The sequence below is a fragment of the Castanea sativa genome, chromosome 5, assembly GCF_040712315.1.
Source record: "Castanea sativa cultivar Marrone di Chiusa Pesio chromosome 5, ASM4071231v1".
Taxonomy (NCBI): domain Eukaryota; kingdom Viridiplantae; phylum Streptophyta; class Magnoliopsida; order Fagales; family Fagaceae; genus Castanea; species Castanea sativa.
Genome location: NC_134017.1, coordinates 58,034,743 through 58,095,690, shown reverse-complemented (window position 1 = coordinate 58,095,690; position 60,948 = coordinate 58,034,743). Strand labels below are relative to the sequence as shown.

The 60,948-nt window shown below is 36.2% G+C and overlaps 4 protein-coding genes, 1 long non-coding RNA gene and 2 pseudogenes across 5 annotated transcripts; 5 read left to right on the top strand and 2 right to left on the bottom strand.

Moving 5' to 3' along the window:
- Positions 1-18,880: 18,880 nt before the first annotated feature.
- Positions 18,881-19,665, top strand: LOC142636835 (uncharacterized). Its single transcript, XR_012844407.1, has 2 exons — positions 18,881-19,056; positions 19,137-19,665. It is a non-coding gene; the product is annotated as an uncharacterized LOC142636835 (long non-coding RNA).
- Positions 19,666-20,810: 1,145 nt separating this feature from the next.
- Positions 20,811-21,569, top strand: LOC142635498 (receptor-like protein kinase FERONIA). The gene is made up of 2 exons (XM_075809640.1): positions 20,811-21,118; positions 21,215-21,569. Exons 1-2 carry the CDS (start codon positions 20,811-20,813, stop codon positions 21,567-21,569), a joined length of 663 nt encoding a protein of 220 aa, XP_075665755.1.
- Positions 21,570-23,314: 1,745 nt separating this feature from the next.
- On the top strand, positions 23,315-24,541 carry LOC142635497 (receptor-like protein kinase FERONIA). Its single transcript, XM_075809639.1, has one exon. It carries the CDS (start codon positions 23,315-23,317, stop codon positions 24,242-24,244), a length of 930 nt encoding a protein of 309 aa, XP_075665754.1. The 3' UTR covers positions 24,245-24,541.
- An 11,724-nt stretch (positions 24,542-36,265) lies between these two features.
- LOC142636892 (putative disease resistance protein At1g50180) lies at positions 36,266-40,796 on the top strand (annotated as a pseudogene).
- Positions 40,797-41,927: 1,131 nt separating this feature from the next.
- Positions 41,928-43,097, top strand: LOC142635496 (receptor-like protein kinase FERONIA). The gene is made up of 2 exons (XM_075809638.1): positions 41,928-42,432; positions 42,664-43,097. The coding sequence occupies exons 1-2, from the start codon at positions 41,928-41,930 to the stop codon at positions 43,095-43,097; spliced, it is 939 nt and encodes a 312-aa protein (XP_075665753.1).
- A 2,396-nt stretch (positions 43,098-45,493) lies between these two features.
- LOC142636865 (zinc finger CCCH domain-containing protein 1-like) lies at positions 45,494-47,510 on the bottom strand. Its single transcript, XM_075811153.1, has 2 exons — positions 46,791-47,510; positions 45,494-45,692 (listed from the first exon to the last, which is right to left on the bottom strand). Exons 1-2 carry the CDS (start codon positions 47,451-47,453, stop codon positions 45,588-45,590), a joined length of 768 nt encoding a protein of 255 aa, XP_075667268.1. The 5' UTR covers positions 47,454-47,510; the 3' UTR covers positions 45,494-45,587.
- An 8,539-nt stretch (positions 47,511-56,049) lies between these two features.
- Positions 56,050-57,597, bottom strand: LOC142635495 (ubiquitin-like modifier-activating enzyme atg7; annotated as a pseudogene).
- Between the last annotated feature and the right edge of the window lie 3,351 nt (positions 57,598-60,948).

The following is a 60,948-nucleotide window of genomic DNA, read 5'->3' as shown; positions in this document are numbered from 1 at the left end:
GCTTGTTCAGCTCCTCAGGCCATAAGTCTAAGAGAAATTAACCAATTGTGTGTTAAATTGATCTTAGTTCTTATTCGGTTCTTCGGACCATAAGTCAAGTAAAACCTAACAACTAAAAGAACGAGTCAGATACAACATAGAGTCATAAGCCTATCGTAGTAACCTTTCAAAAGACAAGGTAAGTGCTAACATGGTATAATCCAGATCTCAAACAATTAAGTGTTGGTGTAAGCAATCTTTAGATGCGCTAAGATAATTTTGCTTCTCTCAAACGTTGTAAAAAATCAAGTGGTTAAGTTATCGTTCCCAAGTTAATCCTTCTATGTTTCTTAAATCACAAGTATAACAATGAACAACCTTTAACTTATGTCATGATTTTTGGTGGATATAAGCCTTTGTATAGATGCGTGAAAGGTAATAGTTGAACGGCAACACATGAAGGTAACAAATGCATAACAGAAAGGCCGATATTAGTTTCTTGTAAATTCATTACAAAAATGTGGCAGTCATGCCGCCCTTTACACCCGTCCATATAAAAAAACAAAACAACAAAACAAACAAACAAAATAGCAATAAAATGACTAAGCAATAGGCTGCTTGTCTTTTCTCTTTTCTGATTCTTTATCTTTTTTTCTTCTTTTTTACTGGCTCTCCTTCAGCCAAGTCGCCTTCAATTACTTCTTCCACGGGCTGGGCTGTAGGAGAAGGGTTTTTCGTTGTTGGCGCATCAGATGAGTCAGGAGCGGGGAGGGGCACAGCTGATTCACTTGTTGGCTTGGGGGGAGCAGGAGCTAAATGTAAGGCCGAAGGATAGTAAACGCTGTCCGGTGCTCAGAGTTCAGAGTCGGTGGCTACCCCGGCAGCATCTAAAGCCCGACCCCACACCTCCAAACAAAATGCTCTCACAACCCCTTTGAGTTGGGCGGTCAAGCTATCAGCTGCCTTCTTCATCCCAGCGTCATACGCTGCTTGCTCAGCAGCGGCCTGCTCCTGCTCCTTGGTGGCTAGCACTCCTTGCACTTGTTTAAGCTCAACAACAGTAAGGGCGAGCCTGTTTTGAGCTTGCTTCTGGGCCTCAAGAGCAAGATTCGCCTGCGATTCGTAACTCTGCAGGGCAGCCTCAACATTTTTGTGAGCTTTTTTTACTTCGGATAAGCGAGTGAGGGTCTCTTTTAAGTTTAGCTCAGCTTCTTTTTGGGCCCTCACAGCCACCTCAGCATTGTGCTCAGCTTTCCGGGCAAGGTCCAGTGAGTGGTCTACCCATTCCTCAGCCATAAAGGAAGCCTGGACCGCCTATAATACATTTGAATTAACAAAGTTAGTAATAATAAAGAATTAGGCTCATAGATGGAATGTGCAAAGACTTGGGAAATACTTTAGCTAAATCCTGTTTCAAGGATAGGAAGACTTCCCTCTTGCGGAATGACCGCAATTCAGCCATATCTTCGGGAAGGCACAGAGCCTTCTCTAAACACTCGGCCACCAGGCTTGAGCTTCCCTTCTTCGGGTCCCTCAGATTGGCGTCATCCAAAACGGGACTACCCGAACTGAGGGTGAAGTTGGGTCGCCAGGCTGATGCCTTCCTTGTAGGCTCACTACTAGGGTCCTTGGACGAACCAGTAGGAGCAGTCTTTTTGGAAAGGGCTTTTCCAGCCCTGGTATGTTTAGAAGTAGGGTCAAGACTCTCCCCTTCTTCGATTTCTATTACATTTTTACTACTTTGGCCCCTTTTTCGTTTTTTATCCACAACTTCCGAGGAAGGTGCATGTGTCATAGCCGGGGTAATTGGACGAGGAGGGACCGGCATTGCCGGTGAAGAATCGCCTGCATGCGCTTGAAGCAAGGCCAACAGGTCGGACTCTTTCTCTTGAAAACCCATTGTGCTGGTTGAGGGATTGGAACTGCACGGAGCGTCTTTGCGGTAGAACACTTCAAAGTCCTTCTCCGTCACCTCGGGTTGAGTTGGCTCGGGAGTGGCAGCTCTTTCTTCGGTTACGGGATTGGTAGCCTGTTCTGAGGGATAAAGTAATCGGGCGGCAAGAGGGGCAGGAAGTTGTGCATCTTGAGTTCCTGTGGGCAGAGGTGTAGGTAGTATGAATCCAGGAACCGCAACGTCAATCAGAGCTAGTCGAAGATCCCTTGCTCTGATTACGTTCTTCGAGCTTTGGAAACGTTTGGTGGATGGGGTGTAGCCGAGGATGATGTGGGCTGCTCGGAGCTGTCCGTCTCTATGTAAAAATATTTCTGACCGAAGAATCCTGTTTAGATCTTCACGGTTCACAGCAGACAAGTTTGGAGCGGTATGGTAATCGTCTGCAATAAGGAATAAAATTGTTAGAATGAATAAGTTAAGCAATACAAATCACATAAAGGGAAGATGGTTAGTCCTAAATACTAGGTCGGTCCTTGGGAACCCTACCTAGCACCCCTTCTCGGGTAGGGCAGTGTAAGCCGTCATGCCAATTTCTCGAAATGACAAGGTAATCTTCATCCATCCCTTTACTTGAATCAGGTAAGTAAGAGATCAGCCTAACAGAGGGGATTCTACACTTCATATAATATTTAGTCCTGTTCCCTTTTTGGCAGTTGTACACCCAGTTTACATCTTGCCAGGTCAAATTGGTCCCCATCCTTCGGTTAAGGGCGTCTACGCATCCTAAAATTCTAAGGACATTTAGGGAACATTGTGATGGGGTAAGCCTATAGTTTATCAGAAAATCCCTAGTCGCTCTACCCATAGGAATTTCCATTCCCCCCTCGATAAACGCAATCATAGGAATCAAAACGGACTCAAGTGGCCGTTATATGAGTGGAATCTCTTCTTCCTCACAATACTGAATGTCTACATCATCGGGGATCCTATATCGGTTTTTAAAGGCGGCCTTCACCTCATCTGTGTTAACTAGCTTAGCGTACCTACCCATTAATCCCCACGACAAGAGGAGAAAAGCAAACAAGTAGAAAGAAGCAAAAGGAAAATGAACACACCTCTGAAGAATGCTTAAAACTTGTCCTCGGGAGCTCTCTCTTCTTTTAATCCTTCAAAACGCCAAAATGAGCTTCATCCAGCCTGAAGGTTTGCTTTTATAGGGGTGGGAAAGTAGAAATAATAAGGTAAGGGCGGTAACTTTCCCGCTCATAATTAAGATCGAAATTTGAGCCGTACAATATTCATCCAGCCGTAGAACGTGCGCGGGAAAAGAGACGCCAGACTCCATAAATGCTCCATCGTGGGATACGAGGCGCCAGACGCGGGTCATGGGCAGTGAAAAGACGTTTGTACGTGTGAAAACAAAGAAACATGTAAGAAGCGTGGATGCGAAGTTAAAACTTGGTTATTAATTTATGGTTAATAACTCAAGTGTTAAAGGGGCTGTTGTGAGGTGCCGAAGACCCAAAAACCCGAGGACCCGAGGAAGGGAAGCTCGAGACATAGTAAGCAAGGGAGAAGAAAGGAATAAGGAAACTTACCCGAGGATACCCGAAGATGAAGTGGCATGGGCGTTGATGACATAGGGGACGTATTACGAATAGCTGAATGTGGCAGGATAACTTAGAAGATTGCATTAAATGTCCGGCACCAACCTTTCTGGCCGCATTAATTAGAAAGTACCGACTTTGTTCGTTGCATTAATGTAGACGTGACTTGAACAGTACGGAACGCAAAGTTAGGGCTTTGCTCCATTACCGACAGACAGGTGTCGGGAGAAGAAGCTGAATAGATTGCAAGGTGTAGGGCTGAGATGATAGGAGCCAAGGATATAAATAGGAACCGGAAGATACAGAGAGGGGACTTTTGTTGTTGGACCCTCTCTACCAAATATATTGTATTCGGATCTTTTGTGAGGGAACTAGCTGTGATACTCTAGGCTGGTTTACGAACTTTGGTCCTTACAATTACTTACATTTTATTCATTTACATTAATTTATATCCCCTTATTTTAAAACATCTAAACAAAGCTACTTAATTTCATTCTACTCATTTCTTTTCCATTCATTTCCTTACTTAAATACATTCTGTTACATATCTTTATGATTATTTCTTTCATTTACATTACATTCCATTCCTTTATGAACTCTTAAATGATATTACGTTTTGTTGAGTACACAATGTGGTTTATTGGAAAACTAATTAGGCTTAAAATTCAAATATTATATATATATATATATAACAAAACTTTTTCTATGAATGTCATCTAAGATTTTGGAAGCCCATAATTTTCCACCTCATTAATATACTAGCCTCTGAGCACTCACTCACGCGCGCGTTTAGGGGCTCTTCTATTTTTTGGGTAAAAGTTAATTTAAAGCAATTATTATAATTTGGGATTACTACATTTTCCAATTACCAAAAAAAAAAAAGAATAGGGATGTGATGAAAAATTATTTCACCACATATGATACTCATCACACCCCTAGTTTTTTTTTTTTTTTGTAATTGAAAAATGTAGTAATTTCAAATTATAATAAATGCTTTAAATTTACTTTTATTCAAAAAATAGCAGAGCCTCTGAGCACGCGCGTGAGGCTAGTTTAATCTTAAAAGTTAGCCACTTACTACACATCTATACTAATAGTTAAAAAGAGCTTAAATTTAAAATTTATCAACTATCTTTAAAACCAAGAAAGAAAAGGCTAATAGCCTTCTCAAAAAAAGAAATAAAAAGAAAAGGCTAATAGTGTTCATTCATCATAATTTGAAGACATTTTCAAATCATAAAATATCAAGGGAGTGTGATGATATTTGTACCAAAAGATTATTTCACTTGTTGCAAAACTTCCAAATATTTAAACCCAAATTCAATATATTATACAATTCAATAGATTATAGTAAGTAAACAAAAGTCATGAAAAAAAATTGGAATAATGAAAATGAATAACAAAATATTAACCAAACTACAATATGTCTTCAATCAGTGCTAGCAAAAAAAAAAAAAAAAAAAACCATGTTGACGAAACACTTTGTTCCACGAATTCCCACCCATTCAAACAAAAAATGTAAAATACCAAATCCAATGAATATAAAGGATATAGAAATCTAAACAACATATTAGGGATATTTTGTTGAACAACTTCCGGGCCTCCTTAATTACAAATAGCAAGTAGTAATCTAAGGAGCCAATAATAACATGAAATTAAAAACAAATAAGAAATGTGCATATATCTTACCCAAAAAAAAGAAGAAGAAGAAGAAATGTACATATCTGTTCACAAAATGTACCCATGAAAACCCATTACTATAACCAAAAAAAAAAAAAAATCATACTCAGAGTGAGAGAGATACATTTATTGCAAACCACTTTCTTAATCTCCACTGATGGTGACTCAATGCCCAAAACAGAATCTCCATTGTTGAAGACTAAGGATGACCGTGAAGTATTCAATTTTTAAGGAAAAGAGAAGAAAATGAAAAAAGAAGGTGCACTATTGTTCTTGTGCTGTAAATTAATATCACAAAATTGCAAAAAGAATTTCGGAAACAACCCAATTGAATTTTATTAAAAAACTAAGAAAAGCACAGATTTTTACGACCCCATATGATATTAAAACACAAACATTTTTTTTAATGTATGACACAGTTTCTTACAACTGAATAAAAAAGAAAAGGCAAACCTTCAAATGGGCAGCAACCTTTTCCTTTTGAAAAAAACAGTAGTGGACTCAACCACAAAGTCGGCTCTAGCCGGACCCATGAGATCTCTTTCTAGGTTCCTAAAAATTTTTTGTCTTTTAAGCAACAACACTCAAATGGTAAAACCCATTTTCAATCTTCAAACTACAAAATGAAAACAGAAAAGAAATGCAGTGATGGGTTTCTCACCAAAGAGAAGGGTTTGTGTGTGTGTGTGTGTGTTTTTAATCCAATTGATAAGTTGATAAAAGCAATTTGAAAACTAACAGAAGAGTGATCCTATTTTATAGGCAACGTTTTAGTAGGAGTTAGATAAATATTTTTACAGGATTATCCTTTAATTTTGTCTCTACTTAAACATAGAATATATGGGTATTCTAGACCAAAATAAAATCTAGTTCAAACAGAGACAGCCACTTAAATAGTAACTAGCCTCTGAGCACGCATTCACGCGCGTGCTCAGATGCTCTTCTATTTTTTGGGTAAGGGTTAATTTAGAGCATTTATTATAATTTGGAATTACTACATTTTTCAATTAAAAAAAATACCTAGGGGTGTGATTATTTCACCGTACATAATACTCATCACACCCTAGGTTTTTTTTTTTTTTTTAATTGAAAAATGTAGTAATCCCAAATTATAATAGATGCTCTAAATTAACCCTTACCCAAAAAATATGATAAGTAGTTTTTATTATTCCCGTTCTATTATAATTAATCTCTATCATTATACTAAGACACACAATTTTGACATTAAAAAAAAACAAAGGACAATATTAAATTTCATATGGTAGGATATTTACAAAAAAAATGGTCTTTAACAACTACTTGATAGATTGACTACCACTTCGCTTATCCGAATTCATCCAATGTGCTTGCTGTGCGATCTAACAAAATTGTTGATATATCACCCTAAAAAAAATACAAAAAATTAGAGAGTAAGGCTTAAATGTAAGAAAAACAACATACAAAAATAATAGGAGAAAGAGAGAACACCACTTAGAACACATACACTAAAATGATTTTTTTTTTTTAAGACAAAAATATATGTCATTCCCATTCTTAAAAAAAAAAAATCATTAATTAGAGAAAATATTAAACACTCTTCAAACTAACCAAATAAAAAAAAAAATTAAAAAAGAAAAGAAAAGATAAACTGAGATAATAATATGAAAATGATAATGATAACAAAGTAAGGAAACCAAATATAGGAAAGCAAATACTGAATAAAAACTCATAAAAGAAAATCTAATTTGCTATATTACAGAGAATTGTGGAATTTAAGGGCTTCTTTGACAACGTACTTGCTTGTGAAACTTGAGGCACCCAGGATTATCAGGTCGTAGATGATGGTTTTTGCCACTACTTTTTCATTGTCTTGCATTATTCAATAAATTCTTAGGAGAGATTCAAGACTTGAGCTTTGAGGGTTTCGACTTTCAAGACTGCTTTTTGTTTTTAGTATTGAAAAGTAGAGAGGTGTGGTGTGTGCGTGCAAAACTGCCAACTGCAGCTATGCCCATCACTGTGTGTTCCTAACTGCCAAATGCCAACATTTTTTGTAGCTTTGGGAGTGTGGAGATTTTGTGGAAAAAATCAGCATAGTGGAGTCTGTAGTGGACAGGTGGAAAAAATCAGTTTAATGTAAAAATATGGGCCATTTCATTTTGGGAGGGAAAAAAAAAAAGCACGTTTGTGGAAGAAAAAAAAAACAGTTTTATTATTTCTTTTTTCAAAAAAAAAAGAAGAAGAAATTATATTAGTACTTGACAACTAACATGAGAGAGAAATGCGGAGGTGAGAGAAAAAACTTTTTTTTTTAAAAAAAATTAGGAGTTTTTAAATTAATAATTTTACATGTCTAACCCTACTATTTAAGCTTTACAAATTGGTCAATTTGAGAGTATTTTGGGTATTGAAATTTATAAGTGGATAAAGAAATTTAAAACTTAACAGGAGAGTGGTCCTATTTGTTAGGTAATGTTTTAGTGGGAGTTAGAGTTGTATTTTTACCGGATTGTCCTTTAATTTTGTCTTTACTTAAACATAAGACTATAGGAGCATTTTTTAACTAAAAAATGTAGAATCCAAACAGGGAGAAGCTCCTTAAATAACAGTATAGATATAAATAAAAGAAACTAGTCTCATCACACGCGCTTCGCGCGTGTGATGAGACTTTTCTTTTTTAGTGGTCCTATTTTGTAGAAAAAAATTGTATTTAATTATTTTATATATATATATATATATATGATTTTTATTTTAAAAATCTAATTTATAAGTGAATAAATCAATTTAAAAATTAATAGGAGAGTGGTCCGATTTTTTAGGCAATATTTTAGCGGGAGTTGGAGTTGTATTTTTACCGGATTGTCCTTTAGTTTTGTCTCTACTTAAACATAAGACTATAATGGCATCTTTGAACTAAAAAAATGAGTTTTTACCGGATTGTCCTTTAGCTTTGTCTCTATTTAAACATAAAACTGTAGGGGCATTTTTGAACTAAAAAAATAAGAACCCAAATGGGGGAAGCCCCTTAAATAGTAGTATAGATATATATATATATATATATATATATATATATATATATATATATATAATATTAGTGAGGTGGACAATTATGGGCTTCCAAAATCTTAGATGACATTCATAGAAAAAGTCAACAAAAAGTCAAATTGTTTTGGTTTTATATAATGTATATATGTATAGATGTCTAGATGAGTCGTAGTTATGACCTTGTGGTTTTTTATTATTAATATGTCTAAATTAGTTTATTTTTTCATTTGTGTGTATGTGTGATGTTTTGTTTCATTCAATTGGGGTTATCTTTATTAGTCAAAGAATGAATTTTAGTTATATAAGGAGAACTTAAGATAAAAAGGTCCACACACACACACATATAATCATGTGTTTTAATTAAGTATTGAGGCATGTTGACCTTATTTTCATTTTCCCTCATTTTCTCTTCTCATTTTCTTCTTTTCTTTCTTGAAGTAATATTCATGAAACTATTCATATGTATTATTCTTGTGTACTGTTCACACGTATTGTTCTCAAATTGTGAAGAAATTCGATTTCCATTTCTTTTAAAACTCAAAAAAAAATAAATTCCCTAAAAAAAAATTCTTTTAAAAAGTTCTGAAACCATAGATCCACCAATCCTCTTAGCCCAATGCACATAAAAAAAAAAATAAATAAATAAAATCTCAAGTCAATTTTAGAAGTAAGGACAATAAATTATAAGTCTTTATTATGTTAAAATAAAATTTTAAATGTATTTTATGAGTGCATATTTATTTTTATATGTTTTTATTCCGTAAACACGAATTTTTGATTCATAGGTTTTATAAAAATCTAATCTCAATTTTAATTCATGATTTTTATTAGCGTGAGAATTTATTTTACATGCAATGCATATTGGGAATGCAAACATACACATATGTTCTTTCAAAAAACAAACATACATATATGTTTATATGTGTGTGAAAACATATATATATATATATATATATATATATATATATATATATATATATATATATATATATAGGCACACATATGACCTTAAAAGAGGAATAACAATATCATTACAAAAGAAAAAAAAATTAAATATCATACTTTGCTCTTCTTTTTTGAACAGGAAGATATTAAATACATATCTACTTTTTTATATAATGAAAAATAAAAAGTAATAAGAATTGACATGTGCGTGCTAAGAGCTCTGACTCAAATTGCATGTATAATTTGCTCATAAAAATTAATGATAACTATAAACGAAAGCAAAGCTTATAATATATATATATATATACACACACACATATAATAAAAAGCAACCACAACCTCCTTTTTACTATTTATATTTTCAAGAATTATTTCTATTATCTCCATCTTAAATTTAAGCCAAAAGACACCTAATCTTTGTAGTCATTTCTAAAGTGTTTATATCATTTTTAAAGTGTTGAATTATTTGAATCTCTAAAAATCATTAAACAAAATTACAAAAAACAAAAACACTCATATCTAATAGCTCTCAAATAACTAATACATTACTGAACACTATAATTGTAAATTTCGCCTCAATCAAATAGTTCTAAATTCGTTTGACGTGAGTGGATACCTCAGAAATTTCTACACAAAGTTTCCTAATAACAACGTCAATGTGTTTGATCAACATATGACACTGAGGTAGCATTTATTGATAATTTTCACCATATTTATCACTTAACATAATATGCCTAAAGTTGAATTAATATACATCAATTAACCATGGACCTATAGAATGGTTTAACACAACTGAAGTGATAATAAATCCCAATGTTTTTGTTAGGATATATGTGAAACACGTTATGAACATATGTCATTTAAAATTAACTAATCTTTTGACAAAATACACTTTACTTATAATTGGGTAGATCTAAGATGCGTTCAATACTTCAAGGAATAAGAGTTCAAGTCCAAGTATTAAAGCCATGCAAATCTGTCTAAAAATCAAGTAAAAAAGTGCTATTCTTTAAAACTCGATAGATAGCTCGATAGATGTATCTATTGAGATTTAGAAGGTGAAGCTCGATAGCTGTATCTATTGAGAATTACAAAAATCAGTTTTTCAGATATGTTTTTCACACATATCCATGCTATGTGTGTATGTTTTCTTTTCTCACAACCCTAGACATATATAAAGATTATTTTAAGGGCCATCTCAATTGATGAAACTTGATGCAAAGGTTTTATTCATGCACATTGTGACCAAAGACAATTTGCCCTAATTCATCTTAAAGAAGTTGTTGCGTTTGTATGCCGTAGGGTTTTGTAACCGAGGAGCTTCTTGATCTTCATCGTGAGGATGAACTGAAGAACTTTGCAGCCAACAACCTTCTCAAGTTGGTGTGTTAGTCACGTACTGGGATTCGTACATCGATTGATTAGTCACATACTTGGAGCTATGCATTGAAAGGAGAGATTATCACTATATTACAAGTCCAATTGAATATTGGGGTAAGGGTTCAACTGTAGTTTGGTATAAGGTACTGGGATTCCTTTACTTGTAACCGTTTGTTTTGATAATAGTAGATTCTCGAGAGTGGTGACATTAAATTCACTTAGTGAGGTTTTGCCTTAGTAGTTTTCCCCATTCATAAACAAATCGCTTGTGTCAAATTTATTTTCCGCCGCATTTAGTTTAATTGGTGATTTGTTTGTACTACCACTCTTATTGCATGTAATTGAATCTAATTAATTAACTTGGCTAATTAATTGATTAATTTACCAAATAGATCTATACATTCTTGGCTTATCAAGTGGTATCAGAGTGGACACACTCTGATTATGATTAATCTTTACTGTGTGATCCATTAACCCTTGTTTGTCATGGATAGAGGACAGTCTCTTATTATATCTCCTTTATTTGATGACACTAACTATGCATACTGAAAAGTGCGCATAGAGCTTTCTTGCAGTCTTTAGATGAAAAAGTGTGGCAAGCTGTGAAGATTGGTTAGACTAAACCAAAAGAAGCGTCAGCTGATTGGGATGATGCAATGAATGCCTTATTTAGTGCAGTCACAAATGAGGAGTTAAAGAAGATATTTTCTACTGAAACTACAAAGGAAGCATGGATCATCCTCTAGATAGCCCATGAAGGAACTAAGGCTGTCAAGGATTCAAAACTTCAGAGGCTTACCATAAGCTTTGAAGAGATTAAGATGGAAGATGATGAGTCGTTCGATGAGTTCTATACCAAGCTCAAGGACATAGTGAACTTTGCATTTAATCTTGGGAAAACCATTCTCGAGCCCAAGATTGTTAGAAAGGTGCTCAGATCTCTACCTGAGAGATTTCATGCCAAGATCACTGTCATTGAGGAATCAAAGGACATTGATCAAATCCCTTTGACAGAGCTGGTTGGCAACTTGCAGACCTATGAATTGGATTTGACTAGAATTGGGAAATCAAGCAAGAGTAAGAGCATGGCATTGAAGGCTAAAAGTAGTGACATAGATGAGTCTTCAGACGATGAAGATTCTACAATGAAATCCTACATTACAAGGAAGTTCAAAATGTTCATGAAGAATGCCAATGCTAAAGGATTTGACAAGGATCGAAAGCAATCTAGTTCTTCACAGTTCAAGAGCCAAGATAAAGGGAAGAATGAAGCTAGGGATGGCGGTCAGTACTCTGATCCCTCCACACCAAAATGCTTCAGATATCAAGGTTTTAGACACAAGAAACAAGAATGTCCAACTTATCTCAAGACTCTTGGGAAAAGTAAGGTCATTGTTGCTACCTTGAGTGACACTGAATTTGAGGATGATTTAGATAATGATGACGAGGAATTGAATGCCTTCACTGCCACGGTAAATCCTACTAAGAGGATTGTTGAAGAGGTAGATAAAGAATAGGACTTGGTGGAGTCTAAGTTCGAGAAAATGGATGAATAGAATGACATCCATACAACCTATGCAAAATTGTATAAAGTCTCTAAAAAGCATGAGAAATTGTATAGGCTGGCCACCAAGAAGCTCAGTGATGTGGAGCTTGAATGATAAGAAATCTCCACAAAGTTTGATGAAGCTAATCAGTCCATTGGAGCTCTGTGGTTTGAGAACAATTTCTTGACTGAGAGAACCAAGACGCTTGAAGCGAAGCTATTCCAAGTCAGAGCTCAGTTGGAGAAGACTTCCAGTGCAAAGCTTGATGAGATGCTTAGCTTTAAGAAATCCGCTTCTAGTCGAACCGATTTGGGATATGATTTCTCTTCCTCTAATTTTGCTTCTTCTAGTACTACTATGTTTGTTTCACCTGCTAATAATGTTGAATCTGAGAATAATGATGTGAAAAATGTTTTCGCTAGTGAGAACATAAATAAGGGTAAATCTATCTTAGGAGCACCCCTTAAGCTTGATAAGAAAGAGACTAAAAACCCTAGGGCTAAAAAGAGCAATAACCAAAACTCTAAACAGAAGAAGTAGCATCTCTATCATCATTGTGGAGCTTTAGGACATACTCGACCTAATTGCTATAAGTGGTTAGCCACTCAACAGAGCAACAGTATGATCTCATCTAGAAACCAAAATTAGTTTTCATTGTTTTTTGCTCCTCTTGAAGATCTTCTTAAAACCCTTATGTTTCTTTCGAACTTGAACGGTTTCAATTCTCCCCCGTCATTGCCGGATCAAGGGTTCACTAAACAGAAAGGTTCTTCCAAGGTGTGGAAGGAAAAAGACTCTAAGTGATCTATTCACTTTTTCTCTCTCTCCCTCTCTCTTTTTTTGTTTGCATTACTTCTGTGTTTTGCTTTCTTGTTTTTGAGTCAGTCTAGTTTTATGTTATGCTTTGTTTAACATATTTTTGTTTGTTTGTTTCCAATTTTACTTTATTTTGTTTTTCATAAAAGTAAAAAAATTTTGAAAAATAAGAAAAATAAGGAAAATACAAAAACGGTGTGTGTTTTGTGTACATTGGTACTTATGTACCTTGGATGGCCATTGAAACAAAGTTTTCTAAACTTTGTATCTTTTGTAACTTAGATGTTCATCTCTATTCACAACTAAGCAAGTGAACTTTGTGGCTTGTGTTTGTGATGAGTAAGATTAGGTAATCTCTTGTACTTAACACTTGTATCACTCATTTTGACAGATAGGACTAGAAAATCCTAACAAAAAGGCATAAATAACTATCTCACCACTGTTGGCCGCCAATCATGAAATGACATCTGTATGCTTTGACATAGCAAAAGTGCAATGTTAAAACCTTAACATAATTGAGTATTTTCTTCTCTTTCTATGCCCATGCATGATATGCTCAAAAGAAAAATATGCCAAGAAAAAAATAAAAAATGCTTTATATATAATTGCAAGTGTGTTTTTAGAAAATGTGGGAGTTATAGAATGTACTTCAAAGGTGATAGTCCCCATCAAGCAGTTATAATTGTGTGTGAGTTAAATTGATTTTCTCATATCTCAAATCGTCATAACATGTAGACACTTGTGCAATCTTACGATATTTTTCACACACAACACGCAAAATTCTTTGCTACTTTTGATACATGTGCAGGTACAACGTGATTTGGCCATCACAAGGAATAAATGTGTTTATGTATACTCACTAAACTATCTTGACTTGTTTTTGAAATATAAAATTGGTTAGACTTGTTTAGTGTGTGTGTGTGTGTGTGTGTTTTTGTGTTTTTTGGATTTAAATGCTTGACATTTTTCTTGTTGAGAAATGTTTTTGAGAGCTTAAAATGTTGTTTAGATCTTTGGTTGGGTACATGCTTGATTGCATTCATTCTGTGTTTTTCTCTTCTTTGAAAAACTTTTTTTTGCCCTTCTCGACAGCTCTCGACAAATAGCTATCTATCGAGACCCTTAAACTGCTTTTCTCGATAGATCTTATCGCATTTTCGATCCATCGAAGCTTTCTGGAATTTTCTCGATAGCTTCTCAACAGAATCTCAATCCATCGAGAAAGTTTATGTCTGCTCGATAGCAATTCAATCCATCAAGGCTCTTTTGCCGTTGACAGATTCTCAACAGCACTTCAACAGATTTATCTGTCGAGAATTAGTGCTCGACAGATCTCGATCCATCGAGCTGCAATTTCTTTATATAGCTTTAGCGCGAAATCAGATCTCAGTTTTTTCATATCGCTTTAGACAGAAAAGCAATCCAACTTCTCTTAAACACTTTTTTCTCTCTCTAAACCTTAAACCCAGTTGATTTTCGGCCTAGTGTGATTTTCGGACTAGTATGATCTTGTTTTCTCTCTTTCCTCATGCATTTCATACATTTAGACCTAGGTTTTGGGTTTTGAAATTTTTTTGGGGTTTTTCAAAATTGTTGAGTTAATTGTGAAATTTATGGGTTGGGTTTTGCTTAAATGATTTTATATGCTCATGCATTGCATCACATTTTCATTTTTACAATGTTTAATGCATTTTAGATGTGTGTTTTATTTGTTGAAACGTTGTGTGCTAGTAGGTTTGGATTGGGCTGAGCCCATGATGTTTATTCTATTGCATGTCACATGTTCATGTATTTTTCATGCATACGTACCATTCTTTTCTTTCCTTTAATATTATTGTTAATTGGTACTTTTTTGCTTCTCTCTCTATCTCTCTCTCTTGGATTGTCTGTGAATGGCACCCAAGCGCAAAATTACTCCATCCTGGAACTCTCTTCGTTCTGGGGCATCCTCTTCTTCTGATCCTACTCCATCTCATGTCAGGTTTCGTGATGATAAAGCCTGTTAGGACTTTTTGGAGAACTTCTCCAAATGTGGCATTCATTCGGAACGCCACGTTATCTTATCGAACTTCTCCGATATTGATCTACAGGCTGTCAATCACAAGTGGGGATAGGAATATCTATATGAGATACCCGTGAGTTGTCCCACCGTGATCATACAGGAGTTCTACTCCAATATGCACGGTTTCGATTCGTCTGTACCTTGTTTTATTACTTTTGTTCGAGGTACTTGTATTGTAGTCACACAAGAGCTTATTTCTGATGTACTACATGTCCCGAGGGTATCACATCTTGATTACCCCGATTTTCCTCGTCTATGGACTGTGTCCAAAGATGAACTCTTGTCTCTCTTTTGTGAGACACCTTTATCATTGGGTGATCGTCAAAACACCTTATGATCGGGCTTTGCAAAAGGTTTGAGATTCCTTAATATGGTGATGACATTTGTTCTTTATCCCTTGTCTCACTATAACTCTATTACCGAGCCTCGTGCTCGATTTTTGTTATCCCTCATTGAGGACCTTTTTATAGACTTTCCCTCTTATTTCATACTCTCCCTTATAGATGTCTATAAGGATACGGTGACTTGTGATAAGCTTATTTTCCCTTCTGCTATCACGAGGATCATTCACCATGCGTCTGTCTCCTATCCAGATGCTGCTCACTTCACCATCATGGGTGCCATTAGTGGTATGTTTGTTAGATAGAGTGAGGCCCAGCTTCAACCGAAGCAGCCACAAACAGAGATAGTGACTTTTCCAACCTCTTCCGCTCTATCTACCTCCGCTCTTCTGCTTCCGTGGGTGGTGTGACCCTTGAGGCAATCATGGTGCAGCTTCAACACGTGGATGCTCGCCTTGATACACTCACTACTGAGTTGTATCAGGTGAACACCCGTGTCGGTCGTATTGCACGATGATAAGCTCACCTTGGTGGCTTCGTAGAGTCTCCCTCTCCTTCTTCAAAGGCATTTGAGGACGAGGACGATGATGGTGACTCCGGTGATGATGATGATGATGAGGAGGATGAGGATGCTAGCTCTTTCGGTGACGAGGAGATGATTGCTTCTCAGTGACTTGCCCTTTGTCATTCGTAACAAAAATGGGGAGTAGTTTTGGGTGTGAAAGTAGTCATATACTTAGGGGGTGTGTTTATTTTGAGGGATGTAGTGAGGACTTTTTGCATATTTCCTTTTCTTTATCCTTTTGATACATTGTTCTTGTATATTGATCTTGTGACCACTTAGTGATAGCAAACATTGTAGTCATTATTGATATATATTTGATGAGGTTGTTATTACATTTTTTCACCTATCTCTCCATGTGTTGTTTCTTTTCTCTCTTTATACACATGTTTTTTATTTATTGTATGCAATCTTTTATTTCTATTTCACACTAAGATGCCATAATGAGTTTTGTTTAAAGTGTTTCAGAAATATAGGTCGTCAAAATCTTTCATGCCATGAACTCTTTTCTTTTAAAGTTTTTCAAGAGTTTGTGTTAGGGCGGATTCTATTGTATTCAACAAGTGAGTATGAGTTGAGTGATTTATGGCTTCTCTCATATTTCATTTGTTTGTTGTGGTTTTGTCACAAATTGCCAAAGGGGAAGATTGTTAGGACATATGTGGAACATGTTATGAACATATGTCATTTAAAATTGGCTAATCATTTGACAAAACGCACTTTACTTGTAATTAGGTAGATCTAGAATGTGTTTAATACTTCAAAGAACAAGAGTTCAAGTCCAAGTATTGAAGCCATGCAAATTTGTCCAAGAATCAAGTGAAGAAGTGCTGTTCTTTAAAACTCGACAAATAGCTTGATAGATGTATCTATCGAGATTTAAAAGGTGAAACTCAACAGATAAGCTCGACAGCTGTATCTATTGAGAATTACGAAAATCAGTTTTTAGATATATTTTTCATGCATATTAATGCTATGTGTTTAGGTTTTCTTTTCTTACAACCCTAGATTTATATAAAGATTATTTTAAAGGTCATCTCAATTGATGAAACTTGATGCAAAGGTTTTATTCATGCATATTGTAACCGGAGACAATTTGCCCTAGTTCATCTTTCTCTTAAAGAAGCTGCTGTGTTTGTACGCCATAGGATTTTGTAACCAAGGAGCTTCTTGATCTTCATTGTGTGGATGAACTGAAGAACTTTGTAGCCAATATCCTTCTCAAGTTGATGTGTTAGTCATGTATTGGGATCCGTGCATCGATTGGTTAATCACGTACTTGGAGCTGTGCATTGAAAGGAGAGATTGTTACTATATTACAAGTCCAATTGGGTATTAGGGTAAAGGTTCAACTGTAGGTTGGTATAAGATACTGAGATTCTTTTACTTGTAACTGCTTATTTTGATAATAGTGGGTACTTAGGAATGGTGACCTTAAGTTCACCTGCCTAGGTTTTGCCTCGGTGGTTTTTCCCATTCGTAAACAAATCAGCTGTATCAAATTTAATTTCCGCTGCATTTAGTTTAATTGGTAATTTGTTTGTACTACCACACTTATTACTTGTAATTGAATCTAAAGGAAAGTGATCTGCAATGTCTGGTGTCTAAGTGTGAGTGGTTACAATGAAGAGGGGCAAAAATTGTGCGGAAGTAGTAGAAATAAAAAAGAGCATGTAGAAAGGAGATAGTAGAGAAAATTAGTTACAAAGACAGAGGGAAGAAGAACAAAAGAGGAGGATGGAGAAGACAAGGGAGAAGAAAAAAAAGATGAACGTCAAAGAAAAGGGAATTAATAAAAGGAAAATTTAACAGACATCTTAAGGGCATTAGTTTAGGAGATATTTTTAGAAACTTTTAATGAAAATGAAAAAAGCAACTGACTTTTTTGATAGTTTTTTATATTTCCTATAACAGTGGTATTAAAAGTGTCCTGAAGTGGTCTATTAATAAATGCCCTAAAGCATCCGTTAACAGGACCCTTAATAAAAGTAGAGAACGAAAAGGAAAGAGAAGAATAAAAAATGAATAGAAAACTAGAACAGAAAATAATGAAATGATAGATGTGTGGCAGGGAGGCAAGAGATTAGGAGGCTTGAGTGTTGGGGATGTAAAAATAGAAGAATTTATTTGTAAGATTTTTTTCATCTCCTTTATAATATCTCCATGCATACTAATATAATTCGAAATTAAATTATAATTTGATTGGTTGGTTTGGTTTTAAGTGGTGTATTAGACCTTTACTGAATCAATATCATAGGTGCTATTTTTTTTTCCTGAATAAGCATCAAAGTGAACCATGATAACTAAGGAAACAGGCTGAAATCAATCGATTTGTTCAGTTTGTTTGGTCTCTTGAACACCCATATCTATTGCATGTGTGCATTCATGCTAGAAATTGAAATTGAATGGCTTTCAGGCACACATGGAGTCAATAATCAAAAAACCAAATTCAATACCATGAAAACAAGGTGTGGCTTTTTGATAATTTAAGTGAACTTTAAGATTTCCAGTCATATATTCATTCTTCTCTTGGAAAGGACCTGTATTTGTTCAAATCCTATGAAGATTTGTGTGTGTTGGTATGAAACTATTTTTATATTTCAGGCGGCAGGTTGCAAGTTTTTATTGGGCATTTAATTTTTTTTTTTATCCAAATTTGTGTGGATGAAGATGTTATGAGTTCAGTTAGTATATTTTCTGTTGAATCATTAAGTCTTGTGCAGCCTTTTATGCTGCAATTCATTTCGAACTATTTTGTCAGAGTGAATCTTGTGCAGCCTTTTATATAATTATTTCCTACTGCCGGAATGTCTTAATTTTCTATTGAATTGTAAAGTTGATGTGTTTTGCAACTATACTGTTGATTATGAAGCTCTAAGTATGCTGAGTTTCTTATTCTTGCATCGTCCCAGATCTATTTGATCATCTTGATTCAAGTTGTTTACTTGAAAGTTCAAATTCATGGTTGTTGTCTCTTGGCTATCCGGATTTTGGTTCCATTTGGCGATTTAATTCTCTCTCTCTCTCTCTCTCTCTCTCTCTCTCTCGTTAACAGGAGCATGAAATCAAGGATTTTGGCTACCTATCCAGATGCATTTCCAGATGATTCAACAGGAGAAGTAGTTGACAGGAGACCAGACCTTGAAATTCCTCAGTGACATTAGTCAATCTGTTCCCAAATTGCAGCATGTATCATGGTACCTCATGGGAAAACGCAGTGTAGGTGAAGAATCTCCCCCCCCCCCCCCCCTCCCTCCTTTTTGGTTTATGAATACAATGTGATTTATTTTTTAATTTAGTCTTTTAATTATGTGCTGCTTAGGAGTAAACCTTGTTTCTGCACCAGTGTGATCCATGGAAATAGTAAATGCATATAGAAGTCCATAGGGCTTAAATTTAAATTGCAAGAGGGAAAAGGAAAGAGACATAAAAGGGAAAAGCTTGTAAGCAATGCTTCTTGAGCAGTTCTCTTTCTAATTAAGTGATTCAAGCTCACCATTTCATGGAGTTTGAGAGCTTGTGGAGGCATGAAGCTTAAAATTAGATCATTGAATGATTATTGGGATTGCTTGATTATCTTTCGGTGGAAGTACTTTCTAAGATGAATGAACTTATAAAAGAAAGTTACCATCAGAGATGAATGAAATGGAAACCCAATCTGTCCAACTCTATAATGAAGCTTTTGTTTTTGGGTGAAAGCTTTTGTTCTCATATTGTTTTCAAGCAAGATTCCATGGAAGCTTTATTGTATTGAATGCAACTTTGATCAGTCCCCCTAAGATTCTCTTTACCGGCAAAGGCTGCAAGATCAAACTTTTTGGTTGGAGTGATGTCCTCAATCACATGTTATGAAAATTTGCATCCATGAACTATCATCAGGCAAAGGAAGATAAATTAATTGATTAGGGGCTTACTGAATGGTAATTAATCCATTTTAGTTTGCAAATGGCTCAGGATTTTGTCCACAGAAACCTAGCTTCCCCACACTGATTTCACTCATGTGGTCTGCATTCACATTTGCATGCCTAAGAAGAGTTTTTCCCCTATCATGGTACCGAAGAACTTACCTTGAAGGTGACAGGCAATAGAATTCCTACTTTTTAGAAGGCACTGTTGAATGACGTTTTCTTGATGCTCTCGTCTTAACAATCTTAAGCCCACCATTGTCTCTCAGAGTTTCAATTATTTTGTCACGAAGAGCAGATGCATTACCTGTCCCATTCCCAAGAGCAGCATTCAAGTTCTCACGACTTACCCATATTGATGTCAGATATGGGAATCCCAGTTTCATCTTTATAATTTATCACATCTATCTTCTCCTCAATGCATTTGTAGTGCAGCTCCTTAATTAAAAAATTTATTTTCATCCCTGAGAAAAAATCTAAGTAATAGAATCCTAACATAAGAACTTAAGAAATAGCGCCTCATTACTGCATTTAAGTCCGGCCTCATTAGATATATATGTCATTGACCATTGGATGAGATTTTAAAGAAAAGTAAAAGTAATTGAAGTATCCAACAGCCCACTCACTCGTATTTAGTACATTGAGAGTTCTGTATAATCTATGTTGTATACGAAAAAAAAAAAAAATCCACTTTGTCAGTTTGTCTAATTTTGAGAGGGGAATTTTCCGTCGTCGCCGGGGTAAGGGGCCACTCCGTTCTGCATCATTTCAAGCTGGTTGGTATGAAAGGCATTTCAGAGTGTATATCAAAGTTATTAAGGACGTCCGGGAAGAGAAGGTCAGATTCAGACAAAACAAAACAATCTTATTCAGTTCTTCCATGCCGTTGATTTTCACTGGTCGAGATCAAGGCAGCTACCAATAACTTCGATGATAATTTAGTAATTGGTGGGTTTTATGGGAGGACAGAAATAGAAGGGGTTTATTGATGACCGTACTATAAGCGTTGCAATAAAGCGTGTGAATTTCATCAAGGCACGGCGGGGATTTCGCGAGTTAAGGACCGAGATGCTGGTGCTTTGCCAGCTACGACACCCTAACCTTCTCCGTCTCATCGGATATTGTATCGAAGATGAACAAGAGGGGTTTCTTGTGTACGAGTTAATGGTCAATGGAAACCTCGCGAGTCACCTCTATGCCACTAACCCCGATCCCCGTCCAGTCCCGTGGAAACGAAGACTACAGATTTGCGTTGGAGTGGCGCGTGGGCTGCACTACCTTCACGCTGGGCTGAAGCATACTATCTTTCACTGTGATGTGAAGCCGCACAATATTATGTTGGACGAGAAATGGGAGGCCAAGTTGTCAGATTTCAGGTGGTCCAAGATGGGTCCCCCGAGTTTGTCATAGGCTTTAATTAGGATCGAAACTGATACATCTAACAGTTTCATGGGCTATGAGTATTTCCAAAGCATGCAGGTGAGCGATAAATCCGACGTCTCCTCTTTCGGTGTGGTACTGCTGCTACTACTCAGTGGAAGGAACACTGGGGGAGATCATATGGATCTGATTAGGTGGGCCCGAAAATGCAAACGACCCACCATGGGTGAAGTGCAGGTACGCCTTGAACGTGCACTGGAGCTACAAGAGAGCGCAGATGCTGCTACTGGTGACTCTACTATTGTATTGATGAATATACCTGTAATGATTCTTCCGGAGACGCTTCTCCAAATTATATCAAGGTGGGGGAAACAGCTTCAGGGAGCACCACATCCGCTGAAGAATTGTCCTTGGAAGCCGCCATGCCAAACGGTCAAATATGATTAACCACGAACAATTCAGAAGTATGTGTTTTTCAGTTTTTGGATTGGTTTTGTATTTATATTGAGTTTATGGTCTGTGTAATTTGCTGAGAAAACCCATGAAGTGTTATTGGGATGGGGAAAACACAAACTTTTCCCTTACCTAAAGTTAGGGACACCACAGAAATACACAACATTCACAGATTAACATACCATCATAATTCAGCAATTTCCGAAATGACCAAAATCATCTTAGAACTTTTTTTCTCAAGGTAAGAGTACACTTCCAAAATAATATTTGAATTTCAATAGCGTAAAAAAATTAAAAAAAAGTGTGCTTGAAAACTCAATTATAGATTTATAGTCTACTTCATCTTTATATAGTTCCTAGAAGAAAAGTCCATTGTTGCAGATAAAATTAAAGCATCTACAGAGCTAAAATTTTAGTTATTTAGCACCATCAAAAGTTACTTTATTTATTTTACCTACTCACATGTTGCAGCAGTGGATCTATTTTAGCTTTCAACACAATAAAATAATATATCTATTACAATAAAATAATACACCCCACTACAAAAAAAAAAAAAAAAAAAACCACAAACCGATCTACCACCACTGCCAACCAAGAACAACCACCCAACAACAACTAGCAAGCCAAGAACAATCACTCACAACCACTGCCAAAAATCCAAATTAGTCAAAAATTACCACACAAATCACCACCAACACAACCACACCACCTCTGACCCACAAAACTCAGCCACCATGAAACCCAGCCAAACCGCCATCATGAAACCCAGAGAAACCCACGAAATTCAGCCACAGCCAATAAATCCAACCACGAAATCCACGGCGCTCTTGAGTTTAATGAAGGCGGTGTTGGTGGAGCTTGGATCAACAATAAAGCTTAAGTCGGCAATAGAGCTTGGATCGGCGGTGAGATGAAGGACTGGGCGAGATGAGTTAGCGGTGTGGGACGACGACGTGGGTGATGAAGATGAAGATTGACGATAAAGATGAATATGAAGATCGTTGATGAAGATGAAGATCCAAAATAGATTAGCGAAGTAGAGAGTAGATAAGGGAGAGGGAAAAAAAAAATGAGAAGGAAAAAGGAAGAAAGAAGAGAAGCCGGAAAGAGAAAAAGAAAGAAAGAGAAAATATTTTTTAAATGAAAGAAGAGATAGAAATTTAATAAAATAACACATATATAAATATTTACTTATTTATATTTATACCTTTGATCTACCGGCACATCTAAAGAGACGTGCACTGTACAGAAGTCAAATGCTCTTACACAACCCGATAAATAGGATATTCTACACCATTGGATGAGAGATAAAAGAAAAGTCAACTAATTGAAGTAACCAACAATAGCTAACCCACCATACAGAGCTGTCTAAAAATACAGAGCTGCCTTACTGCCTGCCTACTCTTTTCTGCTCACAACCAAAAAAAAAACTCGTTAGTTTGTCTAATTTTTAAAGGGGATCTTTTCCGTGATCGCCAGGCAAGCCGCATCATTTCAAGCTCGTTGGTATGAAAGGTATTTCAGAGTGTATATCAAAGTTAATAAGACCGTCCGGTAAGAGAAGGTCAAACGAAACAAACCTTCCATGCCGTCGATTTTCACTGGCTGAGATCAAGACATCCACCAATAACTTCGATGATAATTTATTCATTGGTAAGTGGAATTATAGGAAAGTATACAAGGGGTTTATTGACAACCCTACAATAATCGTTGCAATAAAGTGTGTGAATACCAAAACAATGGAAACCTCGGACTGGTTAAAGAACGAGGTTCTGTTGCTTTGCCAGTTACACCACCCTAACCTCATCCGCCTCATCGGATATTGTATCGAAGATAATGACCAGGAGTTCCTTATCTACGAATTCATGGTCAATGGAAACCTTGGAAACCACCTCTACGGCAGTAACCACCATGAACCCCTCCCGTGGAAACAAAGACTTAAGATTTGCATTGGAGTGGCGCGTGGGCTACACTACCTTCACACTGGGGTGAAGCATACTATCATCCACCGTAACGTGAAGACGCAAAAAATTCTGTTAGATGAGAAATTGGAGCCCAAGTTGTCAGATTTTGGGTTGTCCAAGAAGGGTCCCTCGAGTTTGTCAAAGGCTTTAATTAGGCTGGAATCTAGGGTGGTGGGAACTTCAGTATACTTGGATCCCGAGTATTGCATGAGCGGGGAGCTGACCAATAAATCAGATGTCTACTCTTTTGGTGCGGTACTGTTGGAAGTCCTCTGTGCCAGAAAGGTACGGAATAGCAAATTGGAAGTGGAAGAAGCGATACATCTGATTAGGTGGGCCAGCAAATGCAAACGAGAAGGGGCCATTAATGAGATAATTGATCCGTATCTGATGGGGAAGATAGCTCCAGAGTGTTTTATGGTATACGTTGACATAGCCACTTCTTGTGTGCGAAATCGAGGCGAACGTCTACCCACCATGGGTGAAGTGCAGGTGTGCCTTGAACATGCACTGGAGCTACAAGATAGAGCAGATGCTGCTGCTGCTGCTGCTGGTGACTGTAACTATTGTGTTGATGAATATACCTGTAATGCTTCTTCGGGAGACGCTTCTCCAATTGATACGGTATGGGAAACAGCTTCAGAGAGCACCGCATCTGCTGAAGAGTTGTCCTTGGAAACTGCCATGCCAAACGGTCAAATATGATTAACCACAAACAATTCACAAGTATGTGTTTTTCAGTTTTTGGATTGGTTTTGTCTTTATATTGCCTTTTATTACTGATGGAGTTTATGGTCTTTGTACTTGCTGAGAAAATGTGGAGAAGAGACACAAACTTTTCCCTTAACTGAAGTTATTGGGATGTGGAATCCTGATGTTTATAAATAGTTTATTGCGATATTTTTATTCCAATGCCATGTAATACTCCTTGTACTGAGTCGTTCACTATGGAATTCATCACTAAGTTGATATTTATGATGTGCTGATGTGGTAAGTTTATATAATATTGCCTAATCTTTCTCCTTTTCTCTTTCTGTGGAACACACAGAATTCTTTTTTTTCTTTTTTTGTTTTTTAGTTTTCAATTGTTGTAAATTATTATTTTCTTTGGTTTCTCAATTCTTACAAACTCTGTTTTTGCTCCCCTTTGGTTTCTCAATTCCCCTCAAAGCATTCGAAGCAATGCTCATTCCAAACATTCAAAAAAGGCTTGGACAATAGTACATTAGAATATTTAGCAGTAGACGTCCTAGAGTATTCTAAATCTGCAATTCAACTCCCCTTCGACAACAGTATGCGCTAATGCTATTTTTCTTTTTCTTTTTTCTTTTTTTAAATTTGATCATTTAGGGACTTTACTTCAATCTTGCCAACTTGGGACTTTTTTTCAATCCCATTTTGGAATATACGCACCATATGTTTGACAAAATGTTTCACTCACTCTTGCATTAGTTTAAAGTTGACTTCATGGTTTGTTCCACTAGGTTTCACTCATTTTTTCTCTTGTGCATTTAGGCTTGGCCATCAACATCTTTGTCAATTTAGTACGTACACTTGCATTAGTTTAAAGTCAATTTCATGGTTTGTGACTCTTGATTTTAGTTGTCATTGGTCATCTCATTCTTTCTCATGTGCATTTAGGCTTGCTAGGCCATCAGTTACAACTTTAAATTTTCAATGGTTGAGATAATCTAGTGATTTAGTCACTAGAAGATAGCATGTTTTATAACTTATTTGTGGTAAAGCGATGATGCTGCAAATTTTGATTTGATTCTTTGTTTGGCCACATGAGGAAAGAAACATTTAAGCTAAGCCAATTTTGAAGACTTGAACACCAGCTTGGTGTTATTCATGAGCTAATAAGATTAAGAGATCAAATCGATAATGTGATTGCTCTTAAAAGTAAAAAGTAAGGAAAAAAAAATCTGAATTACCATAAGCACAACTGACTAATCTGGTGACTAAATCACCAACTACAATTCTCTAATTGTATCATACTTGAACTTCACATGCTCAACCCAAAAGCTAGTTTGTCCTAATTTATATTTTTATTGGTTTAGTGTTTTTTTTTTTCTTTTATGACACAATTAATATTTTTATTTAGCTTTGTGACCATTTTTTGTTGGAAATCTTGGTCCAAACCTTACTAAGTTATCTTAATACCATTTAAGTTTGTCGAATTGAATTTTAACCTAATTGTATTTATAAGTGGGGAATAATATGTTTGATCTTCTTTAAGGTGCATAAAACGACTATAGAAGGTAAGCATTCTCCTGCATATATACTAACATAACTTGGTGTGTTTTTGCACAATGACTGTAAAATAAGATATAATTTTTTTTTTTCCTATTATTTGACTTGCATGAAAAATCATTAATATTTCTTGTAAGAAGAGTTTGCATGCCTAAGAAGAGTTTTCCCCCGGCCCTATCATGGTACCGAAGAACTTACCTTGAAGGTGACAGGCAATAGAACTCCTGCTTTTTAGAAGGCACTGTTGAATAACGTTTTCTTGATGCTCTCGTCTTAACAATCTTAAGCCCACCATTGTCTCTCAGAGTTTCAATTATTTTGTCACGAAGAGCAGATGCATTACCTGTCCCATTCCCAAGAGCAGCATTCAAGTTCTCACGACTTACCCATATTGATGTCAGATATGGGAATCCCAGTTTCATCTTTATAATTTATCACATTTATCTTCTCCTCAATGCATTTGTAGTGCAGCTTCATTGGAAGTTGCAATATCAGCCCCAAAAGGCACGAGTTTTCTTGGTTCATCTTCAGGGAGCTTCATACTATAAACCTCCAATCATGTAGACAAAATATGCTTCTCTCAGTAATGTGACATTAGAGCAATGGTTTGCAAAGCCTAAATGTAACACTCCAATTTTTTAATCCCAGAAATTTAAACTGCAAAATGGGCCAAATACCATTGTTGGCCAAAATATTTTGCAATCTATCACTGTTTACGAAATATTTAGCAATTTACCACTATTTTGTAAGTCAAGTTCATGAAACTCAATTTTTACACATAACTAGAGTTCCAAAAAATCGAGTTTCTTAAAAATGTGCCACGTTGGCACCCGCTAATTTAACATTTTTTAATTGAAAAATCCACGTGGAAATCAAGTTTATGAAATTGAGTTCCTTATTTAAAAATAAGGTTTCATCACCAATTAAACTAGTTTGAACAAGTAGTCATAATCATCTTCATGTATGTACATGGCCAAAGGTTCAGCTTTTTCAAATTGTGCTTATTGAAAATGTGGCGGTTTTAAAAAGTACAGTATGAAATTGGACTTTTTAAAAAGTCCAATATGAAAAAGAGTGTTTGGTAAAAACTATTAAAAAGTGTTTTTTGAAAAAGTTGAGTGTTTAGCTAACACTTATAAAAGTGATAATTTGAGTTGTAAATTACCAAAAAGGACAACAAGATATATATACATATATATATATATATATATATATATATATATATATAAAGAGAATTCTTTGTTTTAATTACCTCTCTTAATGCAAGTTATAAACACAATATTTTCACAAAAATTTCACAATAAAATCTATATGACAAATTGTTAATGATAGGAAAAAAAAATGATGTTACTAGTCAGTTCAGATGAGAACCAATAAAAATTGTTATAAAAATATTCTATCAATAGCACTATTTTTTTTTTCTCTAAAGAAAAATAGTACTAATTTAAAATGTTTAGGAATATAATAGAATGTCACAATATTTTTACTCTACTCTTTTTTTTTAGTTGTGGTCAATCCTATTCTTATATTTTATTAATTTTATTTTGACATATGAAAAATTTGACACGTCATCTAATGTAAAAATTTGTTGTGTTTTAACGCAATTGAAATTTTTAGTTAGTAAATTTCCTTACATGATGTACACGTATCCCACTCAAACTACCTTTATTTATTTATTTTTTCCTTCACTTTTTTCTCATCCATCTGTTTCTTCTCCATTCCCATCAAATATATTTTCTTTTCCTTCACTCACAATCTTATCTCTTCTTCACCCAAAAGATAGTTCTTCTTCATCACCCAAAAGACAAGAAGAAAGAAATATATTATACACACAAAAAAAAAAGAGAAGAAGATGCTTGTAGTAGAAGAAGAAGAAGAAGAAGCCTGCAGCAGTAGTGAGTTTATGGGTTTATGTTGGAATTGAACATTGCACATTTGATTTAGAATTTTGCAATCTGTTTGGTTGGTTAGAAGTTGGAGGAAAGGAAAAGAAAGAAGAATCATTGTTACCTGCAAGGTGCGATTTTTCTTTTGGCCTTCTTGCAATTGACGAGGAGGGAGCATAGAGTGTAGAGAAATTATTCTCCTACATGACGGTACTTTTTTTTAATTATTTTTTTTAATAGAGATCTTGGTAAAATTGGGATTTCAAAATAAAAATAAGGGTAGTTTAGGGATAATGTTGAAAATGACCAGCGGTAACATGATATTTATATTTGAGTTTTTGGCATTGTAGCTCCAAGGTTCAATATGAAAACGTGATAGTCCTTCATATTTGAAAAGGCCACTTTTTAATAATGTGCGATGGCAATAATTTACCAAACACGCATTTTGAATTTTGGACTTGGAAACATGCGTTTTGGGCTCTAAAAGTGTAACCAAACGCACACGTATCAATCTTCACTTTCTTGGGTTGTGTTTTTTCTTGACCTAGTGCTTAGGCTAGTTGGTTCAGCCTATGGTAGCCCCAGGACCCCCTTATACGTACATTACTTTATTCTCTAATAAAATTGATAAAACACAAAAGTTCCTCGTCAATATGTTCCTTGTTAGTCTTAATGGACGAATTAGACTTCCTGTCAAGATGAAAGAAAGTGAAGATGAAAGACACCAGGATGGGGCCAACCAAGGACCCTCCAATGGTTCAATTAGTAAATCTCTCTTAGGCCCCATCTGTTTGGAGTGAAAATTGGAAGGATAAAAAAACAAAGGGAGGAAAATATGATGGAAAATAGCATATTCCAATGTTCGTTTGGAGAGAAAAAATAAAAAGGATGGAAAACCGGGAGGAAAATTTTCCTCCTAGACCCACATATATTTTCCTCCTAAATTGGGAGGAAAACGTTGGGGAGAAAAGTGGTCTTTTGCACTTTTACTAAAAAACCCTCATCCCACCTGATGCTTCTCATCTCCTTCTCATCTTTTTTTTTTTTTTTCAACGTTACTGAACGTTCTTCTTATTATTTTTTTTTTCAACATTACCTGAACGTTTTTTTTTTCAATGTAACCTAATCTAATTTTTACATTATAATAATATAAATTTATATATATGATGTGATAAATTTTATATTATGTAATGAGTACAAATAAATCTATTTGTTACATATTATGTAACAAGGGTATAATAGTCAATTTATATAAATTACATTTTCCATCCTTCCATTTTTCTCTCCAACCGAACAAAAGAGTTTTCCACCCTCCCACTTTTCCACCCCTTCAACCGGACACACAAGAGGAAAAACTAAATATTTTCTATTCTCCCACAATTTTCCATTCTCCCACTTTTCCACTCCTCCAACCGAACGGGCCCTTAGGAAATCTCTAATGTATAATGTAGCTTAGTGTTCATGAAATTGTGTCTTTTACTTACTTGCTCTTTATGGCTTTATATAGCCATTTGATGAGTTATTGCAAAGTCTGTTGATCTCCCCTTGGCGTTGTGCCTGAGTAGGTGATTAATAGTTGAGCGACTCATAAAGATTGTAACGGACATGAGGCGGCTCATGAAAGCATTTGTTAATGACTTTGTAACCATTTCCTACATCTGGCTTGAATGAGAGAGTTATGTTTGACTTGAATGTACTTATAGTCGTCCATGTAATGGACGGCCATTTGTACACTACTTGTCAAAAATGATGCTACATTTTTCAGTCAACAAAAAAGAAAAAAGAAAAGAGGAGAGAGATAGGAAGTAGTTTTTGTTTGTTATAGAACTATGGAATTGGAAGTGTTGAGAGAGAGAGAGAGAGAGAGAGAGAGTAATGCTGTGAAGGAAGGGATACATAGGTGAAAGCTCAGAAACAAGCATGTGGGACACGCTGTGGGACATGTTGAAGTGAAAGAAGATAGCATGTGGGACATACTAAAGTAACACATTGAAGTGAAAGAAGAGAGCTTGTGGACCTCAGTTTTATGGTAATCGAGTTTATAAAACTAGAGTAACACATTACAAGCTACTCAAGCTTATTCAACTCGAGTTCCACTCGGCTTTTTTAAATTAAGAAAGTCCAACTCATTGGGTGCTACGGTGGCTATTTTTAATGGAAATCGAGTTCTTGGAACTAGAGTTACATGAAAAACTCGAGTTTGAAGAATTGAATTTCAAAATAGTGGTATATCTCTAAATATTTTCAAAATAGTGGTAAATCACAAAATATTTCGGCCAATAGTGTTATTTGGCCATTTTGGCCCCACAAAATGAGGTCTCCTAATTGCATATATTTAGTCATTGAGTCAATCATTCAATAATCCAGTAATCTCCCAAATCATCTAGACCTTTTTCAAAAACAAAGAACACTTCCAAAATAATCTTTGAATCTCAATAATGTATATAAAAAAAGTGTTCTCGAAAACTCAATTATAGTCTACTTCAAGGCAAAAATGATTAGGGCTTAACATTATCTTATGCCTATAAAACTATATAGTTATGGGGGGTGAACTCTGACTCGACCCGAGGACCAAAACCCAAAAGGTAAATTCGAGGAATTAGCCCAGCCCAAGGTATGACTAAAGATGAAATGGCCCTCTGGTGAATAGGAGCTAGTCGGGCTTACAGCCATGAAATTTTGGGATAACAATTTTCCCAAGAACCATAACCAAGGTAACCCCTTTAACCTATCTTCCCAAGGTCACTAAGGTACCTTGGATAACAACTTCCACCCTTATGTAGGACTGCCTATCTTCTACATTTTTCTCGAGAGACACAACAAAGAAGATGCAGATCCCAATGATTCTTCCGGAGACGCTTCTCCAATTGATATCGTGTAGGAATTAGCTCCAGAGAGAACCACATATGCTGAAGAGTTTTCCTTGGACACCGCCATGCCAAACGGTCAAATATGATTAACCACAAGCAATTCACAAGTCTGCATGTTTCAATTCACAACGGCCATCTCATTTAGTACATTAGAATATATTCTAATTCTGCAATTCAACTCCCCTTTGACAACAGTACGAATGTGCTAATGCTATTTTTTTTTTTTTAAAGTGATCATTTTGGGGACTTTTGTTCAATCTTGCCAACTTGGGATAATTAATCAATTGTTCAATTGTAATTTACTTAGATTGTCTTGGGTGTAAATTTTTGGTGGATTCAGATTCCGATGTATTTCTTTTTCAATCCCATTTTGGAATAGACACACCATATGTTTGACAAAATGTTTCACTCAATCTTGCATTAGTTTAAAGTTCACTTCATGGTTTGAGCCTCTTAGTTTTAGTTGCCTGGTCATCTCATTTTTTCTCATGTGAAGTTAGGCTTACTAGGCCATCAATATCTTTGGAAATTTAGTGCATTAGAACTTTCCATAATCAAAACCCAATTTACAACATTAGAATATGTTGTAGTCTTCCTAGATAGCAATGTTTTACGCATTAAGTTAGGAGAAACCAAAATGAGAGCATAGTGGCTGAGTCGTTTTTGCACTACTTTATTAGGAGCAGAACTTGGATGCATGTTTGTCAGCAATATCACTGCCACGGTATGGAGATCTTTATGGGAGGGTGTGCTCTTGTTTTGGGAAATAGATCTGATTTTAATTTTGTTAGATTTTTATGTTTGAAGTTTTCACGGTGATGAATGCTATTCATAGATTGATGTATATGACTTTGTTTGCATCAACAGTCCCATCATTCTCAACCTTAAATTTTTTTTTTATTTTTTTTTTTATGTGTGTGTTTGGTTAGTCTTATTCACTTGCTTTCAAGTTACTGTTTTTCTTATTCCAAAGACATGTAGATTCTCTGTTTCTTCATGGAAAAGTTGAGCTCTGCAATTTATCACAAGTTGCCTTTAGATCATTTCCACATATATGCTGCAAGATAGATTAGGGGCCTTTCATTTTTTGCAATGGTGATAGATAGTCTTGAGTTGTATGGCACAAGTGTGCCTTTTTCCGCCCAAGAGCCCACTTTGACAGCACCAACACTATGTAATTGCCTTTATGCTGTAAAATACTTGAGATGGTCATAAATTGGTTCAGTATTTTACCATAGGATCCCTGCTTGATCATTTGTCAAACTGCTCAAGGTCCTTTACATTTATCAGTCAAATTGATTATTTATTAGTTTTCCAAAGTCACCAACTGAACTACAGTGCTGGATGTCAACTAACCAAGCTGTACCAAGCTCAAGTACTATTAGTGCAGTGCATCGGTTTGTAAATTTCAAAAGCAACCAAAAAGGCCAAGAAAACCAAGATCGGCAGGGATTGCAAAGATCTAAAATGGGATGACAGATATTGATGGAGATATGCAATAGGACGGTGATCTCTGGTGACTGGATGTGAGGTGAGAGGAGAGAGCAGAGAAAATCGGTTCACAAAACTCAAAAGACAAAGGGAGAAAAAAGAAAAGAAAAGATGAACATCAAAGAAAATGTGTGTGTGTATTTCCATGAACCACCTCTTGGACTAAACCATAGATACATGACCTCAGCTGCCAGAAGGCCAGAACCATGATTTAACTATCAATATATATATAAAAGCAGAGACCTCAATATGTGAGGGTCTAAGCTTTTGCCAAGTGGCATCTCCTATGAAGTTTCTTTACAATCATCCAACTCTCCCATTAATTGTCTGAGTTTACACTACACCTCTCTCTCTTCTTTATGTCTTTTAGTATACCAAATGTTTCAGTTTTTTTTTTTTTATTAATAAAAAGGGATACTAATAACTAATGAGTTCGAGATAGATAATCTTCTAGCATTTTTGTTGCCTAAATTACACAAATTCATATATTTTATTTACTATAATCATTATTATTTTATTTTATTCTATGGGAATCCTTATTATTTTATGGTGATTAATTTACATACAAACATCTCATAAACAAAGTCTCCCTCCTCTGTTAGTCTTTTTTTTTTTTTTGGTACCTCAAGTTTTTATGTTAGTTATATAAAAAGTCTCTGCTTTTATGATTGTGTAGATGCATTAATCACAGCTAGCCTCCAAAATGACGTTTTGATTTTTGCCTTTTTGTTTTTACTTAATGTACATTATCAATACTTTGCTATAATGATTAATCAATCAATCAATCAATATATATATATAAAAGCAGAGACCTCATTGTGTGAGGGTCTAAGCTTTTGCCAAGTGGCACCTCTTATGAAATTTCTCTACAATAATCCAACTCTCCCATTAATTGTTTGATTTTACACCACACCTCTCTCTATTCTTCATGTCTTTTAGTATACCAAATGTTTCAGCTTTTTTTTTTTTTATTAATAAAAAGGGATACTAATAACTAATGAGATCGAGATAGATAATCTTCTAGCATTTTTGTTGCCTAAATTACACAAATTCATATCTTTTATTTACTATAATCATTATTATTTTATTCTATGGGAATCCTTATTATTTTATGGTGATTAATTTACATACAAACATCTCATAAACAAAGTCTCCCTCCTCTGTTAGTCTTTTGTTTTTTTGGTACCGCAAGTTTTTATGTTAGTTATATAAAAAGTTTCTACCTCTATGATTGTGTAAATGCATTAATCACAACTAGCCTCCAAAATGACGTTTTGATTTTTGCCTTTTTGTTTTCACTTAATGTACATTATCAATACTTTGCTATAATGATTAATGTAAGATTTTCTAAACCTTTAACTCCCCAACCTCTCTCTCACTCTTTGCCTTCCCCTCTCAACTTTAACTATATGCCTCCATTCTCTTTCTTTCTCTCTTAAAAAAACTTTCTTTCTCTTAAAAAAAAAACCTTTAATAGTTAAATTTCCTAAACTACTGCTACTCTCAAATTTTGTTTCCATACTCACAATTTTTTAAAACACCAGGCCAATAGAAGAAACCTATTGCTCTTGTGATCTTTTGTTGTAGCAAGTGGCTATCCATCGCACATTAAGTGACCTTGACATGTATGAGTTCAAGCTATCTTTTGTTACTTTCAAAAATTCAGTTCTTCACTTACAATCGGTAGGGTTAAGATTGTGAGATTTTGTGTTTTGCTATTTTCTTTTATAGGTTGTGTTATTTTGTATATCGATTTCCAAAAGATGCTTGAAATCTAGAACTGAGAAGTCGATAATTGTTTATTGTAGTGTAAAAGTCTCATTGTCATTGTCCTTTCAAGATTGTTTAATCTTAGCATATGACTTGAGTAGACTGGTCTTTTCAAAATAAACAAAAACTAAACCTGTTGTAAATCATAAATTGGATTATAGGGATCAAGCAGTTATCATCTAGGGTGGAGGGGTTTTTATTTTATTATAGTTTTTTTATACAAGATATAAATTCTACTTTAACCAAATCTAAGTGCATATGTATATGAGTCTCCCTCTTGGAGACTTGAACCCCGGCTTTTACCCACCACACCCCGTAAGCACTCATACTTATGGAGTGACCATCCCACTAAGGATGTGCGGTAATAGGGTGGAGGTGATTTAGTCAATGGCAATTGAATTTGCAGAGGAAAAACAACACGACTATTTAATCTGCATTCTTTAGACTCCAAAGCTTCTTTCTCGAGTAAGTCTCTTGATATTTCAATTAAGAAATACATATTGAATTTTTTCCTAAAATAAATTGAGTTTTGGGTTAATGGTTTTTTTGTTTTTTGAGTTTTGGTTTAATGGTAATTGTATAATGATCTATATGTTGTGTGTGCTTTCTTTTCTATGAATTTTAATAGTGTATGAATCGAGGATTTTAGCGTTTGGTTCATCAAGGATTTTTTTTTTAAATTCTAAATTTCATCTTTATTTCATTATTTTGTTTAGCTTTTGTTACTTCTTATAATTAACTCATTACTAACAAAGCTCTATGACAATTATGGTATAATATGCGTACAACATTCTCCAAAATTATATTACATAAAACATTACAATATTATCCGTGCATCGCACGGGCAACTTACTAGTTATAAGTAATCCAAGAGAATTTCTAATTGAATTGAACCAACTCATTTCAAAATTCAAACAACTAAACTGCACCTTGGTCGGTGAAATAAAAATTAAAATTAAAATAGAGAACGAAAAGGAAAGAGAAAAACAAAGAATGAATAGAAAACTAGAATAGGAAAAAGGGAATGATAGATGAGCGGCGGTCAGGAAGGCAAGAGATGAGGATGTTTGACTGTTTGGGAGTAAAAATTGGTTTATTAGACCTTTTGAATCTAGTATTGAATCGATATCATATGTTTTTTTTTTTTTAATATCTTTTTCTGAACATAAACATCAATCCGGACCCATAACTTTGGAAACTGGCTGAAATCAATGGCTGAAATCTTGAGTTGTAAGGCTCAAGTGCCTTTTCCTTCCAAGAGCTCACTTTGGTCGGACCAACACCTGGTAATAGCCTTTATGCTGCAGTTTACTTGAGGTTGGTCATAAATTGGTTCTCAATATTTACTATGGGGATCCCTGCTTGTTTATTCATCAAACTGCTCAAGGTCTTCTACACTTTTCGGTCAAACTGATTTGCTCATGAAGTGCATTGAATATTTTCTTTGTAAGAGTAGTCATTGGTGAATATGAGGCTTATATATATATCTCAAACCTTTCTCTTTCTTTAGGTTTTTCTTTAGGAGTTAGTGTACAATATTGTATTCTTGTACCCCATTCATGCAAATGTGTGCAATTGTACACTACATGAAGAGTGAACGTAAATAACAGAGTAGAAGGCCAAACCTGAAATTCTGAAACTGCTACAACGCCAACAGATAGAGCGCAAAAAGCAGAAGCAGGGAACAAGAGACAAAACATACTAGGAGATGTGCGGACAAAAATTGTTCTGTTCTTGGCTGGTTATCGCCGCAACACATGGGAGATCTTCCTCTGGACCTCCTCGACATTGCAGGCATTACTGGGATAGTCCATGTGCTGCACATGGTTTGCTCCCCTTCTTGTATTGTAATATTTTGTAAAAGGGTCATGCTAACGAAATACCATAGGGCATTGGTTAACAATCCAGTTAAAGAAAGTTTTTATGAAAAAAAAAAAAAAAAAAAGTAATTAATGTTTTGACAATTTTTTTCATTTCTCATAAAAGTGATGTCAAAACTTTCTTAAAATTAATTGTTAACCAATGCCCTAAGGGCACTCGTTACAATACAAAGTCTATTCCTCAATTAATTGGTTTGAAAAGAGGATTTGCATATATACAGGGTTGTTGTCGGTGCTATAAATTAATTGGTTTGAATGGAGGAATTTCTGGCAGCAGATTTGAGGTCGTTGTGAAGTGCTCTAATTAATTTATTGTAGGAGGCATTCCTGGTGGCAGCATATATGGGGTCGTTGGTATGTGCTCTAATTAGTTTATTAGAGCTGAGTAACTGTTTTAATTAATTTGCACAAGCAACACAAATCTTCAACAATTATAATATGTGATTTGTTTGGTTATTTTACAAGAATAGTAAAAAGAAATGAAAGCCAATATCACAAACTAAAATGAAAAACTGGTGGAGCAAAGTGAAGATAATTTGCTTTGATATTTGATTCTTGTTCTGGTGAGGGGAGGAGCAGGAGGCGCACAGCATGGCCGAGTCTGTAGTTTTCAATGCAGTGGGAAGGCTAGGCAACCTTCTGATTGAAGAAGCGACATATTTAAAAGGGGTGAGCCAACAAGTCAAGCAAACGCAAATCGAATTAGAGCGGATGCAGTGTTTCTTAAAAGATGCAGATAAAAGGCAAAACGAAGATGAGAGTGTTCGAATTTGGGTTTCACAGATTCGGGAAGCTGCCTATGAAGTTGAGGATGTCGTTGAAACTTTTGCCCTCGAATTCGCTTTGAAGAATAGAGACAGCACATTCAAGAAACATGTTCCTATTTTCAACACCAGAAAGCTTTACAAAGTAGGCTCCAAGATTGAGGACATTAAAACAAGAATCTCTGATCTTACTAGAAGTTTACAAACTTATGGTGTGACTCCTATAAAACAAGTGGGCTCGAGTTCAGTTCTGGACAGGCAAAGACAATTGAGATGGTCATATTCCCATATTGTTGAAGAGTATATTGTGGGGTTGGGTGAAGATATAAAAGAAGTAGTTGCACAGTTGGTAAATGAAGATAAGCACTGTCAAGTTGTGTCTATTTGTGGGATGGGTGGTCTTGGAAAGACCACTCTTGCTAAGAAAGTCTACCATCACAGTGAGGTCAGGCGTCATTTTGATGGTTTCGCTTGGGCTTATATATCCCAGCAATGCAAAACAAGAGATGTTTGGGAAGGGATATTCATCAAACTTACCTCTCCAACCAAAGACGAGAGGGATCAAATTTTGAAAATGAGAGATGAAGAGCTGGCATAGAAGCTTAATCAAGTTCAGAAAGAGAAGAGATGTTTGGTGATCCTGGATGATATTTGGAGCAAAGAGGCTTGGGATATACTAAGTCCAGGCTTCCCATTAGGACAGAAAAGTAGCAGCAAAATTTTACTAACAACTTGCAATAGAGAAGTAGCCTTGCATGTTGATCCAAGTGGTTTTCTACATGAGCCTGGCTGTTTAAACGAAGAACAGAGTTGGGAGCTGTTTCAGAAGAAGGCATTTCACAGAAACGATCCAGGTATATTCTCATCCTACCACTTTTTATTGTATGCATATGTACAACTACATACACACACTACAAACTGAGGAAATCTCATTCATATCTACAACATCTTATCATCTGATTCATCACATGAATGTTTTAATTAATAGTAGGTTTTATTGTAGTTATTATTTAATCAAAGCTATTAAAAGCTGAGAAACGCGAATGGTTTCTTTTCGAAGAGGGCTTCAAAAACTATTGAAAGCTATGAGGTGCTTAGGTGCAAACTGTTTCAATCTCAATTAATGAAAAGAAGATTATGCATTCAAATTCATTCAGTCATGCTTATCACGAGTGATGCCTGATTGAGAAGTAGCACGTTAGTTTGTCTTTTTTGCTAAAAAGAACTAGAATGATTTTATTGGGCTTCTGAAAGATAGAGGGAAAAGCTATCATCTTAAACCAAAGGACAAGTTCTTTTTAATCTGGTGAGGTTATTGTAGTTTCTCATAACAGAATACGTAATTTCCAAGTTAGAATTCAAGAGATTGCCATTTGAAGATTAAAATTCAGTTGGAAATGTAGTCTTTGTCTTGAAAATAAGTTTTATAATTATCAAATCTTGTTATGTATGTCTTGTAATTTGAGTTTGTATTATGAGTTGTATATTTAACTGTTGGTAGTTGTGTCTCTAGAAGGCTTGAATGTTGTTACCTCGGATATCCTTTGAGAAGTCGCATTTCTTGAATTTTGTCCCACCAATTTGAAGATATCTACACAACCTTGTTGCTACTAGATTCTCCCATTGAGTCTCGGGCACATCTTTATAATCAAAGAATTTATTAGTGGCACTTGTATTAATTCTATATATATGGTAGAGCTGTGCATTCTAAATTAAGCATTTGTACTAATTCTATGTTGAGTATTGTCATTTGGTTAAGCACTGGTCCCATTTATTTCTTTTCCTTGTTGTGCCTCTAATTTTCTAATTCTCTCTTTCCACCCCTTCCATCCGCATCACTTTTCCTTTCAATAAAAAAGATAAACTTCAAATACTTGAAAATGTAATACTTTCTAATTTAGTTCCTTTGAACATGCAGAATTCAAAATATTCGAAGATATGGAGAAGTTGGGGAGGGAAATGGTGGCAAGGTGTGTTGGTTTACCATTGGCAATTATTGTGCTTGGAGGACTTTTGGCAACAAAAGAAACATTGGATGAGTGGGATATTGTGCATCGAAATATAAAATTACACCTAGGCAGGGGCCGCGGTGAAGGACAACAATCAAGAGTTCACGAGGTGTTGGCTTTGAGTTACTTTGAATTGCCTTACCAATTGAAACCATGCTTCCTTTATTTGAGCCATTTCCCAGAGGACTTCGATATACCAGCAAAGAAATTGGTTCGACTATGGGTGGCAGAAGGCTTTGTGCCACTGAAGTATGAACTAAAGGGAGATGAAATGTTAGAAGATTATGCAGAACGCTACTTGGTTGACTTGATAAATAGATGCATGGTTCAAGTGGGTGTAATTGGGTCAAATGGAAGGATTAAATCCTGTCGTCTCCATGATCTTATGAGAGATCTATGCTTGTCAAAGGCAAAGCAAGAAAATTTCCTCCACATACTGAGTCCTTGGAGTGGAAATGAGACAGCTGATTCATCAACTGGTAGTATTCGAAGACTTGCCATATTTTCTGATAAACTTCTCACAAATGATTATTACAAAGAGAATCCTCAGATCAGGTCCCTTATATAGTTCAATGAAAATAGCTTGCAAGTCAAATCAGTTTTTAAGTACTCAAAATTTCTTAGAGTTTTGGATCTGGAAGGAATCCAATCATTGGATGGACAATTACCAGAGCAAATAGGAAGCTTGATTCATTTGAGGTTCTTAATCTTGAAGAAAACTTGTATACGAGAATTGCCTTCCTCCATAGTCAATCTGGTGTGTTTAGAGACCCTAAATTTGGAAACCATTGAAGAACTGAGTTGGGAATCAACTGTACTAATACCGACAGTGATATGGAACATGAAAAAGTTGAGACATCTATATCTTCCAAAGTGGTGTAACTATTTAACTGATGATAAGCTGCAACTAGCAAATCTGAGCAATTTGCAGACACTAGTAAACTTCCCCACCAACAAATGTGATGTAAGAGATCTTCTTAGTTTGACAAATCTTAGAAAATTGGTACTAAACGACCCAAGAGACTTTCAAGAGTTCGGGGAAATCTTCAATCCCCCTATCAAAAAATTAAATAGCCTTCGATCCTTGTCCATGAAGACTGAAATGCTTTCATTCCCTGATAAGGTAGTAGATGTAGGACAATTAGTACAAGGCTGTCCTCGTCTTCATAAGCTGCACATAGAAGGGCGGATAAACAAGCTACCAATCACCAAGAATTTTCTCCATACCTTGCCAAGTTAACTTTGTGGGGATCTAGACTTGTGGAAGATCCAATGCCAATACTCGAGAAGCTACCTTACTTGAGGGTCCTAAGAGGATGGGAAGCCTTCATTGGGAAGCAAATGGTTTGCTCTGAGAAAGGTTTTCCTCAACTCAAATCTTTACTCCTACGAGGCTTGCCTAATTTACAGGAGTGGACAGTGGAGGCAGGTGCAATGCCTAGTCTTTGCCGTTTAGAGATTACAGATTGCAACAAGTTGGTGACAGTTCCACAAGGATTGAAGTTTGTCAGCACGCTAAAGGAACTGGAGATACGATGGATGCCAAGAGCATTCAAACATAGGCTTGAAGAAGAAGGAGATGATTTCTACAAAGTCGAACATGTGCCTTCCATTATTTTTTTGAACTGAGCTTAGAATACGAGGAAGGGTGATTAACGTTAAAACAAACTCCAGGTTTGTATAAACTTACTATTTAAATTCTTTAGCTACTTCACTGCAACCTTTGTTTTTTCTATAAAGAAGATTGAGAGAGATAAATAAATATCATAGATCCCAATCCTAAATGACAATATTTTGTCAAAATACATAGTATCTAATAAAAACATATTGAGAGGTACAATGTCAAAAGTTTTAGACTATTGTTAGTCATTAACACAAATGCAAATTACATCATTCATAATGGTTACAAAATATCGCCAATTTCATGTGTAGGTACGTTAATGGGAGCAACTACAAAATAGTAAGGTGAAAGAATAACTTGGTGCCTAGATAATTATTTGAAGAGCAGCGAAGAGTTATGGGGGCACTGGAAAGAGAATCTTGACTCAATGCTTGATTTAATTTATTGTCGTTCATTGGTTGGTTGACTGCATATATGTAGTCTATGTATATTTCAGGTCGTTTCATTTATAAGTTGTAGGCTTGTTGCTTGATGCAGACTTGTAGTCAGTTTGGATTTCTATCGAGTATGGATGGACAAGTTTTGATTTTGCTGGTTTGCTCTTGTAACCATTTTTAGCTCTTGATGAATTAAAACTTTCATGGACATAAAAAATTATGTAAAAAAAATCCAATTTTACAATCAATACAATTTATTTTTCTCAAATACACAGTTCCAACAACATTAAAAAAATCATCACACAAAAATAATCCATTCAAAACAAATCAACCATCTATCCTAGCACCCAATTTTCTTTAGATAGAACCCATAAGAGTAGGGCTGTCCAACCCAAACCTAGAATTGAGAAATCGGTCTGACACGGAACCAACTGAACCAAACCCTGTAGTGTAGCGGTCGTTGGAGGGTCTATGTTAAGAACAATCTATATTGGCAGGTTTCACTGTCTGAGACCCAATTGGCCAATACGAAAGAAAATCCTGTTGTTCTCCTCCTCCTATCCTTGCCATGACTCATGTTCTTTGACATATGCCACCAATTTTCACAAATATGGCAAGATCCCTCCCCTTCCAACCAAACAAACCCACCCAAAATCCTGGAAAAATCGCTAAATAGTCTTAATTTTTAAACTATGTAGCCAAACAGCTCTCTTTTCAAAATCAATGTCAAGTTCCAATATTTTGCTATATAATTTGAAAATTGTGTTGTTGAGCTACATAATTTAAAAATTAAGGCTATTTAGCTATTTTTGCCAAAAATCCCTCCTCTTTTCCATTCCCCAAAATCACCGCAACTAAATATTGCCTTAGTTCATTGAGTTCTCTCTCTATATATGTAGAAGAGTTCTATGTTTACACCCTCCAATCAAATACTATCACGTCAGATTTGCTTAAAAGTGAGAACAAAGCCTAAAACACCCTATTATAATCCCATAGTTCACATTCAAATTTGATATAAAAAATAAAAAATAAAGAAAAGAAGTCCAAAAAATTATTCAACTAGAAAAACAGCTGGAGCTGAGACATCGTCAACAATAGGGAGAAGCATAGAGCATACTGAATATTTATCCTGTTGAATTTTATGTCTTCGTTGTTACGGTATATACCAGAGCCACCTACCCACCCTTAACTGCAAAACCACCCCCCCCCCCCCCCCAACAAAAAAAAAAACTCCACTTGTTTGTCTATATTTTTCAGAGGGAATCCAAAACAGATCCTAGAAAAATACCCCTACTTGTTTGTCTATTTTTGAAGAGGTCTAAAACCGATCCTTTCGGTCATCGCCTGAGCAGCAAGCCGCTACTTTGCACTGATCATTGTTATACTATACGACCGAAGTGTGAACTAATGGAAGGTATTTCGAAGTTATTAAGGACGTCAGGGAAGAGAAGGTTAGACAAAACAAGACAATCTTATTCAGTTCTTCCTGATGGATTATGCCGTCGATTTTCACTAGCTGATATCAACACAGCTACCAGTAACTTCGATGATGATTTAGTAATTGGTGAGGGGAGTTATGGGAAAGTATACAAGGGGTTTATCGATCACCCTACTACGACAAGCGTTGCAATAAAGCGTGTGGATATCAAGTCAAGGCAGATTTTTGACGAGTTAAGGACCGAGTTGTTGTTGCTTTGCCAGCTACACCACCCTAATCTCGTCCCTCTCATCGGATATTATCTCGATGATCAACAGGTGATCCTAGTCTATGAGTTCATACCAAATGGAACCCTCTCGAAATACCTCCATTTCCAGGAGCATGTTTGCGATCCCTTGTCGTGGAAACAAAGACTCCAGATTTGCATTGGAGTGGCACGTGCATTACACTATCTTCACTCTGGGGTGAAGCATAGTATCATCCACCGTAACGTGAAGACAAGCAACATTCGTTGGACGAGAAATTTGAGCGCAAGTTGATAAATTTCGGGGATTACAAGATGGGTCCTCCGAGTCCGTCAAAGGACTTACCTAGGATGGTGTCCGAGGTGGTGGGTACCGTAGGATACTTGGATCCCGAGTATGCCATGCACCGGGAGCCGACCGATAAATCTGATGTCTACTCTTTTGGTGTGGTAATGTTTAGAGTACTCGTGCCGAAGTGCGGTGAGACGTGAATTAGAGACAGATGAGGCGCATCTAGCTACTCGGGCCCGAAAATGCATACAAGAAGGGACCATTTATCGGATCATTGATCCGTATCTGAAGGGTAAGATAGCTCCGCAGTGTTTCAAGATATACATGGACATTGCCAATTCTTGTGTGCGAAATAAGGGAAAGGATCGTCCCACAATTACCGAAGTGGAGGTAGTACTTGAACATGCATCGGAGCTACAAGAGAGCGCAGATGCCGCTAGAGAGGATGTGGATCCTAGTGGTGGTGATCAATACAAGTATCCCATTGTTGAATATACCCGCATTGCTTCTCCGCCCGAATTTGAGGGATCACACGAATCCGAGAGATCTATTTCGGATTCGATAGCACCACATCGCCTGAATTGTCCTTGGATGCCGCCATAGAAAGCCCAAACGGCCAATGATTAAGTTCGTAACAAAAATAAGAGTCCAAAGGGCTGCGTTTTGCACCGCCTTGTGGACAGAAATGTGGCCGCCGATTAGTGATATCATTGCCACGGTGTGGAGTTTTGTTAGAGGGTATGCTTTGCTCTTGTTTTGGGAAATGGATCTGATTTTAGCTTTGTTAGACTTTTATGTTGAATTGTAGTTTGAAGTTTTCATACAAGACTTTGTATTTTGTAAGCCAGAATTAACAACCACAACAATCTCATCTCAACATTGCAAATACTGTTTTTTTGTAAATAGTCATAAGATAACTTGGAGAAGGTTGATTAGTCTTATTCACTTGCTTTCAAATTAGTTTTTTCTTTGTTAAAGAGTAAAATTCTTGTTTCAAAGACACTGTATTCTCTAGTTAATTTCCTGAGCCCTTGAATTTATCACAAATTGCCTTTAGATCATTTCCACATTATGCTGCAAGATAGATTAGGGGCCTTTTGTTTGTTGCAATGGTCTTGACCATAGTTTTAAAAAGGGATACGGTCAAAGAACCAAATTATGGACTGATTACTGGTTTAATTAATAATTTTTAAATTATATAAATAAATAAGTTTTCTTATACAGTAATAAACTAATAGTAATAAATATGTTTACTTAAAAAATATATATCTTTTTAAAGAATTTATGTATGTTTTTTAGCAGTTTACATTTTACATTTACAAAATAAAAATACCAAAATGTAAAAAACAAAAGAGTACTAAACATTAACAGATTAATGCTACAAAATAATCATCCTACTGGATAATCCATAAAACTAACATTACAAAATAATCACCCTTAACATAATAAACTTTCAATAGAACCAAATAAATGTGTTCATTGCATCCAAAATAACAAATAAGTTTCAAACAAAGAACTATTAAGTTTTAGAATTCATTGGATATCAACACAAGTCTCATTTGTTATAAAGATATTTGAAATTAGTGTCATCATGTGATCCAAATGCTCCACCACCGCCATCATCATTATCCTCATCCTCATCATCTTCATCTTCATCTTCATCTTCATTAGGATGATTTCTATCTTTAAATCCAAGAGTATCATCTTAACACCAAATGATCCCAAATCAATGTCATCATCCTCAAAAAAGAAGAAGATGAAATCATCCTCAATCATGTCATTGTTCATATCTTTACAAATTCCAAAACCAATGAAGAACAGTAAATAAAAGTACGATTCTAATAATCATTTCTAATAATAGTCTAATTAAAGTATGCAACTAGGGAAAGAATTCACAGAATTTCTTATAAACTAACCTCCTTGTGCATAGCTAGAAGACCTTTCTTCAATTGGATAAGCTCCTTCTTCGTATAATGTATTCTCTAACTCCACATAATCAAGAAGTGGAGGTTCCTCTTCTTCCACTATCCAAAATTCTGTTTTATCGATACTTGCATAATCAATAGGATCAAAATTGAATTTCTTACTTTTGACGCTATACTGTAAAATGAACATTTGAATAATTCAAACCAACCAACTATTGCAATAAAAGAAACTAAGAGTAGTATTTGAATAATTGAACAAGATCTATATACCTATCTTTCAACCGGTAGGTATAATGAAGATACAAAAGATCATTAAGTTGTTGATGCTCCAATCTATTTTTCCTTTTGGTATGTACTTATTAAAAAACACTCCAATTCTACTCACATCCTGAAGAGGCAGATGTTTGGCTAAGGATCCGAAATCACAAACTTTTGTAGAGCGCAAGACCCAAACAACTTCCACCACTCATCTAAGTTTCATATACTACACAAAACAAATATACAATCGTTATACAGAGAAAATACTCTTCAAAACATAATTTCATATTATTATTAGCTAAAGTAAACAATATCTTACTTGGCTGAGATGTCTTGGTTGATTCTAGTGCAAGTTGGGTTCCAAAGATTTGCTCATGCTCTCGCAATAGCTTTAATTCCTCCACCAACTTGAGTCGACCGTTGGAAACTTTTGATTCAATAACATCTGTCACAGCAGATTAAGTCTCTAGGCTCTTATTAAGAGTGGATGGATCATATTGGAATGTGGGATTCAACCAATAAGTTGTAGCATGAATATTTCTTGTCCTTGAAATTTTTTTATTCCATCAATTGCTCTATACATGCCATCATAAACATATCCCATAGCTGGTTGTTCATCAGAATTGTTCCAAATAGGATTAAACTGAGCAAATCTGTTGCTTTCTTGGATACCCAATACTAATTAAATTTTGCAGAAGCCTACAATAGTACTCCATACTTAAATTACTTTCCTTCAGTAAGATCTCTATTTAAAGAGAATTTCACCAGACAGTTTACAATTTTCCAGGAAAAAGAGAGACTGAGAAGGAAACTTCCTCTTTCAAATGCTAACAAAAGCAAAAACAAAAATACAAAATATTCATTCCAATTAGTTACAAACCAAAGAGCATGACGAACATTCGAGCAACCATTATTTACCATCCACAGCAATCCTTTTGAGTATCTCATGAGCTGTATTGAAAATGCCAAGAGTAGGTTTGTTGCAAACAAAGCATTTCTTGTTCTTCGCATGATGCTGAAAAAGAGAAGAACCTCCAGTTAGAATACACTTCAATTAAAGGAGAGATGGGCAACAAAGAAATCGATCGAAATGTTTTGCAGAAACCTTTGGTCATGCTTATGCACAAAATAAAAGCACATAAAAAAGACAACATATTTATTTTTAACCGAGTTTTTTTGACAATGCAATTTGCCGAAAGCTCATGGCATCAGCTGCATAATAAATCTTGCTAGAAACTTCATAATGAAAGATTTTATGGCATCAATCAAAAGGAAATCCTGGATTTGATGACTATATTGATTTGTTGGACCCAACAAAAACTTGGATTGAATGCCTAAAATTGCAGACTCAACAGTTAGCTGAAATTTCACAAATAATTGGGCTCAAAATTGAAACCACAAAAAAAAAAAAAAAAAAAACAAGCATAACTCAATTCTCTAATAAATGAGACTTCAAACTACTTATATAGAAAACACATGTTTTGAAAGACTTCACTGAGAAATAATTTTATAAACCATAATCATCAAGTTCTTTACACCCATATAACAACCTTATGTCTTTGATCCATACACAACCCTAAGCTCATTATAAGAACCCACTTCCAGACCTAGGCAAAATATGTCTTGACAGAGATGCAAGCATCAAGACTCTGAGAATAATTATGATACCTGAATTTTATCTCAAACTTAAACCAGCTCTAAGTTTTCTTTGTAAGTGTATTTGAAACCCATCTGTCAGCATCTTGCTGTATAAGTCACTCATAGCATTTGATTGTATAGTTAATTTTCATGGCAAAGCTCTTCATCTAGAAATTTAACGAGTTTACATACGTACATAAGCATGTAAGTATGTGCTGCTAGTATTTAGTATTGGGGTGGGGATGGCGCAGGTAATAAACCTTTATAACAAGCCTACACTTTTGTCATGTTTCAAACATTGCAAGTCTGCAATTTAATCCATTTCCAGCTATTTTTTAAAATTTAAAAGGGCTTTTTTTTTTTTAAATGTGTGATCTGAGTTTCTTCTTCAAATGAATGAAAAAAATTCATCATAAGAATCCACAAACAGTAGACTGATTATGCTCCATAATTTAAGTTGGTATAGAAGGTATACCTTTAATGCACAATGCTCACAGAAATAGTGCTTGCACTTGGTTACAACAGCATCGACAAAAGGCTGCCTACAAATGAAACATGCAAAGGGCAACGAATCATCTTCGTCATCTTCCTCACCAGGGTCTACACCGCCATCATCCTCATCATCTAATCCCAAAGCTAGATTTCTCTTACTTGCTTTCTCTGCTTCATCCCACTCCTTCTCCATTTGCCAACCAAACTTGTAATCCCCTCGATCATGCATAAACTTACAGGAATCTCCATACCCACAGTAACCAGTCTCTTTGTAATCCTTACATATGTCTGGTTGATAATCAAATCTCATAGAAACTCGTATGTGAGCAGAAGCCCTCAAAGGCCCATGTGCCCCACAAGCTTTCTCACTAGCAAATGTTTGCTCTCTTCGGAAACCAGCCTTGTAATTAGTATATCCATGAATGCCTTTATAAAACTTTTCGTCCCCAGAGCTTTTTCCTCTCCCCTTTAAAGCCTCCTCTGCTTGCTTAAGAGATCTCTCACGCAATGCACAAGCATCTCTTGAGAACTCGGTCTCAGTTTCTAGAGTTGCTGTCGCTCTGCTATCATGTTCAACTTGAATTTCTTTTGAAGACTCAAACTGAAAAATTGGCTTCTCAGATTCTTCTTTTGCTTCAGTAGACATTTTGTTCTTATTAGAGGATCCAATAGAAAAATACAGCTTATTGTCGGGTTTTATGGTTTTCTTCTCGATCGTGTAAGAATGAGTCTTCTCGTTGAATCCTCTTTTACAACTTCATCAAATATTCTCTTTCGCATGTATTTATTCCTTGACGACTTTATGACAAAGTTGAAGACTGAAAAGACAAAAAGATTAGACATATTTTGGGATGAAAATAGCAAATAACCCCAAAAACAAAAGGTAAGAATAGTATCCAAATGGTAAATATACAATGAAAGTGAAGGGATTACAAGAGAAGAATTATAGCCTGTTCAGGCTGCTGCTTTTCACCTGAATCTGACATTAAGGACTCCTGAAAATCATTAACATATGGTGTCAGTCTCCTACTAATGATGCAGAAAATATAACAGAATATGTAGCCAAGTTTATCGAAACTACTGCAAATTTGGGATCTACACGAAAGACCATAATCAACCAAAGAAAATATCCATCAAATGCAGTCCGTAATTATCAAAAATATACATGTTGATACATATAGATACTACAATGATATATATACGTACACGTATACTTCAGCGACACTAAAGAGTGTAACAACAAACATTCAACTATATCTCATTCCTGGCTTTTACACAACCATGCCCAAGCATTCGTTTCAAGGGTTTGGAGGGATTGGAATTCTGTTTTGTAGAGACAAGTTCATCTCAGTATCGGCAAGGCATGAGACCCTAAAAGAGACAAAAGTATTGTATTTTCTACCTCTGAAGAATTTCATCAAACAGAAAAGGTACTTCCTACTTCTAACCATAGTACCATACCAATATCTTGAACACAATACATAGAATGTAACATGCTCAATTAACTCTCTCAGATAGTACAATGAGTCATAAAATTCAGAGAATATAACATATATAATTCAATACAAAAAGTCCCAAAACTACATGCACCCTTTTAGCTTATAAAAGCAGACACTACAGTTGGTTCATTTCAAATGCATCAAATCATAAACTCCAATAAATACAATTTACAAAGCTGCCTAAGTCAATTCATAAACCCAAATAAATACATTCAAGATATTCATGAAAAAAATTCCTAAAATCAAGATGGACCCAAAGAGAGACTGAGATTAAGATTATCAATTTTCAATTCAAGGTCCTAAATTTGATGTCACAGGCTCCAATTCAAGGCAAACACAAAAATCCTATCCCAAAATACCTCTGAAACCGAAGACCAAAGCCCAACCTAAAAATCACAGAATCTTTGGTGAATCAAACCACCAGCTCAGCAATCAAAAGCCTAAACAAAGCCACTCACAAGCTTAAATCGCCACGGTTTCCGAGCAACCAAACAAAGGGAGAGAGAGTAGTACCTGGAATGGAAATAAGTGGTTTATTACGGCAAGGCTTTAGCTTTAGGTGATATGAATGTTGGGAAGGTTCTAGATGGAGCTCAGAAGTACGGACGGCTATGGCGGTTTGACCGTTCAGCAGAGAGAGAGCACAATCTATTAAATTTTATATAAATTTAATTTCTCTATAATTAGTGGTGAGTGGACTGAAGGATTGAAATCAAATCGGCAATGCCGCAACGGTGAGTGGTGACAACTGACAAAGAGACCAACAACCTTCAGCTAAGACAGAGTGAACCGTAGAAGACCTGAGAGAGAGAAAAACCACGTCGTTTGAGCCAAAACCGCGTAGTTTTCGTACATTCTCTTGACCGGTTGAACAGGACCGGTTCTTTGTTTTTTAGAAAAATTACACTTTACCACGTGTGTATTGGGGGGAATGTGCAGATTAGGCATGTGGATGGCATGAATATAGTAAGTTAGGCATGGTTTGAAACAATAAAGGAAAATAACAACTCGAGTTTTTGAAACTCGAGATTCACATAATAAATCGAGTCTCAAAAACTCACTTTATGCTCGCTTTGGGCTTGCTGAGGTGGACAAAATGCCACCTGGATCTCGAGTTTCTAAAACTCGTTTTACTTCCGATAGAACTCAAGTTTTATAAACTCGAGTTTTACTATATCTTATTTTAAATTAAGTTTTTATACGCATGGAACTCGAGTCTTAGAGACTCGAGTTTTTATGAGTAACTCGAGTCTTATAGACTCGATTTCCTCTGGGCATGTTATATACACCTCAGCCCGTGGCATTAACTCTCACAGAAACTCACACCCTCAGTAACACACAGAGAAAACCTAAAACAGAGCTCTCAGCCTCACTAACTCTCTCACTCACTCACTCTCACTCACTCACCCTCACTAACTCTCACTCACCCATAACTCTCTCACACCATAACTCTCTCACACCACTCACTCTCACAAAACCACATTGTCCACTCTCACTGCTCTTCCCTCTCAGCAAATTCATATCTAAGGTAAGGGTTTGCATAATTTGATTGTCATTGTAGTTGGGTATGTTGTCTATGGGTGTGGGTTAAAGAGTTTTACCATTTATTTTGTAGATAGTTAACATAACTTAGTTAATTTATCAATATTGTGAATTATAGAACTTTGTTTTGTTAATGTTAATTTTTTGAGTATTTATTTGTATAGTTTTTGTTATCAAAATTTTATTCATCATTTCTAGGTTTTTATTTTTATCATGATCTTACAAATTTCTTTGACTTTATTTATCATTGGTTTGGGTATGAAATGGGTAGTGAATGAATGTAATGAATGGGAATGGGTATGTAATTATCAAAATTTTATTCATCATTTCTAGGCTTTTATTTTTATCATGATCTTTCAAGTTTTTTTGACTTTATTTATCATTGGTTTGGGTATGAAATGGGTAGTGAATGAATGTAGTGAATGGGTATGTAATCATGCTCCTCTACCCACCTAGTTCTTTCAGAACCCTTTTAGGCATTATAGGTCACCACACAATGGAGTAATAGATAATTTCGTCTCTCCATCCACTAGGATTAGAAGGTTTACGTCTTGGCCTTTAGATATTAATGGGCACTCTATAACCTGGCTTGAATATGTTCATTGGTAAGATTGCATTACTTTTTTCCCTCACTTTACGACTATGTGATTTAACTAACATAGGACTTGACTTGAACAGGTTCACAATGCCTGATATTGTTATAATCATATACCATGGTGGTCCGCTTAAGAACCCCAATGCGAACAAGGGATTGCCATTTGAGGGGCCGGGTATGAAAACCTATTATGCCGAAGTTGATCGTAGGTTGAAAACCCTTGATGAATTGAAGATATTTGTGATGGAAGAGTTGGGTAAGAATCCTGATGCGTACAACATGCAAATTACTTATCGTATGCCAAATGAAATCATGAAGCACCGGATTAATTACAAGTATATGCTGATAGAAAAAGACAAACATGTGAAGATCATGTTTGACAAGTTGGAGAGTATAGCTGAAGTAAGTAACATTGAGTTGTACATACAGTTGGAGCCGCGTGCAGGATGGCAAGAGGATATCCAACAAACAACCAGAAGCTTACAAGTTGCGCTTCCGGATGCTCAATATGAGTATTCTACACATGTATAGGATGATGATGTTCATGCCGATGGAGATGATGATGATGATGACGACGACGACTATGTTGATGAGACTACTGCCGTTAACAATGATGATGACGATGATGACGATGACGACGACTATGTTGATGAGACTACTGTCGTTAACAATGATGATGACGATGATGATGATGATGATGATGACGACTATGTTGATGAGAATCTTGCCATTAACGGTGAAGATTTTGCCGATAAAGATGACTATGAAGACATGATTGAGAGAGGGGACTTTCGGGACTTTGGGGACTTTGAGAGGGACATTGATGACGATGAGACATTGGACGGTGGTGAACCTGATGCAGACAATGTTATTAGTGTCCAAAACATTACAAACACAATCCCTGCCTACGCACCTCCTGCGTTGTCATTCTCTGCAAATACTTGGGAAAATATGGTTGATCCTTCGCATATTGAGATGCCATTTGTGTCTACTTGGAGAGAGGGGATGAATTTGTGCAAAGGGTTGACTTTTGCCAGTAAAGTGGAGGTGAAGCGCGTATTAACAATTTGTGCCCTCAAGGAAAACAAACACTTTAAGATCACTAGGTCGACGAGGAAAAATTTTTGTGCGAAATGCGTGCATGAGTCGTGCAAGTGGTATGTCTACGCAGTTATGAAGCCCGAGCTCCAAAATCTATGGATGGTCACCGTGTATGTGGGTCCTCACACGTGTATACCGACTGGGGTGCGAAATGATGGTAGAATGATGAGTTGTAATTTTATTGCAGCAGAAATCCATAACAAGTTACTTCGAGGATCACACCACTCAAATTAAGCATCTCGGATCTCTGATAGAGGCGAAATATAATGGCCATAAGCCTTCTTACTACAAGGTATGGGATGCGAAACAAAAGGCGATTGCGCTTATGTTTGGAGATTGGGAAGAATCTTACCAAAGGCTGCAAAAGTTGCTAATGGCGTATATTGATCAGGACCCGACTACCCGGTTTGCTATCGTGTCACACCCACCGATGAAGATCACACCGTATTGTTGCATTATGTGTTTTGGTCTTTCGGTCCATGCATATCGGGATTCAAATACTGCAAGCCGGTTATCGGTATTGATGGGACCCATCTCGTATGGTAAATATCGGGAAAGTTGTTGGTCGCAATGGCAACCGATGCTAACAACAAGGTATTCCCTCTCGCCTTTGCTGTTGTGGATTGTGAGTCGGGGTCCGGTTGGAGGTGGTTTTTACGATGCCTCGGAGAAACGATTGGCCACCTGATACTCGACGACGGCATTTGCATAATTTCGACCGACATCTCGGTATCAAAAACGCCATTGCAAACTGGCCTAGAAGGGATGATGGAAAAGCAAGGGTATTTCATAGATATTGTCTTCGACATGTTGCTAGCAACTTCAACACCCATTTTCGAACTCGACTCTAAAGTCGGCGGCGTTGAAAGTGGGATATGCTAGTCGGGTAGTTAAATTTGCTACCATAATGGACTCCATTAAGCGAGGTGGAAATTGAGGCCATTAGGAAGAAGAAGAAGGTGACGGGGAGGGATGGTAAGGAAAAGAATCAAGATTATCTTCCATACACATACCTAATGAGCGAGGATGTGGACATGTGGACCCAGTCATACGATGGTGGGAGACGTTTTGGAGCAATGACAACCAATATATCAGAGTGTTTCAATGGTGTGCTGAAAGGTGCACGGGGCCTTTCTATTGCCGCGTTGGTTGAGTTCACTTGGAGCAAACTTGTTCAATATTTCCACGACCGGCGCAAAGAATACCATTATGAGTTGTCAGAGGGTAAGAAATGGAGTGAATATGCCTTATCCACGTGGGATGGAAATAAGCGTAAATCTGAGAAACACTATCTCAAGCCATTTAGCAATGAAGAGCTGATATTTCAAGTAGTTACCCAACTCAACGTGTGTAGCGCAGGAGGGGGAAACCACAGTTACGAAGTTCGGTTACGGGAAAAAACATGCAGTTGTGGGAAATGGCAAAATATAGGGATCCCGTGTTCACATGCAATTAGAGTATGTGACTATTTACATATTGATTCGACCACGTATATTCACCCATGTTATGGTTTGAACCATGCCCTTAACACTTATGAGCATGCATTTGTGGTTCCTAAGTCACAGTCATTATGGAGGGATCCCATGGGGCCAAAGTGGTTGCCTAATCCCATGAACCTGCCAACATACTTGCTCGCCTTGAACAAGAGAACAATCAAATGCAAAGGCGGCTAGACCGTTTTCATGCAGTCCAAAAAGCTAGGAAGCATCTAAAGGGGAAGGCGCAAGAGCGAGCCATGAAGTCTATTAATGAAATTACTGCGTTAGATGATGAAAGTGACATTTCAGACTTCTCAGATTCAAGCAATGATGACTTCCAAAAATTTCTACCTACGAACATTCAACGTTGTTGTTGATGTCTACACGTTTTGTGAACCTACTTGTATTAGTGTTGTTGTTGTTGTTGTTGTTGATGTCTACTTGCTCATTTTTTCCCTGCTGTTCGTTGTTGGTATGTTATGAAAAGGTGTACTTGTATTAGTGTTTGCAAGAATTATAAGTGCTTGGTGAAAATTATGGTCTAAACTGCACAACTGTGATGCATCAACACACAAGACGGCCAGCAAAACTTATATTAGATCAGCAACATTCATAGGCATTTTGCACATCTGAGAGAGAGAGGAGAGTTAAAAGAGTAAGGTTAGGGATCACAAAACATAAACTTACAACAATTAACAATTTGATGTGTGTAGTTTTCAGTGTTCTCCTTTTGATCATGTCACAAACTCGCCCGGAGTTCCGTACACCACCTCGATGGCCTAATTCTAGCTTTCGATATCATCACCCACACTCTTGCCTCCAATGCATGCATGTACTTTAATACTTATGAAATTACCCATTGCCAATATCACCTTCTCTGTCTGAGATGCCAATTCTCTTGTTGGTGACAAGATCAAGGCCTGAACCCTGTTTAATTTTAGACATTTAAAAAATAATAATAAACCAATATGATCATAAACCAGCTGTAACAGAAAAATGAAACCAAAACATAGAAGCATCCCAATAGCTCCTAGCTATAGAGGTAAGTCATCATGAAACACATGATAATGCTTAGAATGGTCCATTAAGTGATATTTTGTTTACCTCAAGAAGTCACATGTCCTGATCATTAATCGATTAAAATAGTGAAGATTGTAAATCCTTTCAATGGTCTAATCTAAGCTTAATGACAGTGCAAATATGGACATTCTTTTTTTCTTATTTCTATGGGGGTAGCCTGGTTGCTACAGGGACTGAGGGAAGTGTGCAATTTACACGCAAGCTTCTTTGCATTACAGACCTCTTGTATTGAAATTATTTTCCTGAATTCAATCATAGAGACTCTTTCTCTCTCTTGGCTAAAGCAGAGGATGTCTTGATTGAACTTAAATATAGTCCACTAAAATACAACATAATCCAGAAATTATTGCACTCGCATTATAGGCAACAGATGGAATGGGACACTCTGGTCATGTAGGTAATCAATTGTGCAAATGGATCTGAACAAAACTTTTAAAAACCACCACTTTAGAGTTGTAGTTGCATCGATAATTTTTGAGTTCCAAGAACTTGAAATTGTATATGTCAAATTTCTCTTGTCGTTTGGCAGCGAATATATGAGATAACTTGCAATTACGAACAAATCCTAATATTAGGCAATGTGATTTCTTAATAAAAAAGAGGAAGAGAACAAAAAAATCAATTTGGTTTGGGTTGTTATTTCTGTCAAGTTTGCTAATCAAACATGATGGTTAAAATTTGCTTTTGAATTTTATTGCCTTGTCAATAGACCTTAAATTGTCAAAAATTTATTATTATTCAGACAAGTGATTAACTTCAAAAATTTTAACATCAATATACAACCATGGTCTCCCTTGAAAAAGTTATATGATTTCACCACTGAGCACAAGCTTTAGAAGAAAGAGCATCTTGTTATTAATTTATTGGACAGTTCACAATAAGTTCTGGAATAGAAACTCTTAAGTATTAACATAAATTATTACACTTTAGAAGTTGGCATTGCCAGATTAGCTCCAGTTTTCTAGAATATTACATCAATTGGCGCAACCACATCATTGCAGAAGTAACAGCCCAATCTCTGCCTTTCATCATTAGAGATAAAAGGACCAGCTCCATGGCGCATAACCAAGAAGCTATCAAATCCTAGAGCTGCAGTTATGGTAATCTGCAAACAAGTGAATTTGATATCTAAATAAATACACCTTATTATTGCAGTTGATCAAATAAATCAACCTGAACAAGAAGTGAACCAAGCTTATTGGAGAATGCAATGCCAAATATAGCAACAGTTACACCAAGAGCAGACCTTGTTAGTATTGGCACAAAGAAGTGTTGGTAGCCACCGGCTTTCCCTTGTATCGGTCAACAAGAAAACAGCATCATGAGAATCAACCAAATCATGCAGGCGCCTACAATCTTCAAGCACATTATCCTCCTCTTGGCTAGGCACTGGATGCCCAGGCATTGGTATAGCCATCACAACACCTTCTGCATCCTGTAAAATAAAATATGGAACATATGCATGGTTTGAAAAATAAACATCTTTTATAGGAAACCATCAAAGGGTAAAATCGCTTACCACACTCGGAAATATCCGACCGAGACTTTTGACCCCGCCGTAGCTTTATATTCCCCACCATTGAGGCGGTCATCCAATGTATATAGGGACCGCCTCAATGGATTCGACATAGCAACCCCGCCATTGTCAACCGGTGTAATTTTCCGGACACCCCAAGCCTGTAATAAGCATATTATTTTATCACCGTATAGATAGAATCGATACGGTAATCATAAACTATTTTAGCTCTTACCATAAGCATGCGAGCAACCCGACATCCAAGTGTACCTGCTCCTAGTAGAAGACACTTCATAGATGACAAGGCATTTAAATTCAAAGATGGCAAAGCACGCCATCTCATCGGTTTTAAGTTCAAATCTTGGCAGATATGGCCAACCTGAAAATAGAATGCCTCAAAATGCTAGGTAACAATTGGAACAATACCATTATCAACAATAGAGTGATAGTACTGAAGCCATACCTAGTTGGATCCATGGATTTAGCAAGGCTAATACACCTGGAGACTTGCCTCCCTTTGCTTTGTTCCCACCCCACTGCATTTGGTAAACATTGATGATCCCTCCATCCTAAACCATTACTAACAATAAGTTATAAAGATCAGTTAAAAAGAACAAATTCAAAATGCAGAAGGAGGGAGAGTAACTATCAATCGTAACGTAGCCGTTACCCAGCTTTTGCCGCTCTACCTTGTGGAACCGTAATCAAGGCTTCACCAACAAGGGACAACCCCAAATCTGCGAAACCACGATTCTCTCTATAGCACAAGAAGCGAACCGACTTGAGATTCCATCTCACGAGAAATAAGTGCAAGGAAGTTGCGAAGAGCCCAACCAGGATTATTTGGAAGATGACATGGGTCATAAAAACCAAACAAAGAATCGCCAATAGCAAAAATAGTAGCCTTAAGAAAAACACATCAATTAAACATCCCACATTAAGCTATTTCTAGTAGCAAAATCCCATTAAGCATTCCAAGTAACTTGAGGAGTCATACGTACAAACCTTGTTACCATCACTTTGGCAGGTTTCCCAATCCTTTATATGCTTAACCGTAGCTAGTGAATTTGGATCAATACAGACCAAAAAGAAGGGCACATCTGCATCAGACAAATTGAGCATACATTAAAAGGAACATAAATAAGATATAATCATCCTTTAAGATAAAAAAAAGTTCAAAATAATGAGGAGGCATATCTACCGGCTGTTAAGCTTGAGTTTCGCCACTCATTACAAGCCACTGAAACAGATTTTGCCTGCATGTTACAAAAACAATCAAACATGAACAGCGTAATTTAATTAAAATAGTTAGGTTCTCATTTTAAAATAGTTTCCAACAATTATCGGCCTCAAAGACCTCTTCTAAGCTAAAATACCGTGAAGCTCGCTTTAAATCAACCAAGGTTGCTGGAGGATCAAGCACCGGAAAGCGGGGAAAGCAAACCGGTAGTGAAACGTCCATTTTTTCAAGTCTACAAATGAGATAAGAAGGAACCTTGAAAGTACGGCACTATCCTCCACAGCTTTTCCAGTATGAATGTCATCCCAAATCTAAATATCAAGAAGATGGAAACTTGTTATGTAAGATCTACATTCACATTTGGTCAAAATGAATTCTTCAACTTTCAATCAAGTTACACAACAATTATATCCATAATTGCTAATCGGCACTTAACTTAGAAATTGAGCTACAGAGTACAAACTGACTGCACATAAAATTAAGGAACTAAACCTATTTCAAGGAGCACCTTTTTTGCTTCTGCCCTTAGCAAACTCTTCTTATCAAGGGCATGGAAACTTTCTATTGTATTCGTGTTATAAAGAATGCCTGGGACAGGGCACCTGTTTCTGTTGCCACCACTTGTGGCAGCTGTTGAAGATTGCTCATTCGATTCAGAAGGCAAAGAATCAGCTAGTAGAGTTAAATGATTTGATACTTGAGGATATAGCACCGAGCATACTGGTGTATCTGCATCTCCGTTGCGTCATGAGGCAGTGGCACTGCAATGGCGTGAACAAGGCGGCTGATGAGAATTCTTTGCCCCACCAAAGTTTTGTTGTCATTCGCCGGAGTAAAACCAAGCAACTCCATGCACAGATCTCGCCAATCCCCATCCACCACAGCAGTCGGCCCAACCAAGACCTCACCGTCTATAGGAAGTCCGAAAATGACCTCCACATCTTGTAGGGTGATTGACATCTCACCATGTGGAAGATGGAACGTATGCGTCTCCGGCCGCCATCGCTCAACTAGGGCCGAAATTAGGCAATGATCTATCTCTCTGGAAGGGGCCCTAAACAATCCTTCCAGCCTTAGCAACTTGATAATGTCAATCACCCGATTATCTTCCATCTGAATGCTTGCCATCTCCTTAGTGCGACCACGGCACGTAAGTGGGCCCGGGTCCTGCAAAATCCATAAAAATTATAGCGGTTATTACAACTACAAATTGTGTTTTGAAAGAACTTGCTAACTAAAAGTCAAAGACAACGTAAAAATTAAAGCGATTGTTAGAACTAGATATTTCACCTCGCCATTCCAAATGTCCTCTGATCGATGATATCGTTGTCGCGTCAACAATGACTCGTCAAGTGGACCAGGGTGCAAGACCTGTGGCTCGTCATCAATCCGAGGCTCCATACTGCAAACATTCAGATACTTAACTGTGAGATCATTATTAGTGTGGGGGCAAAGGAATGCTATTCTACATGCAAGTAAATGTGACTAAAAATTAAAAGAAGGTTCTGTAGTTTATTCTCTTGTTGTATCTATTTGCAGAACTAAAAATAAAGATAAAAATAAGTAAATAACAGCATATTAAACTAACAGGATCAAGCAGCAGTTGCCAGACACATAGTCAGAACAAATACACTTCAAAGCTATACAGTGACTTCTTGGATGAAAAATAGCCACGCACGTCCTAAATGATAATGAATAAAAATAACCACAAAACCAGGAAATCCCAGACAAACATCTGATTAAAAATAAATAAAAAATCCCCTAATGTGTCCAAAAAAGAACAAAGAAAAAACCAATGTATAGAGGAGACATAAACAAAACCACAATCAGAGTCATTTACAGAGCTAATTAGCAAAAAATTAAAATAAAATCTGAACATAATAGATAATTTATATCCATCAAACACCCAACTTCGTCCACATTAGCCAATCTGCCAATGTTGCTATGCTGCCAACAAGGTCCTTAATGTTCATGGGGAAGTATCTGAAATGTGCAAGTTGGGTGCCCAAAAAAATAATAATAATAAGCACTTCAAAGCAAAGTGATTCATTTCAATTTTTTTTTTATTCTAAAAGATATACAAATAGACATGTTATCTACAGGAAAATTCTGAGTTCATTAACCTCAATGAACATTTCAAACATTTAACTTTTGGCCACAAATATTTAAAACTTTTTTACCCTTCTGATGATGAAGAAAAATTAAAATATTGAGGCTCTAAGAATCTATATTTTGTAGTTTAAATTAGGGAGAATCTCCCTTGGCCCCAGGTCCTAGATAAATATACAAAGACCTCCCTTATACTTCTAAAATTAGAAGTATATATCCCAAGTAGAGTTGTCAGCTCAAGAGATACCATTGTTCTTGTCTTCATCCTCAATCCTTTACTCATCTCTATCACTGAATTCAAAAGTTCATCCAATAACCAACATCATCAAGAAAATCACCTTCACCATTTCTGGCACCTTCTACAAAACTGAAACCTTTACCTCTAATTGCAGAATTATAAACCCTACATCCAGCACAACAACCATTCCTCGTTCTTAACAATGGTAAGAAAGGTAAATAAAATTTCTGCAAATACAAGGGAGATCCTTGTATCATCAACTAACCGAGGGAAGAGGGAAGGTCAGTGTAATGTTTTCTTTATCTCATCAATGAACAAAGATATTCAACTCAACTCAACTAACCTCACTCATGCCAAAGCTCATAACCATAATTTAGTAACCAATGAATAACTAAGATAAAATATTGAGCTAATTTCAGCTATCCAGAGTATGACTAATATTAATCATCAGCACAAATTGGCTTCCCAGTATGTGTGCACAATCTGCAAGTTAGGGAAGTCTTCAAAAAGTTCCGGTGATTACTGGCTCCAATAAAAATTTGACAATGGAGTTGTTCATCAACTAACGCATAAAGTTCCACTATCAAACTTGTAATTTTTAGTTCCTTGGCCAATAGTATCCCATCTCTAAAAGCCCACATTTCAATCAAAACACTATAAAGATTCCCACAATTTTAGGAAAAATCTTTTATCCAATCTTTGCTTTGTGTCCCTCATATACGAAAACCAATCTCATATAAATCCAACCAAAACCCAGAAAAAAATCAGCCAAATAAAACACAAATTAACCATCAATTCCCCATATGATCAAACAAAACCACCAACATTAGACAGGAAATCAACCTTCACCAATTAAAATAAGAGAAACCCAGATCACATTTCTTCACAATTGAACACCCAAAACAAAAAAGGAACAAAATTTCAACAAAAAACCGAAAAACCCACCTGGCGATTGAGCGTAGTTGGGTCACGCCGAGGGGTTGAGGGTGACTGCTTTGGGTGTTTGAGGGAGAGTGTTTTAATTTTTAGTGAGAGTGTTTCAGAGAGAGCGTTTGAGAGATTGAGAGAGTGTGAGTGTTTGAGTGAGGTTGAGAGAGTGTGATTGTTTCAGGGGGGGGGTTTGAAAATGGGCGTGTAGATTTCGAGTCTTATAAACTCGATTTCTACGTGGCTACACGTGGAAAATTTGTCCACGTCAAGGTATTGCCGACCACTGAAAATCGAGTTTTAAAAGCTCGATTTTTACTTGGATCTCGAGTTTATAAAACTCGAGATGCTAGTTTCCTACATTCTTTTGAACAGTGACAACTAACGAAAGTGTTAGATGTCTAACGGTAAATGGCAACAAAGTTCCAATACTTTTGTCAAACCCTGTTTCACGGTTTTATATTTCTTGTTGTCCTTAAGTTGAGAAGGCTTTGGGTTGGGGCTTTATGGTAAAATTAAATAGATAAGAAGTGGGCTTTTGGTGGAGATAGGGCTGGGGTTTATTATAGAGATTTATTATGATTCTGAAATTTGTAAAAACTATTTAAAAATTGTTGGACAAATAAAAAAAATGATGAAAATGAAATGGCCACTAAAGTGGCGCAATGTGAGCGTAGCAACATTAAACGCTACGCTTCAGCTTTTAGTTATATATAGATTAGTCGCAAATCCGCGTGTTGCGCATAATAATTATTTTTATGGTGGTTTTATTAAATTTTTTTTTTACAATTTAAAATAATTTAATAAAGAGTAATG

What these genes read in the sequence shown, in the direction of transcription:
- LOC142636865 (XM_075811153.1), bottom strand. Translation starts at nt 47,453, where the DNA reads ATGTCTACTGAAGCAAAAGAAGAATCTGAGAAGCCAATTTTTCAGTTT. An exon ending in GTGAGCATTGTGCATTAAAG is followed by an intron (nt 45,693 to 46,790) that starts GTATACCTTCTA and finishes TCTCTTTTTCAG; the next exon opens with CATCATGCGAAGAACAAGAA.
- LOC142635497 (XM_075809639.1), top strand. Translation starts at nt 23,315, where the DNA reads ATGGAAACCTCGGACTGGTTAAAGAACGAGGTTCTGTTGCTTTGCCAG.
- LOC142635496 (XM_075809638.1), top strand. Translation starts at nt 41,928, where the DNA reads ATGGAAGGTATTTCGAAGTTATTAAGGACGTCAGGGAAGAGAAGGTTA. An exon ending in TCACTCTGGGGTGAAGCATA is followed by an intron (nt 42,433 to 42,663) that starts GTATCATCCACC and finishes GGTAATGTTTAG; the next exon opens with AGTACTCGTGCCGAAGTGCG.
- LOC142635498 (XM_075809640.1), top strand. Translation starts at nt 20,811, where the DNA reads ATGCTGGTGCTTTGCCAGCTACGACACCCTAACCTTCTCCGTCTCATC. An exon ending in GCCAAGTTGTCAGATTTCAG is followed by an intron (nt 21,119 to 21,214) that starts GTGGTCCAAGAT and finishes GTATTTCCAAAG; the next exon opens with CATGCAGGTGAGCGATAAAT.